General features: G+C 59.9%; 7 protein-coding genes and 1 non-coding gene across 17 annotated transcripts; 2 read left to right on the top strand and 6 right to left on the bottom strand.

The window, feature by feature from the left end:
- Positions 1–1,174: 1,174 nt before the first annotated feature.
- LOC122233163 (NOTCH regulated ankyrin repeat protein) lies at positions 1,175–1,738 on the top strand. Its single transcript, XM_042964709.1, has one exon. The coding sequence runs from the start codon at positions 1,221–1,223 to the stop codon at positions 1,563–1,565; it is 345 nt and encodes a 114-aa protein (XP_042820643.1). The 5' UTR covers positions 1,175–1,220; the 3' UTR covers positions 1,566–1,738.
- A 24,317-nt stretch (positions 1,739–26,055) lies between these two features.
- On the bottom strand, positions 26,056–29,188 carry TOR4A (torsin family 4 member A). The gene is made up of 2 exons (XM_042964049.1): positions 28,696–29,188; positions 26,056–27,961 (listed from the first exon to the last, which is right to left on the bottom strand). Exon 2 carries the CDS (start codon positions 27,922–27,924, stop codon positions 26,674–26,676), a length of 1,251 nt encoding a protein of 416 aa, XP_042819983.1. The 5' UTR covers positions 27,925–27,961; positions 28,696–29,188; the 3' UTR covers positions 26,056–26,673.
- A 1,282-nt stretch (positions 29,189–30,470) lies between these two features.
- On the bottom strand, positions 30,471–41,109 carry NELFB (negative elongation factor complex member B). Its single transcript, XM_042963614.1, has 13 exons — positions 40,804–41,109; positions 40,300–40,463; positions 39,980–40,079; positions 39,318–39,548; positions 36,766–36,951; positions 36,040–36,152; positions 35,386–35,488; positions 35,071–35,166; positions 34,704–34,846; positions 34,485–34,591; positions 31,833–31,974; positions 31,567–31,675; positions 30,471–31,434 (listed from the first exon to the last, which is right to left on the bottom strand). The coding sequence occupies exons 1-13, from the start codon at positions 40,903–40,905 to the stop codon at positions 31,288–31,290; spliced, it is 1,743 nt and encodes a 580-aa protein (XP_042819548.1). The 5' UTR covers positions 40,906–41,109; the 3' UTR covers positions 30,471–31,287.
- A 2,235-nt stretch (positions 41,110–43,344) lies between these two features.
- Positions 43,345–47,465, bottom strand: STPG3 (sperm-tail PG-rich repeat containing 3). 6 transcript variants are annotated; one of them, XM_042963621.1, is made up of 6 exons: positions 46,669–47,465; positions 46,096–46,228; positions 45,172–45,329; positions 44,920–45,054; positions 44,726–44,814; positions 43,345–44,112 (listed from the first exon to the last, which is right to left on the bottom strand). In XM_042963621.1, exons 3-6 carry the CDS (start codon positions 45,272–45,274, stop codon positions 43,561–43,563), a joined length of 879 nt encoding a protein of 292 aa, XP_042819555.1. In that variant the 5' UTR covers positions 45,275–45,329; positions 46,096–46,228; positions 46,669–47,465; the 3' UTR covers positions 43,345–43,560. The 6 variants fall into 6 exon arrangements, with proteins under 6 accessions (XP_042819555.1, XP_042819554.1, XP_042819552.1 ...); XM_042963620.1 differs by having other exon boundaries at positions 47,002–47,465; XM_042963618.1 differs by having other exon boundaries at positions 46,446–47,151.
- FAM166A (family with sequence similarity 166 member A) lies at positions 45,823–51,929 on the top strand. Of its 5 annotated transcripts, XM_042963622.1 has the most exons (9): positions 45,832–45,927; positions 46,804–46,887; positions 47,595–47,720; positions 49,688–49,902; positions 49,984–50,249; positions 50,337–50,463; positions 50,801–50,895; positions 51,257–51,374; positions 51,719–51,929. In XM_042963622.1, exons 3-9 carry the CDS (start codon positions 47,665–47,667, stop codon positions 51,805–51,807), a joined length of 966 nt encoding a protein of 321 aa, XP_042819556.1. In that variant the 5' UTR covers positions 45,832–45,927; positions 46,804–46,887; positions 47,595–47,664; the 3' UTR covers positions 51,808–51,929. The 5 variants fall into 5 exon arrangements, with proteins under 5 accessions (XP_042819557.1, XP_042819556.1, XP_007093041.2 ...); XM_042963623.1 differs by lacking the exon at positions 46,804–46,887 and having other exon boundaries at positions 45,823–45,927; XM_007092979.3 differs by lacking the exons at positions 45,832–45,927; positions 46,804–46,887 and having other exon boundaries at positions 47,480–47,720.
- Positions 48,727–48,811, bottom strand: TRNAR-UCG. Its single transcript has one exon. It is a non-coding gene; the product is annotated as a tRNA-Arg (tRNA).
- On the bottom strand, positions 51,800–54,266 carry TUBB4B (tubulin beta 4B class IVb). Its single transcript, XM_042963615.1, has 4 exons — positions 54,117–54,266; positions 53,730–53,838; positions 53,524–53,634; positions 51,800–53,014 (listed from the first exon to the last, which is right to left on the bottom strand). Exons 1-4 carry the CDS (start codon positions 54,171–54,173, stop codon positions 51,954–51,956), a joined length of 1,338 nt encoding a protein of 445 aa, XP_042819549.1. The 5' UTR covers positions 54,174–54,266; the 3' UTR covers positions 51,800–51,953.
- Positions 54,267–58,336: 4,070 nt separating this feature from the next.
- SLC34A3 (solute carrier family 34 member 3) lies at positions 58,337–63,006 on the bottom strand. The gene is made up of 12 exons (XM_042964959.1): positions 62,890–63,006; positions 62,525–62,614; positions 61,919–62,047; positions 61,685–61,828; positions 61,498–61,609; positions 61,233–61,428; positions 60,951–61,040; positions 60,767–60,854; positions 60,521–60,688; positions 60,322–60,438; positions 60,103–60,227; positions 58,337–58,864 (listed from the first exon to the last, which is right to left on the bottom strand). The coding sequence occupies exons 1-12, from the start codon at positions 62,972–62,974 to the stop codon at positions 58,400–58,402; spliced, it is 1,809 nt and encodes a 602-aa protein (XP_042820893.1). The 5' UTR covers positions 62,975–63,006; the 3' UTR covers positions 58,337–58,399.
- Between the last annotated feature and the right edge of the window lie 2,371 nt (positions 63,007–65,377).

Here is a 65,377-nt window from a genome sequence, read left to right as displayed (position 1 = left end):
TTCTTTCGGTCCTTGGTGCCCTACCTGGGGCTGCTCACCTGGCCAGGCCTTGCCTGTCCCTAGTCGTGCTGATGGAGGTGGCCCAGGAGAGGGAAGCACGCCCTGAGGTCCGGCCGACTGACCTCCCCGCCTTGGAGGGGCTTCTGAGCACCTCCAGCCCCCAGCTTCCTCCTGTAAAGACCCTGCTTCGTCAGGGCGGGACCTCAGGGTTTGGCTCCTCACGCTTGTCAGGTTGGGGGCAAACACGGGGTGACCCAGGGCGCCAGAGGAGCCGCCCTCCTTCAGGAAAGACCGCGTGGCCCAGGTCACACGCCCGAGCTGTTCGTGGACTTGTCACCCGCGTGGACTTCGTGTCCTGGGGGCCAGGCTGAGCCAGTCTTGTCGCTGCGCACCCAGCCCGCTAGGGACGCAGAGGGTCTGCGGCCCGCGCTCCGGAAGCGCGGAGTGAGACCCGGGCTCTCTACCCGGGCCTCCCGGGTCTGAAATGTCAGCGAACCCCCACCACCGGTAGGCCGCCCTTCGGTGCACCTCGGGGTTGCGCTCGGCCGGGGATCGGGCCTGGGTCTGTCCGCGGAGGGAGCTTGGAATTCCCCGAGTGGCAGAAAGGGGAGTAGGCGGGACGACCGCGGAGATGCGGAGAGCCCGGGGGTTGCGGAGAGCAAGGACCCCCCGCTACGGCCACCTGGCCCCCTGCCGGCGACCAGCGCCCCCTGCCGCGAAGCGCGCTAACCGCCCAGGCACGCCCCGCCCCCGCCCCGCCCCCACGTGGGCGCCGCCCAATCATCCGGTCGCCGGCGCGCGCGTCACGGGCGCCCTATTGTTATGCAAATATAAAGGGAGTAAAAGGCGCCCCGGCGCGGCGGGCGGGCGGGCGAGTGTAGCTGCGCGTGGGGAGGCGCGTGGGACCCGCGTGGGAGCCGCAGCGAGCAGGGACCCGGAACGCGCGGCGCCGCCGCCGGGCCCGCCGGCCCCCGCGAGCGCAGTGCCCGCCCCCGTCGCCCGCTCGCCCGGGCGCGGCTGGATGCGGCGGGGGCCCCGCGGCGGCGGCCCCCGGCCCCCAGAGCCCGGAACGCCCAGGGGCGGCGTGCGGGGCCCGGGGGCGCCGCGCCCTCCATGCGCCGAGGCGCGCCCCGAGACAGCCGGGGGCCCGCGCCGCAGCCGCCGCCGCCGCCGCCCGCGCTGAGCCCCGGCGCGGCCCGCGGCCCGCGCCCGGAGGCAGCATGAGCCAGGCCGAGCTGTCCACCTGCTCGGCGCCGCAGACGCAGCGCATCTTCCAGGAGGCCGTGCGCAAGGGCAACACGCAGGAGCTGCAGTCGCTGCTGCAGAACATGACCAACTGCGAGTTCAACGTGAACTCGTTCGGGCCTGAGGGCCAGACGGCGCTGCACCAGTCGGTCATCGACGGCAACCTGGAGCTCGTGAAGCTGCTGGTCAAGTTCGGCGCCGACATCCGCCTGGCCAACCGCGACGGCTGGAGCGCGCTGCACATCGCCGCGTTCGGCGGCCACCAGGACATCGTGCTCTATCTCATCACCAAGGCCAAGTACGCGGGCAGCGGCCGGTGATGCCCGCCCGGACCCGGACGCGGGCCTCGAGCGTGTCGTCTGCTGTACCTTCCCGCCAACTACCTCGGTGCGCACCGGGCCCCCGGGCCCCGCGGCCACAACGAGTCTGGCGCGCGCGTCCGCGCCCACGGGGGCAGCGCGGCGCCCGCTGCCAGGGGTCGACGCCCCCGCGCGGCCGCCCGGACCCGGGCCGAGGGCTTCCCACGGCCCCCGCCCTCCGCCTCGCGGTGGGGGGGGGGGGGGAGGTGGGGGCGGGGCGCGGGCTGCAGCCCCTTTGAAATTTGAGTCTCGCTACCAGCAAGTTTGGAGTCCCGAGACACCGGATCCTCCGGTCAAAATGTTTTCTCCCGAAGGTGGAAGGCGGGCGGCGGGGACGCCGGGCTCGGGGCGCTCCGCCGCCCGCAGGACCCGCGGCCGAAGCCCGCAGTCGCCCAGGGGCCACGGCGGGGCGTTTCCGGCCCGGACGCGCGACGGTGGAGACGCTCCGCTGTTCTTAGGGTTCTAAACTATTTATCATGTGTGTGTATATTTGTGGGTGAAGTTTGTGCGCCTGAATTTTTTTGTTTGGAAAATATTGTGCGTGGTCAATGTGGTTATAGGGGGGAAGATACATTTTTTTTTTTCTTAGTCTTAAAACTAAAAACTTGAGTCTGTCATTTCTTGGTTGCACTGAAAACACCGCCCAGCCTGATGGTTTTCCCGTGCAGGTCCCTCTCCCTGCTTCTCACTCTCTCCCCTCCTCCTCCCCCCCCCCCCGTACCCCCTCTCCTCCCCCTCCTGACACACAGGCACACAATTTTGGGAAGCCCCGGGGCTCCCTCTCCCCTCTCCCGTGAGAGAGGCCACCATCCCCCGAACCTGCCGGCTTTGCGAAGTTTCCTCGGGAGCACGGGTGCTCGGGTGTGGCGGTGATGGGGGCGGGAGGGGTCCTACCTTTTCTAGTGAGTTCTATTATAGTTAGTAGGTCGCACACTTTTTTAAAAAAGTAAATGGATTTGCCACATTTGAATGTCATAACATTTATGACAGAATATAAAATATTAACATATTTTAAGCCAAGTTTTAGGTGTATGTTTTGAATCTTGGTTATAAACCCAATTTTAAAGGGCGTTGTATCCAGCGTTGTGAAGGCAACAGTGTACCCATATTTATATTTTTATAAAATACCTATAAGACTGTGAATCTCTTGTGCTAATTGCTGAGTAAGTTGAAGGACTGTTTGGCCCCTTCTTCAGTCTCCCGGAGCTTCAAGGACCCGATTCGAATCCAAAAACCCTGTCATGGGGGGAGGGGCCGCGCGGGGACCTGGGCTGGAGGCGGTGCTTCCGCGTCACTTTCGGTCCCGAAAGGCGCCCTTCCTGGTCTCCGAGGTTCCTATTTTCTATGCAACCCCACACCCCTTGTTGTTTTGATCCTGGGAAATAAAAGGGAGGCTGAATTATTCAAATTTAAATGAGGCTTCCCCTGGGTAGAAGTGCCGCTGACCCTCCGTGCAGAAATGGGGAGCGCTTGAGGACACAGGTGGGTGGAGGCCCTTTGCGCGCGGCCGGTCACACTCGGGCGTCATCTGGGGCTTTTTATAAAACCTTGTGTGAGCAGAATATATTGATAATGTCAGTGAAACAAGCAGACATTGAAACTGAGGCACAGATTACTCCAAAAGGAGTTTTTCTGTATATTTTTTCTAGATGCAAATACCTTTTTAATTATGTTAATTAATGTTAAGACTTTCTAGGCTTATATGGAAGCTGTGTGTGGGTCCTGGTATGATCACTTCTAACTGGATAAAGTCTGCAGCACATTCCTGAGTGTACGATATAGACTTGTAGCCCAGCATGAAAAATTTATGAATAAATTTTTCATTGATTTTTTTTATTAAAAAAAAAGTTTGTTGGTTTTTCTTAGTCTTGGCACCCAGGAGGAGGGTCAGGCTGCAACCTGCTAGTTGTGGGTGCCATCTACACAAAGCTTGGCTTGTTTTCACCTAAACACAGCCTGGTGAACTGGTCGGCCTCAAACCGGGACTTAGGAGGTGCCAGGGGTGGACCCACTTCCGCCCCCGGGGGGGGGGGGGGGGGGGGGGGGGGGGGGAACCTAGGCCACCCTGAGTGCATCCAGAACCAGCCGTCAAACCTTCTCCTCTGCTCCCTGGCAAAGCAGCCGAGGCCTTTTGCATGGAAAGTTCTCGAAGCTCTTCCCAACCCCTAGCCAGCCCGACGTGCCACGGGTCCCGGGAAGGACCAGGCCCCACTCCTGCCCACCACCACCTTCTTTTGCTGTGGGCTCATGCTGGACCGCCTGCTGCGCAGAACGGGTATTTTTTGTAATTTGCGGGAACACCATAGTTGCTCTCTCCTGACAAGTAAAAGGCCAGTTTCTCCTCTCCGTCCCCTGGTGGCATCTGGGAGCTGAGCTGGGGAAGCCCCTGGAGCCGGCCGGTCCTCGAAGAGCACAGACCCCAAGTTGGACTTAGTGTCAGCCAGCGTCCCTGTGTGCGTGAGGAGAGCTCAGAGCAGGGTGTCTGCTGCTGGGACCCACTAGAGGAGCAGAGACTCTTGGCACATACCCGAGCTGCCCTCGGGGTCCTGGGGCCTTACGGGAAAGGAGGGGGGGGGGACACCAGAGCAAGAGGAGCCTGCCAGGAGAAGGGGGAGCCGGCAGCTCAAGACTTCCAAGGTGACAGCTTTTTCTCGGAGCTTCCGGACCCCTCTACAGCAGCCCAAGGGCTCGGGCTTCCCCGCCCCACAGACACACTGCCCTGTCCAAACTGGACGCTTTGGGGGCTGCGCCTTCCATGTTCCTACTTCGCACACCCTGCCCTGCTGGACCCTTGAGGGTTTTCCGAGCTCGTTTTTCTGTTGATTAAATCGGCCTTTACCTTCCCCTCAGCCAAGAGACCGGGGCCGGCTCTACCCTGGGACACTCGCAGAGGTGAGTGGAATACTTGTTGCCGGTGAGCTCCCAGGGGAGGCGGTGTCCACTGGGCTGGCGAGCACGCGGGGCTGCGGACGCCAGCTGAGGCTGCCAGGCCTCGAAAGGGAGAGTTGCCACAAGAGCCCGGGCTTCGGTTGGGGTGTCTGGACCGTGAAGCCAGGCCCTGGGCACTCCCTGGGTGGCATGTGGGACAGGATCTCCATGCCCCACGGCAGAGGGAGGAAGCTGGCTGAGAACTAGCAAGTGACGCTTGTTCCTGGCCTAGGCTGCTGGGGAGGGGTCTGCTTCCCAGTGAGCCGCTGTCCCTGCAGTCCCCTTAAAGCCCCACAGCGGAGAGGCCCGTCGGCCGCCGCCGGTGGAGCGTGGGCACCGGGGCACTTCCCAGGCACCCGCCGGCGGCTGTCTGCGGCTCCCTTAAGTCCTCCCTTGGAGAGACACCTTTGAGAAAGGCTTTGCGCTGCTCACAGGAATGGTCTCTCCAGCAAGGACAAAAAAGGAGGCCAGGCCCTGCTCAGCACCACAGCCGTGGGGGAGGCCTGCTGGGGTTCGGCTGCCTCTTTCCTTAGGTGCCCGCCGCCCCACTGCCTGGACCCTGGCTGTTGGCGAGGGCTCTCAAGGGCATTTCATGGCCCTTTCGCTGGGCAGAGCCCTAGGAAGCAGACCCCGAACTACAGTTCTCCTTCTGCTGTCCGCGGTCAGAGCTGTGAACAAACCAGCAAACCGAGCAGTGCCGGCTCGTTCTCCGGGACCTCCGTGCTCAGGAACTGGCGGTAACTGCTGTGGGTGGGCCGATGGTGTCACCTGGGAGTCCCCCTCCGCCCCCAATGGGCCTTCAGGGGTGGAAGCATCCTCTCAAGTGTCTTTGTGGCCAGGATGGGAAAGAAAGAGCTGACCTCTCCGCCTGGCCTCCAGGATTCTGCAGGTATGCACGTGGAGACCAAGCGAGGGGCCCAGCCAGGACCACCCAGGACACCCAAGGTGGAGGAGTCGGGGGCAGGGCCTGCCCCACTCTCCCAGCCAGGAGTGATGGCGGCTCCAGTCCAACTGTCTGTCTCCCTGACCTGCCCCCAGCCAGACACAGGAAGTGTTTACTGTTGGAATGGATGCCAGAGACAGACCAGGAAATGCAGGAAAACGGTCAGCCAGAAAGAGTGAAGTCTAAAGTCAACAGGCGTGGGAGCCAGGACAGAGCCTGCCAGAGGAGGGAGGGCAGGATCTGGAGGCCAGATCAAGGGCCAAGGGCCAGGGAGGGGGTTAGGAGAAGGAGAAGGGGCTGCCCTCGGTGTCCCCCAAACGTCTCCCAGCTCAGCAAAGGGTGGCACACGAGGGGTATGACACACGGGCCCGGCAGCTGGCTTGGCCAAGTGCCTCCCAACGCCTCACAGGAGCCCGCCTAGAAGAGGCCGGTGTCCACCTGGAAGCTGTTGGAAGAGCAGGGGTGCCAGGCACAGGGGGCAGCTGCGGAACAAAGCCTGAGGCCGGGGTGTGAGGGCGTGGAGGACAGGGGGCCCTGGGAGGTCTGGGAACCTCCCAGACAGTTCCTCCAGAGGCCTCCTCCTGGGGCTTGGGGTCTCTGGAGGCCGCCCTCCCCCACCTCCCCCTGCACGCTCCGCCTCTGGGGCCTAGGCTCCCCGCCCCCCTTCAACACTCCCTCCCCTCCGTCGGGCTCATTCTTCTGCTTGGCTGTATGTCGGGCCGTCCCTCTGCGCGTCTGTCTGTCTTTCTTCTCTTGCCCCCTCCGAAGCTGTGGCCCCCATTCATTCTCAAGGCCTCTGCCCTTTCCTCCGAGCGGGTCCCCGCTCGGCGAGCAGCTGCTATGCTAATGAGGGCGGAGGGAGGTGGGGGACCGGCGGGCAGGGGGAGGCTGGGGGGCCAGGGAGGTGGGGGGCGGGGGGGCAGCAGAAGCTCAAGAGAGAGGCGCCATTGGGGGAGTCCCGCTGGATGGCGCAGCTGGGGGGCGGGCTGGGGGGGGGCGGGCTTGGGTGGGGGAAACCAGCGTGGGGAGACTGGGGGCTCGGCAGAGAGCGGGGGAGGGAATGCGATGGACGGTGGGGGCCCTGGCTGGGGGAGGGGGTGGGCACTCACAAAGGCCGGGGTAGGGTGGGGGCACGGGGGCTGCCCCACCACCCCCAACTCAAAGCCCACCCTGGGCACCCACTCTCCAGGCGCGGGATGTACGGGGTAGAGACCAGCTGTCATCTCTTTTCTGGGGTCACGGCCTAGGACCGTTCGGAGGTCGTCTCCCCCCCCCCCACCCCCCCCACCCCGCGCCTGGCACCGCGTCCCGAAGGCACTGCTGCGCACGGGGACTGCAGTGCGCTTCCCACTGGAAGGGATCTGGCACTCACTCCCCCCCCTCCACCCCAGAAATGGATGGTTGGACACAGAGAGGGGTACGGGGTAGCCCCCCACAGGCGGTGCGTGAGGATCCCGGGTCTCGTTGAGACTGGGGAAGGGGCGGAGAGGGAGACGGGGACCCTGACCACCGTCCACCCTGAGTCCGAGAGGCTACGAGGGGTGGGAGGACCCCGCGAGCCTGGCTCTTGGCGCCCGGTGCGCCCCTGCCGGTTCTCGACCGCGTCCCCCGCCTCGGGCGAGAACCCACGAGTGGGGAGGCGGGCAGGGTCCCCGGTAACTCTCGCGTGGCGCGTCCCGCGCGGTAGCTGTCCCAGGGCGGGCTCGGCACCAGCGGGGGCGCCGGCCCAGGGCCGCGCGACGCGGGCTGTGCTGCCGCCCTGAGGCCGCGGCGGGCACTACGCCCACGAGCCTGGGGGTCCCAGCGTCCGAGGGAGACACGAAGCCCGCCGGCCTTTCGCCGCGCGCACGCACGCCTTCCCCGCCTGCTGAGAACACCCTGGAGCCCACCCCGGGCCTGAGGATGGGTCAGGTGCGTTGACCCCATAGCGGCCGCTGGCTGCTGCAGTCCCGGGAAGGAGACAGGGCCCGGGGAAGGGAGCCCGTTGCGGTCCTCATCAAGCGCTTGCCAGTGGTGTCCCGTCCTCCCACTTGGCCGAATAGGGAAGACAGGACATTCCAGGGCGCTGGGGCCACAAAGAAAGGATGGTCCACAGGACCCAGTATCTGTGGAAGCCCTGTGGCTACCACGTCACACTTCAGGACCCGCAGGCCACATCTCTCAGAACCAACAGGACCAGGCATGGAGGTGGGGTGAGGCGGGTACTAGATCACCGCACGGAGCCTGGAGCCTCAGCAGGGGGGGCTGGGAAGTGGGCAAGGCTCTGGTGGTCGGGTAGAGGCTGGCACTGGCAGTGGCAGACTCTTCCTGCTGTCTCCCCTCCCACCCCGCCCCACAGGAAGCGGTTAAGCTGAGCACGTGCAAGGAAAGAATTTCTCTGCTCAAACTCTCGCCCGCTCAGCGCTGGAGCCTGGAGACCAGGTTTACACCTGGTACGGCCCCCCCAGTGCATACAACCCACCTCTGCAGGTCTGTGGGCCTCCTCACTGGTACCCCGTGGACAAGAACCCCTAAGGGAACCAAGCCCAAAACGTCCCCATAAGCTTTCCAAGAAGATACGACAAAATTCAAAACAGCAGTGGTGTAAACAATACGATGCATTTCTCAAAGGAGAAGTCAGGGTAGGCGGTCCCCGGCTGGTCTGCGCTGTTAGAGGCCAGGCTCCCCGGATATTGTTCTGCTGTGCGGCGTATCGTTCACGTGACTCAAATGGCGGCCCAGCAAGTCTGCGTTCCAGCCGACACACTGGAAGAACTGGAATTCGGATCCTCTCTTCAGACACGCTTCCTACGAGTTGCTCCGGCCACGTCTGCTCACGTCTCATTGGCTAGAACCTAGTCACATGATCAGTCTCGCTGCAAGGGAGACTGGGAAATGTAGTTTCTATTCGGCGCTGTCGCCCAGGTTAAGATGGGGTCTTAGAGGAAGAAAGGCTGCTAATTTGGAGGAGGGGAGGGGAGGTAGCAGTCCGTGCCTGCCTTGGAGACGTCGGCACCCAAGTTGTCAGGCAGGATTGTCTGTGCTTTCTGCCCTGCCGTGTTCTAACCGTCTGCAAACACACTCAACAGTCTAGGTTTGGAAGTCTGTGCTTTCGAACCGTCCTAAGAATCAAAATACCCACCAATGGACCGAGCAGAAAGAACAGAGGGGCCCTCCTGAGCGCGGGAGAAACCAGCCTCGTGCTGCGCTGGGACTTCCGCCCCCGGGAGAAAGAGGACAGGCGCGAGGCTGGCCTCCTGCCGCAGTGTGTGCGCGGATCTGGGCCTGTTTTCCGCGGCAAGCAGCACACGCCGGAGCAGGTGGGCGATCCGAGCCGTGCAGCCATCAGGAAGTTAAACTACTTTCTGCTCTCAAGGCTCAGGAAGGGCCCCGGGAAGCCTCTGCTCCCCGCAGCCCAGCGCGACCAGAAATGTATGTAGATGTAACTTAGCCCTTTGCCCCCCCCCCCCCCCCCGCACGTCCTTCTTCCGGGTTCTCTTCGCCTCAACCCCCCTCCCCCTTATCTTGGAGGAAAGTAATAAGTAACCCAGCACTTTGAATTCTCAAGGCCATGTTGTTAATAAAATACTCCTTCTCAAGGCTTCCTCTGATGTCTTTGGGTGGTTGGCTTCTTTTCATTTTATTTGAAGCTGAAAGAAAATCGTTAGGTTTATCATTTATATTCCTAAAAATCAACTTTATTGTGGTATAATTTACACACAATAAAATACAGCCATTTACAGTGCGGTAAGTGCCGATCAACGTTCATCACCACATAACTAATGCCATAATCAAAATATACAGTATTTCCATCACCCCCAAAAAGTTTTTGCCATGCCCCCCACTCCGTGTCAATTCCTCCCCAGCTCTAGCTCCAGATTCGTGCTGACCTGATTTCTCTCACCACGGATTAGTTGTGCCCGTTCTAGAATCGTATAGAAAAGGATTCGTGCAGGATGTACTTTTTTGGTGTTGCTTCTGACATTTGGCATAATGCTTTTGAAACTCAGCATGTTTCAATAATGGGTGTCGGTCTTTTTTTTCTGTGTGTGTGTGTGTGTGTGTGTGTGTGTGTGTGTTTCCACTAGAAAACTCTGGTAACACCAAACACAGGATAGTTCTCAACGGTAATTTTTTCGTCAACAGAATGACTGTCCTCAATAAAAGGTGCTGGCATCACAAGGACACCGCAGAAAACCCTGAGGAGGGTGGGCACAGGCCCACCCCAGCACATCCCCCCCCCCCCCCCCCCCCCCCCCCCCCGCCCCGGACCCAGCATTGCCAGTGTCCGTGGCAGTTTGTCTCCTCCTCCCGGACACGGAGCCCTAAGAACTGAAAATCCAACCCCAGAGTGTCCACAGAGCCAGCCTCACCCAGGACAATGTGCGTCTCAATGCACTGAAGAGTGTGGGCTTGAGACCCAGGGCTCTTCCTTTGCCAGAGATAAGAGTAAGCTGTGTACTCACTTCACAGGGCCCGATATGTGAACTGCCAGTCATGGGGTACAGTCAGCATACAAAAATCAATTGCATTTCTGTATCCTATCCATTAATATTTAGAAAATGAAACTTTAAAAATATCGTTACCGGGTGGGGGGCACCTGGGTGGCTCAGTCGGTTGAGCGTCCTCCTTCGGCTCAGGTCATGATCTCACGGTCCGTGGGTTCGAGCCCCGCGTGGGGCTCCGTGCTGACAGCTCGGAGCCCGGAGCCTGCCTCGGATTCTGTGTCTCCCTCTCTCTGCCCCTCCCCCACTCGCACTCTGTTCTCTCTCTCTCTCTCAAACATAAATAAACATCAACAAAAATAAAAATTAAAACAAATACTATCAGGAAAATAAAAATGTAATCCACGCATTGGGAAAAAACCCTACAGTGTACACACCCAGGAAACAGCTCCCACCGGGTCGTATAAAGAACTTCTGCCGCTTACAAACCAGGCAAGCCCCCAAGGTTTAAAAGGGGCAAAGCCAGGGGCGCCTGGGTGGCTCAGTCGGTTGAGCTTCCGACTTCGGCTCAGGTCACGATCTCGCGTGATCTCGCGTGATCTCGAGTGAGTTCAAGCCCCGCGTCGGGCTCTGGGCTGATGGCTCAGAGCCTGGAGCCTGCTTCCGATCCTGTGTCTCCCTCTCTCTCTCTGCCCCTCCCCCATTCATGCTCTGTCTCTCTCTGTCTCAAAAATAAACATTTAAAAAAATTTTTTAATGGGCAAAGCCAGACCAGGGCTCCACCTTGTAGTTGGCAGGGAAACGTGAACTGAAACAGCAAAAAGCACTACGAGCAGCTGGATTGGCTGGAAGTGAAAGCCTGACAACACCCAGTGTCGGCGAGTGTCTGGGCCAACTGGCCGCCGTCTACACTGCCTGTGTAATGGTGTAAAAAAGGCACGGCCACCGTGAACACCAGCCCGGCAGTTCCTCACAGAGGTAAATACGTACCTACCCTCTGACCCAAGAGAAATAAAAACACATGTACGCAAATACCTACAAGAATATCCAAAGAAGCTGCCCTCTTCAGCCAAACACCGCAAACCATCCAAATGTCCATCACCCAGTTTTTAAACGGTAGGACACTCATGTGACGGGATGCTGCTCCACAATAAGAAAGAACAAACCACTGGTACTTGCAACAGTGTAGACGGACTCCCAAACCAGTAGCTCAGGGGCACCTGGGTGGCTCACTTGGTGCAGTGGTTACGCCTCTTGATCTCGCTCAGGTCTTGATTTCAGGGTTGTGAGTTCAAGAGCCGAGTTGGTCTCCATGCTGGGTGCGGAACTTACCTTAAAACAACAACAACAACAACAACAACAACAACAGTAGCTCAACACAGGAAGCCGGACATAAAGAGCAAACTTTATAAAATTCCATTTCCGCAAAGTTCCGTAATGGTTAATACTGACCTATGGTGGAAAGTGGCTTCTCCGGAGTGGGACAGACTCAAGGATCTTTCAGAGAATGTTCTCTATCTTGACAAGGGTGTGGGTCCCACAGACGTACAAGCCTGTCACAGCTCCTAGACCTGCAGGCGCACTGAAGACCTGACGGCTCGCTATATGCTAATTACACCTCAGTTTCAATAAAAACAACGAAGGATGTGCAGCCATATAATACAGTGCTGTTACTCCATAAGAGTCTTGAAAAAGTATTTAAACCTATGAGAAAATAACGGTCATCACGTGTTTAAGTAACAATAGCAAGTCATGATATGCATTCATGAGTATATGTCCGTTTTTACACTAGAAAATATACACCAAAAATCTTTTAACTATCATAGTATCACATCATATAAATGACTCAGAAAGAAATCTAAGAAAAATGTGTAATCTCTCGACGTGCAAAACTATAAATCATTGCTGAGAGGTATTTTAAACACTAAGCTCCTACTGAGGAAGACATATGTATTCAGCGGGATGCTAATCAAAACCTCCCCCAGTGCAGGGGCGCCTGGGGGGCTCAGTCGGCTAAGCACCCGACTCTTGATTTTGGCTCAGGTCACGATCTCCTTGTTCTCGAGTTCGAGCCCCACATCGAACTCTGCGCTGACAGCGCAGAGCCTGCTTGGGATTCTGTCTTCCTCTCTCTCTGCCCCTCCCCTGCTTGCTCTCTCTCTCTCAAAAATAAATAAATAAACATTAAAAAAAAAAAAAAAAACCTCCACAGTTTGGGGAAGGATTTGTCAGCCTGACTCTAAAGTGGTTTTGAAAATGCGAAGGGTCAGGACAACGTGGACCACGCTGTCCGGACACAAGACTCCGTGCAGAGCCTCACCAGCTCAGCCGTGCAGGCTGGCACAGAACGCACACACAGAGCAGGCAGTGGAACGGGGTCTGGGAAGAGGGTCACATACACGCGAGACCTGACTCCTAATGACAGCTGCACTGGCTCAGTACTTGAAGAAAACAGGAACATTGAAATTTGACCCCAAGTTGTGCCGTACACACAAATCAATTCCGGGGGGGTGGGGGTCGAGTAGACCTGACTGGAGGTACCGAGGGGCAAGACTCCACCAGATTAATTTGGGGGTGACATAGTTCAACCCATAACAGTACCCTAGTTGTTGTGGATTCACCTGTGCACAGAGATGTGGGAGATACGTGCAAAAATATTCAAGGCAACATTACTCACAATAGCAAAAATAGTGAAATAATAAAAACATTCAAATATCCATCAACAGAATGCGGTCGATTCCTAGAACAAAGTGTGTGCAGTAAGGACAATGGAGACTAGAGTGCAAGCTGCACCAGGGGTGGGTCTCACGAACACAATTCTGAATAAAGAAGCCAGACACAAAACAAAATGTGTGGTTCCACTTACATAAAGTTCAATCAATAGTCAAAACTAAAGAAGAAGGTGGCAACAGTTCCAGAATTGTAGACTGAGGAGCTCAAAAAATCCTGTCCCTCAAAAAGCAATAAAAACAAAAATTCTAGACTCTGGAAATTGATCAAAAACTTTGAGAAGCAGGGGTGCCCGGCTGGCTCAGTCAGTGGAGCATTGACTCTCGATCTCAGGGTTGTAGGTTCGAGCCCGACGCTGGCTGTAGAGATTACTTAAAAATAAAATCTTAAAAAAAAAATGGTATTGAGAAGCATTTCTTCAGATCTCTGAGAGGAAAGTGGGAGTCGGTGGTGTTTGGCCTGGGGTTGTCCCCAGTTTGCGTCACACAGGACTGATGCCAGAGTGGGACCAGCCAGAGGGGGACAGCCACCTTTGAAGCGACCCGGAAAAGTCCCCATCATCAACCGGCGTTGCTACAATGTATTATCAAAAATGTCCAGTTTGAAACGGAAATATTAGGAGACAGGCAAACAAACAGGAAAGTGCACTTCACACACACGGTGAACACAGTAAGAACTGTGAGGGGGTCCCGATGTTGAATTTAGCAGATAGACTTCCAAGCAGCCAGTGTAAATGTTTGGAAAATAGCTTGGCAGTTCCTTAAAATGCTAAAAACAGAGTTTCCAGGGGCACCTGGGTGGCTCCATCCTTAAGCGTCCAACTTCAGCTCAGGTCATGATCTAGTTTGTGAGTTCAAGCCCTGGAGTGATTGGGCCCTGTGCCAACAGCTCGGAGCCTGGAGCCCGTTTCAGATTCTGTGTCTCCCTCTCTCTCTGTCCCTCCCCCGTGCGTGTTCTCTCTCTCTCTCTTAAAAATAAGTAAACATTTAAAATATTTGTTAAAATAAACAAACAAACATCTAAAAAAATTAAGGGGTGCCTCGGTGGCTCAGTCAGTTATAGCATTGACTCTTGATTTCGGCTCAGGTCATGATCTCACGGTTCCTGAGTTTGAACCCTGCATCTGGCTATGTGCTGACAGTGTGGAGCCTGCTTGCACTTCTCTCTCTCTTCCTCTCTCTCTGCTCCTCACTCACTCATGTACATTGTCTCTCTCTCTCTCAAAATAAATAAATAAACATTGAAAAAATTTCTTTTAACTATGTGAGATTTTGTAAAGCAGACCGTTAACAAAAACAGAGATCTGCTAAGAAGGGGCACTTGGCACCTTGCTGCCACGGGTCTGGGATTCAGGATGTCATCTCGGTATTTTGTAGAAGGTCCAGCACGCAGTGGACACGGAGAGTATGGTGCTTCCGTGAATCTGGACATCTTGAGGAGTGAGTGATACTTGCGTCCCCGTGATGTAAACGAAACCATTTTGAGGCACTCTCGAACATCAGTCTCGTAACTTTACGACTTGGTCCCGAAACGTCTCACTCAACTCGGTCCTGGGGGGACTCTGGGTTATTTCCACCACCTGCACAACACGTCTTCACAAGATGAAGCTTCCTGCCCCTGAAGGTGTTTGAACGAACGGGCCACTGGTTCTGAAGGTCATTCTGAAAGAGAAGTGCTGGGCATTTTGCACATTCCTGGAAAAATGTCCCCACGACACTCTCTTAGGTGCATCAATTCCATCACTTTTAGAAGCAAATCCGGGGGTTCCACAGCGACCCAGCCAGCCTCACGGCGAGAGGGTGGGGCCCCAGCTCAGACACCCAGGCGGTCAGCCGATGCGGGGCACCCGGGCTTCTCTCCCGAGCATCTCAGAGCAGAAGCTGCAGAAGGTCACCGACCAGACCCAGAGCCACGCGCAGCGGGCTGCGGCTGGAGTCTCAGCGGTTCCTGTGCGGGCAAGCGGTGAGCCTCTCTCCCTGAGCGGTGCTGACCCCTTCTGGAAGGACGGCGTCTGTTCTCCCATAAAAGCCTGTGGCTGCCCCACTCACCGCTGAACGTCCCCCATCTGGAACTCGGCACAGAGACGGCGGCCCGGCCCTGCGACAGCCTGCGGCGGTCAGGCTTCGCGAGAGGTCGTCTGGGGCGAGAGATGTCGCACGCTCCGCTCCAGCGTCGCCCGTGTTGGATCTGTGACAGCTTCCAATGCAGGCCAGCTGGCTCCCAGCTGGGCGCTCCTTGCTTTGCCGGCCTAAGCCCCACAGTCTGTAGCAGAACTGACCTCCTTCGCCCGGGGTTTTGCAGACCTCCGGCCGCGAGGAACGAAGGACCAGACTTTCCCAGAAGATGCGTCTTGACCATTTCCGAAAACAGCCACCGCTGCCACCAGCAAGTCTTTTCGGAGTCGCGCCGACAAATGACTAAGTGCCGAGCACCAGCTTCTCCCGCGTGCAGCCGCCTCACCCTTGGCCACACCTTCCCGAGCTTCACCTGGACGGTTGGAGACGGTCTTTGGGCGTCAGTCTGCCATGTTCCCAGGTCGCCCGCTTCCTGAATAAAGCAACCTTCCCTTTCCCACTCGTCTCTCAAGGACTGCTTTTCAAGTGGCAAGAGGCCAGACACGAGACTGGAGTGGGTCTTCTGCCCGGTAACCGTTTGGTTGACGCTCCGATCACAAAACAAGATGCACCCGTTCTGACGGCGCAAGAGCCCATCTCGCTCTGCCGTTCCAAGGAGGACTTTGCCGTGTCTTCCTTCATCCGAGCCACTGACGTTTCCAGATGCAATCTGATCCACAAAGGAAAGGATCCCCTCCCATTTCCTCTGTGGATTCCCATCACTTTCCATTCTGTCTGCAAAACGTTTCACTTCTTCAAAAAGAGAAGATGCTTTGACTCTAAAACTTCCAAGACAGACTGAAAACAATAGTTTTTTTTGTAGTAACGAATTGGAAGACAGAGAAGAAGGAGGAGGGGGAGAAGGAGGGGGGGAGGAGGAGGGAGGGAGGGGGATGGGGTGGAGGGGGAGGGGAAGAGGAGGAGGGGGAGGGGGGGAGGAGGAGAGGAAGAGGAGAAGGAGGGGGGAGGAGGGGAGGGGGAGGAGGAAGAGAAGGAGGGGGAGGAGGGGATGGGGAGGAGGAGGAGGGAGAGGAGGGGGAGAAGGGGGGGAGGAGGAGGAGAGGGAGGGGGGATGGGGTGGAGGGGAGGGGGAAGAGGAGGAAGGGGAGAGGGGGGGGGGGAGGAGGAGAGGAAGAGGAGAAGGAGGGGGGAGGAGGGGAGGGGGAGGAGGAAGAGAAGGAGGGGGAGGAGGGGATGGGGAGGACGAGGAGGGAGAGGAGGGGGAGAAGGAGGGGGAGGAGGGGGAGAAGGAGGGGGAGGAGGGGGAGAAGGAGGGGGGGAGGAGGGGGAGAAGGAGGGGGATGGGGTGGAGGGGAAGGGGAAGAGGAGGAGGGGGAGGGGAGGAGGAGAGGAAGAGGAGAAGGAGGGGGGAGGAGGGGAGGGGGAGGAGGAAGAGAAGGAGGGGGAGGAGGGGATGGGGAGGAGGAGGAGGGAGAGGAGGGGGGAGAAGGGGGGGAGGGAGGAGGAGAGGGAGGGGGATGGGGTGGAGGGAGGGGGAAGAGGAGGAAGGGGAGAGGGGGAGGGGGGAGGAGGAGAGGAAGAGGAGAAGGAGGGGGGAGGAGGGGAGGGGGAGGAGGAAGAGAAGGAGGGGGAGGAGGGGATGGGGAGGAGGAGGAGGGAGAGGAGGGGGGAGAAGGGGGGGAGGAGGAGGAGAGGGAGGGGGATGGGGTGGAGGGGAGGGGGAAGAGGAGGAAGGGGAGAGGGGGAGGGGGGAGGAGGAGAGGAAGAGGAGAAGGAGGGGGGAGGAGGGTGAGGGGGAGGAGGAAGAGAAGGAGGGGGGGAGGAGGGGATGGGGAGGAGGAGGAGGGAGAGGAGGGGGAGAAGGGGGGGAGGAGGAGGAGAGGGAGGGGGATGGGGTGGGAGGGGAGGGGGAAGAGGAGGAAGGGGAGAGGGGGAGGGGGGAGGAGGAGAGGAAGAGGAGAAGGAGGGGGGAGGGGGGAGGGGGAGGAGGAAGAGAAGGAGGGGGAGGGAGGAGGGGATGGGGAGGAGGAGGAGGGAGAGGAGGGGGAGAAGGGGGGGAGGAGGAGGAGAGGGAGGGGGATGGGGTGGAGGGGAGGGGGAAGAGGAGGAAGGGGAGAGGGGGAGGGGGGGAGGGGGAGGAGGAGAGGAAAGAGGGAGAAGGAGGGGGGAGGGAGGGGAGGGGGAGGAGGAAGAGAAGGAGGGGGAGGAGGGGATGGGGAGGAGGAGGAGGGGAGAGGAGGGGGAGAAGGGGGGGAGGAGGAGGAGAGGGAGGGGGATGGGGTGGAGGGGAGGGGGAAGAGGAGGAAGGGGAGAGGGGGAGGGGGGAGGAGGAGAGGAAGAGGAGAAGGAGGGGGGAGGAGGGGGAGGAGGGGAGGGGGAGGAGGAAGAGAAGGAGGGGGGAGGAGGGGATGGGGAGGACGAGGAGGGAGAGGAGGGGGAGAAGGAGGGGGAGGAGGGGGAGAAGGAGGGGGAGGAGGGGAGAAGGAGGGGGGAGGAGGGGGAGAAGGAGGGGGATGGGGTGGAGGGGAAGGGGGAAGAGGAGGAGGGGGGGGAGGGGGAGGAGGAGAGGAAGAGGAGAAGGAGGGGGGAGGAGGGGAGGGGGGAGGAGGAGGAGGGGGGAGGAAGGGGAGGGGGAGGAGGGGGGGAGGAGGAGGACCAAATGGAACATCTGGAGTTGAAAAGCACAACAACTGAATGAAAAGTCCAGGAGATTCTGCTGCTGAAACAACTGGACGTCCACACGCAAAAACTTCATCCAGAAACAGACCTTATGCCCTCGTTAAAAAGAAACGAAAATGGATCACCTTAATGCAAAATGCAAAACTATTAGCCTTCTGCAAGGAGGAAATCTAGATGAGCTTGGGTTTGGCAGTGACTTTCTTTCATGTTTATTTGTTTTTGAGAGAGAGAGAGAGAGAGAGAGAGACAGAGTGCGAGCAGGGGAGGGGCAGAGAGAGAGGGAGACACAGAATCCGAATCAGGCTCCAGGCTCCGAGCTGTCAGCACAGAGCCGACACGGGGCCTGAACCCACACACCGCGAGATCGTGACCTGAGCCGAAGTCAGACGCTTAACGACTGAGGCACCAGGCGCCCCTAAGATACAAAATCAAAGGCACATTTCATGAAAGAAAGAAATGATCGGCTAGATTTCATTAACATGAACAACCTCTGTTCTTAAAAGGCAATGTCAAGGAATGAGAAGACAAGCCACAGATAGGGGGACACATTTGCAAAGACACATCTGATAAAGGCCTCTTATCTAAAACGTACAAAGAATTCTTAAAGCTTGGGGCGCCTGGGTGACTCAGTCAGTTGAGCGTCCGACTCCTGATTTCGGCTCAGGTCGTGATCCCAGGGTCGTGGGGTGGAGCCCATCAGGGTCTGTGCTGAGCACTGAGCACGGAGCCTCCTTAAGTTTCTCTCTCTCTCTCTCTCTCTCTCTCTCTGCCCCTCTCCCCCACTTGCACTCCCTTTCTCTCAAAAAAAAAAAAAATAATGTTTAAAAGGTTAAAGAAAATAATTCTTAAAGCTCAACAAGAAAACAAACAACCTGATTAAAAAATGAGCAAAAGATCTGAGCTGACACCTGCCAGAATAAAGATATACGGACGGCCGGTAAGCACAGGAGAAGGCTCCACATCACATGTCATCAGGGAAAAGCAAATGAAACAAGACACCACTACACACAATGGCAACGAGCAAAGTCCGGAACCTGACATCAAATGCTGGCGAGGGACACAGGCCAGCAGGAGCTCGCGTCGCTGGCAGGCACGCAACACGGTGCAGCCACTAAAAATGACAGCTGGGCGGGGCGCCTGGATGGGCGCAGTCGGTTAAAAGCGTCCGACTTCAGCCAGGTCACGATCTCGCGGTCCGTGAGTTCGAGCCCCGCGTCGGGCTCTGGGCTGATGGCTCGGAGCCCGGAGCCTGTTTCCGATTCTGTTGTCTCCCTCTCTCTCTGCCCCTCCCCCGTTCATGCTCTGTCTCTCCCTGTCCCAAAAATAAATTAAAAAATTTAAAAAAAAAAAATGACAGCTGGGCAGTTTCTAGCAAAACTAAACTGCTTTACCATGTGACCAGCAGCTCCTCCGTGTCTGCTCAAACTAGATGAAAACTTCTGTCCACACAAAAACCTGCACCCATACATTTATAGCAGCTGGATCCATAGTTTATTCACAATTGCCAAAACTTGAAAGCCACCAAGGTGTCCTCCAGTAGGTAAACGGATAAACCGTGGTACGTCCAAAGAATGGAATGCTATTCAGCACTAAAAGGAAATGAGCTCTTAAGCACAAATACACACGAAGGAACTTTAAATGCATGTTGGTAGGTGAAGTGAGTCAATCTGAAAAGGTGACATACTGACTGCATGCTTCCGATGATATGACATCCCAGAGAAGGCAAAACACAGGAACAACAACAAGACCAGCGGTTTCCAGAAGTTAGGAGGGAAAGAGGGATAAGTCGGTGGGGTACAGAAGATTTTAAGGACAGTGAAAACACTCTTTATGATAATGGTGGCTATGTATCATTATAAATTTGTCCAAATCCACAGAATTACAACATCAGGAGTGAACGCTAATGTAAACTAGGGAGTCTGAGTGATAATGGCTTGTCAATGTAGGTTCACCGATTGTAACAAATGCACTACTCTGGTGGGGATGTTCACAGCTGGGAGGACAGGAGTTCCACAGGAAATCTCCACATTCTTCCAATGTTGCTGTGAACCAAAAGCTGCTGTAAAAAAAAAAAAGTTTATTTATTTTTTATTTTTTTAATGTTTATTTATTTTTGAGAGAGACAGACAGAGAGTGAGCAGGGGAGGGGCAGAGAGAGAGGGAGACACAGAATCCAAGGCAGGCTCCAGGCTCTGAGCTGTCAGCACAGAGCTTGATGCGGGGCTCGAACTCACGAACCATGAGATCATGACCTGAGCTGAAATCAAGAGTTGGACACTTAACCGACTGAGCCACCCAGGTGCCCCAATAAAGTCTATTTTTAAAATATCCACTTGAGGGGATCAACAGCAGACTTGAAAAGCCAGAAGAGAGGCACCTGGGTGGCTCAGTCAGCTCAGTTCCAATTCTTGATGTCAGCTCAGGTCATGATCTCACAGTTTGTGAGATCGAGCCCCATGTTGGGCTCTAAGCTGACAGTGCAGAGCCTGCTTGGGATTCTTGCCCTCTCCTTTTCTCTCTCTTCCTCTCTCTCTCTCTCTGTCTCTCTCTCAAAATAAACATTTAAAAAAAGAAAGAAAGAAAAGCCAGAAGAAATAATCATCGAACTTGAAGACAGATCAATAGAAATTATCCACTCTGAAGAAGCTAAAAAGCAATGAAGAAAAATAAACAGAGCCTTAGAGACCTGTGAGACATTATCAGGAATATAAAAATGTATATAATGGGAGTCCCAGAAAGAGAGGTAAAAGACAAAGGAAGAAAAAATATCTGAAGAAACAACAGCCCCAAATTCCCAAACTAGATGCAAAATATTAATCTTTACATCAAAGAAGCTCAATGAGATCCACACCTAGACATACCAGACAGAAGACGTTGAAAGTCGAAAAGAAAACCTGAAGGCAACAAGAGTGGAAGGGCTTCTGTACTGGGATGTAGTGTGGTGACAGCTGACTTCTTGTCAGAAACAATGAAAACTTGTAGGCAGTGGGATGACATTTAAAAAAAAATTTTTTTTTAATGTTTATTTTTGAGAGACAGAGAGAGAGTATGAGCAAGGGAGGGGCAGAGAGAGCGGGAGACACAGAATCTGAAGCAGGTTCCAGGCTCTGAGCTGTCTGCACAGAGTCCGACGTGGGGCTCGGATCATGGACTGTGAGATCGTGATCTGAGCTGAAATCAGTCACTTAACCAACTGAGCCACCCAGGTGTCCTAGTGGGATGACATTTTTAAAGTGTCAAGAGGAAAACTGTCAACCAAGAATTCCATATCCATCAAAACCCATCGAACTTATATGCTGAAAACTACAAATGCTGCTGAAAGAAATTAAAGAAGTACTAGATAAATGGAAAGAAATCCCATGTTCATGGATTGGAAGACGCGATATTGTCAAGATGTCAATATGCTCCAAAGTAAACTACCACTTCAGTGTAGTCAAGTTATATGAATCAAACTTCCTACAGTTTTTGAAGAAACGGAAAAAGACAGAATTTGGATGTATGTCAACTTACAAAGAGTCCTAAAATAGCTCAATGACTGTGAAAGGCTAGAATCTGGGAGTACATACAGAAGTCATAAACACAAACTGAAACAATCTTTTTCACAAGGGTTATGAGGGTATGCTATAAAAACTTTATGTCAATAAAATTAGACAATTTACATGAATTGGATAAATTCCCAGAAATTCCTAGAAAAACATGAATTATGAAAACTGACTCGCAGAACTGGCATGTTTAATTACGAATACAGACCTTGAGGGGCACCTGAGTGGCTCAGTCAGTTAAGTGTCCTACTGGCTCAGGTCATGATCTTGTAGTTCATGTGTTGGAGCCCGCGTGGGCTCATTTTTGTCAGTGTGGAGCCCACTTCAGTTCCTCTGTCCCCCCTCTCTCTGACCCTCCCTGCTTCTGCTCCCTCTGTCAAAAATAATTAAAACATTTTTAAGAAATAGAAGCAAGAAGACCCAAGGAGGGCAACTTTTCCCGAAGCCTCCAGAAAGAAGTGCAGTGTTGCTGACATCTTGATTTTAGCCTACCCTGGCCCAGTTTGGATTTGTGACCTGAAGAACTCTAAGATAATACATTTGTGTTGTCTCAAGCCACTGAGTTTGTGGCAACTTGTTATGGCATTAACAGAAAACTAGCAATTATACTGATACCCAAGTCAGACAAAGACATCACAAGAAAGTAAAACTTCATACCGATATCCCTCGTAAACACAGATGCGTAAGTCCTCAACAAGATATTAGCAAACCGAATCAAGCAGCATATAAAAAGGCTTACATACCACGACCAAATGGGATTTGTCCTTGGAATTCAAGGCTGGTTTAACATCTGAAAAGAAATAAAATAAAGGACATAAACCGCATGAGCCTCTCAATAAGTGAAGTAAACATTTGACAAAATCCAACACTCACTCAAAAAAACTCTAAATGCTCAGATAGAATGAAACTGTTCCACGCCAACAAAGAGCACTACAAAAAGTTCTACAGCTAACATCCTACTTAATGGCAAAAGACTTGATGCTCTGCCCTAAGATCAGGAATGCCACTTCTGGCCAACATTGTACTAGGAAGTTCCAGCCAGTACAATCAGGCAAGAAACAGAAATAAAGGGCATAGAGATTGGAAAGGAAGAAGTAAATCTGCCTTTATTTGCAGAAACATGGTCCCATATGTTGAGCACCCCAAGGAACCCGTACCAAAAAAATCCACAAACGACACAAAAGCAAAAACAAAAACAAAATGAGGACTAATAAACAACTTCCACAGGGTCATAGGATCCAAGATCAATATACAAAATTCAATTTTATTTTGGGGGTACCTGGGGGGCTCAGCCGGTTAAGCGTCCAACTTCCGTTCAGGTCATGATCTCGCTGTTCATGGGTTCAAGCCCCACGTTGGGCTCTGTGCTGACAGCTCGGAGCCTGGAGCCTGCTTCCGATTCCGTGTCTCCCCCTCCCTCTGCCTCTCCCCCATTAGCACTCTGTCTCTCTCTCTGTCAAAAATTAATAAACATTAAAAAAAACTAAACTAAACAAAATTCAATTTTATTTTTATATGCCATCAATGAAGAGCTTGAAAAGAACAGTAACACCATTCCACTGGCAATGACACCAAAAAGAATAACGTACTCAGGAATACCCTGAAGACAGGAAGTGCAAGGCCTGCACACTGGAAACTACGTGGAAACCACGCCACGGTGCTGAGAGGACTGAAGACGGGAGCCTGAGTGGCTCCAAGACCACGGACTGGAAGCTTCAATATTATCAAGATGGCACTTCTCCCCAAACCGATCGCTAGAGTCAATGCAATTTGTATCAAAATATAGAAATTGGTTTTTGGTTTTTGTTTTGTGTTTTTTTCAGAAATTGGCAATCTGATCTTAAAATTTATCTAGAAGGGCAAAGGACGCAGCCAAAACAATATTGAAAACTAAGAACAAAGTTGAAAGACTCACACTTTCCAGTATCAAAACTAACTATAAAAGCTACAGAAATCAAAAGAATGTGATTCTGGCATAAGCACAGATACTTAGATCAACAGAAGAGAACTGAGAGTCCAGAAATAAACACTCATCTTTGTGCCCAATTAATTTTTGACAAAGGTGTTATGATGTTTTCTGTGTCAACTTGGCGAGGCTACAGTCCCCTGTTATTCAAACAAAACTTAATCTAGTTTTAAGTTAAATGTTGTTGTGAAGGCATTTTGTAGATGAGATTAAAGTCCAAAATACGGGGGCGCCTGGGTGGCTCAGTCGGTTAAGCATCCGACTTCGGCTCGGGTCATGATCTCGCGGTCTGTGAGTTTGAGCCCCGCGTCGGGCTCTGTGCCGACAGCTCAGAGCCTGGAGCCTGTTTCGGATTCTGTGTCTCCCTCTCTCTCTGACCCTCCCCCATTCATGCCCTGTCTCTCTCTGTCTTAAAAATAAAATAAACGTTAAAAAAATTTTTAAAAAAAAGTCCAAAATACGTTGACTTTATGTAAAAGAAGTGATCTTATGTGACCTGGGTGGGCCTGATTCAGTCTGTTGAAAAGACTTAGCACAGCTGAGCCTTCCGGGGAAGAACCAATTCCACCTCTGGGAAGCGGTGCCAGAGTCCTCGCCCGCCTTTGCCCTTACAGACGTGCCAAGGCAACGTACCAGGGAAAGCATGGGCTTTTCAGTAAGTGGTGCTGGGCCATCGTCATCTCACACCATACATAAAAATTTGCTCAGAATGGTTCATAGACCTAAATAAATGTAAGAGCTAAAACCTTAAAATAAAGAATTTAGAATAAATTAGAATAAAGCATAGGGAAAAATCTTTATGATCTGGGGTTAAGCAAGGAGTTCTTAGATATGACATCAAAGCTGTAATCCATGAAAAAAAAAACCCTGGTAAGTTTGACTTCATAAAAATTAAAAACTTTTACACTTCAAAAGACATCCCGGGGGCACCTGGGTGGCTCAGGTGGTTGACTGTCCAACTGCGGCTCAGGTCATGATCTCACGGTTTGTGAGTTCGAGCCCCACGTCGGGCTCTGCACTGACAGCTCGCAGCCTGGAGCCTGCTCACAGCCTTGGATTCTGTGCCTCCCTCTCTCTCTGCCCCTCCCCACTTGCGCTCTGTCTCTCTCTCTCAAAAATAAATAAGAACATTAAATTAAAAAAAAAAACAACACCAAATCAGACTGGTTAGAGTTGTAAAGTTAGGTGGTTCGAGTATGAAGAAAACAAGGCAGTAATCACGTTGAAAGGTGGGTGTTTATCGCCTGGGGTGGGGAGGAGGAGCTGGTGAGTTTCTAGGAGCCTCGCTGTGTCCTGTTTCTTGACCTGGATGGGTGCTTGGTTTGTGGTAAAACTTTGAATGCATATTTTGCTTTCTACACTTTTCCAGATGCATGTTGTATTATACAACATTAACCCCTCACAATACCGACCAAAAATGATACGGTTTTTAGAAAGAAATCTCACAAAAATGACCAAGACCTGTCCGCAGAAAGTTACAAAGCTCTACTGAAACATGTTAAGTCAGGCTTTCTACAAAGCGTGGCATTGTCATGGGATCACCATTCCCCAAGCTGATCTCTAAATCAGTGCAGTTCCGGTCAAATCCTAAAAGGTTTCCCCAAGAATCGGACAACATCAAGTTCTAAGGAAAAAAGCCCAAGAAGGAGTCAAATAACCTCAAAGAGGATGTCCCGGCAGCTGTCATGACTTCCAAAGACTAACGGGCCACCGGACAGTGAGGTGCTGACCCGCATCCTGGAAACAGTCCGGCAGGAACCCATTTATCACGGAATGGGAACTGCGGAGCATGGAGAAAAGAGGGAGCCAGTTTATAAATAAGTCAACAAAATAAATTTAAACATCAACAAAGAGTAAACATAAACATAATGTCTGGGATGGAGGGTTGAGTGAGAGGACAGGGTTTGAGCACTGGGCACGCGCCCCCTCGGGTGGAGGGGCGGGCGGTCGGCTGACCACAGCGGGCTAACTGGCCAAACGAGGCACCAGGCGGAGTGAGGTCCGGTGTAACTGCCAGCGGACGGAGGGCACAGATGGGACGGCGTGTGCTCAAATAAATATCAACGAGGTGTAAAAAGGCAGGACAACTAGAAGCCACAAAACAAAGTCGCGAGAAGTTCCAGTCTGTCACTGCGCTGTAGGCGCTGCTTCCCGCACCAAAAGCAGGAGCGGCGCCGGGGACCTCGGACCTCGGCACTGGACACAGGCTCTTGTCATATATTCGGCCTTAAAGACATGGGGCTCCTGTCCCCAGCTGCCCAGCAAGTGGGGTCTGGTAGACAGAGCTGGCCACCCCCCCCCAACCCCCTTGGGGAACAAAGCTTCCCAAACGTCGCCCTCCTCCCCCCTGCCCGCCAGTTCTCAGAGCCTCTCTGGCCGGCCTGGCCCCATTCTGCCCTTGATTCCCGGCCCGGGTCCGCAGGTCCGCGGCCAGCGCGCCCCCCCACCCCTCGGGCTGACCTTGGCCCAGGGCCGCAGACGGCCCCCAGGGCCAGAATGGATGGGCGGTGAGGGGGCTCCCGCCACGCGGGGCCCTTGGGGAGCCGGCCTGGGATGATTCTGAGGTCTGCGGGGATCAGAGGTCATGCTGAGCTCTGACGCGGGGTGGGGTGGGGTGGTGCCGCACAGCCCGGCGCCCAGTCAACTCGAGCTTCGCCTCTGCGGGGCCCTTCCCTCTGCTCCCCGGGTCCCCCTTTGGGATTCGCCGTGGCCGGGTCGCCGATGACGTGTGTGCACGTGTCCCCGGCCCTCAGGCTGTGTGTGCCCTCCTCCAGGATGAGCTGGGCCTGCTGCGGGGACCCGGGCGACAGGGAGTCGAGGGACACGCCCCCGCGACCTCCGCGGCCCGGGCGGACACGCGCGGCCACTGGGCGGCAGCACTGAGGCCATCCCAGGGCGCGGGGGACGCCCTAACCCTCCAGGAGCACACCCCCCCACCCCACGCGCGCGCAAACGACGCCCACCGCGCCCGAAAAGCGACAGGGGTCCGGAAACCTCTGCTGTCGAGTCTAAAGGATCTCTACCTACAGGCCTCCCCCAGTCAGCGACCTGAAGCCAGTTGGTGGCCAGGGCAGGGGGATCCGAGAAGTCAGCGCCCCCCACCCCCAACTTGGGCCCTGCCATCTACCGCTGGCACCCCGAGATCCCCCCACCTTCCTGAGCGTTCAGGGGATTCCAATGGATCAATTCATTGTGTGTGGACTCCCACCCCCCTTTTGCCTCCCAGGGAGCTCCTGGGCCCCAGAGTCCGGGAGAAATCCGGGGAGTCCATGCCATTCTCCTGGCTGGAGAAGCACCCAGGACTTTGGGCCCACAGGGTGGGGAGGGGGTTGTGGGCGCGGACTGAGAGAGAGAGAGAGAGAGAGAGAGAGAGAGAGAGTGTGTGTGTCTGATGGCTGCTGCAGCCATATCCAGCAGCAGGGGACCAACTAGGTGACCCTGGGAGCTACTTTCTCTGAGGCCATACAGCCTCTGTACCGATGCCTGCGATGAGGGGCACACAGCAGGTCCTTAGGAATGTGGGCTAGGGCCGGGAGGTGGCAGACTGGGGGCACTGATGGAGGAACTGTGACTCGAAGTGGGGGCTCGGAGCTGAGCCACCCCCACCAGCCTCCCAGCGTGAACCACGGGTTAGGGAGGGCGGTGGGGGCTGTAAACAGATTTATTAGGGGCCTCAGGCAAATCCACAGGGTCCCCTCCCTCCTACTACCCCCAATGACCAAGATGTCCCCAAGATGTCCCCTCGTGCCCACAAGCGTCCGCCGTGTCCAGCCGGGCCCCTGCTACAAGAGGTTCACCGTGGCCACCACCTGCTTGCAGCCAGTGACGGCGAACTCGCGGCCAGCCACGCGGTAGTACTTGAGCTGCGCGGCCAGGAGCTCGGCCCGGGCCTGCTCCGGGAAGAAGCCCTCCCCGGCCATCTCGTCCCGGAAGCAGCTGACCACGGCCCTCTTGTCCAGCAGCAGCAAGGGCACGATGGCCGCGGCCTGCCACAGCGGGTGCTCGCGGACCAGGAGCGCCCGCAGGCCGGCGCGCAGCTCCTCCTCGGCCCGCACGGCGGCCACCGCATCCCAGTCGCCGTGAGCACCGCGGGCGCCGTCGGGGCGCGGGGGCAGCGCGCGGGACGCGTTCTGCAGCACGAAGCGTGTGATTTCCGCGCCGCCCGCGCTGCTGAGGAGCACGTAGATGGCGTTGTGGAAGTGGTGGGCGCGCTGCGGCTGCAGGAAGCCGTGCAGCTCGTCCAGCAGCGCCAGGGGCAGGAGCTCCGCCTCATCCAGCACCACGAGCGGGGTCTTCTCCTCCGCTTCGGCCCGCTCCGCCACGCCGGCCACCAGCCGGGCCAGCTCCTCACGGCAGTCCTGCGCAGCGCGCGCCTTGGGGCAGTGGTGCCGCGCGTGGTACTGCAGCACGAGCGCGCCGTCCTCAAGCACCGCGCGGAAGTGGCGTGCCAGCAGGCGACCCACGTGGCTCTTGCCCACGCCGCTGGGCCCGTGCAGCGCCAGAAGCAGCGGGCGGCTGTGCACGTGCGTGGCCAGGTAGTCCCGCAGCAGCGCCACGATGCGCCCCACGGCGGCCGGCTGCCCGAACACGGCGCGCTGCAGCGCCTTCTCCAGCCCGTCGAGGTCGTAGCGCTGCGCGTTATCGTCCAGGTTCTCGATGGCGTTGAGCACCTGGAAGCCCACGATGGCCACGAGCAGCAGGAGGCAGCGCTGCGCGCGGCTGCGGCGCTCCGCGTGAGGCCGGTACTTGCGCGAGGTCTCCGGGTAGAGCACCACACGGCTGCGTCGGCGCCTCTTGCGCGGCGTCCTGGACGGCGGCTCCGGGCCGTCGAAGGTGAAGAACCGGGGCTGGTCCGGGTCAGCGTGCGGCGCCCCGGGCGCGGAAGCCGACCCCGAGCCGGGCGGCTGGGGGCGCCGCTTGCGCAGGAGGCACACGCGGCGGCGCAGACGGACCACTGCGCGCAGCGGCGCGATCACGCTCGGGCGGGGGACGCCGGGGCCCGCGGCCTCCAGACTGGGCTGGCCGCTGTCCATGGCGCAGGGGCGGCGCTCCGCATGCAGGTCGCCCTCCCTGCAACAGGAAGATGGGGAGGGTCTCCAGACTTCGGCATGGCCGACTGGGACCCTTCCCTGGAGCGACGTCCCTCCTCTGGGAGGTCCCCAGGGAGTGCGGAGCGCGGGGGAAGGGTGACTCCTGGTGCCGGCCTCTCCCCCGCTGACCAGGAAGCGGCTCCCCGCAGGGCCCCATGCAAATCTCTCGGGTACTCCCAGGAACAGCCGCGAGCCTTGAGGAAGTGGCGGCGCGGGGAGGGCGCAGCTTATCGGGCAACCACCCGGCTTCCTGGAGAAGTCGGTGCTAGCTGGCGCCAATTAGGGGTAAAGAAGGGTCAAGGCCCGGCCCCGCTGCCCATCCCTCCCTCCCTCCCTCCCTCCCGCCCCGCCCGCAGCTCGGCCTGCCAGGCGCCAGGGGCTCTCTGAATCCCAAGTGGGAACCAAGGGGAGCAGGGACCCTGGCACCGCCAGAATCCAGAGACATCCCCCGCGCACTTAAGAACACTTGGGGGGGGGGGGGGGGGGTCGATCAGGAACTTCTGCTTTTGAGAATGGGCCCAGGCCTCCCACCCCCCACACCCCCAAAACAGGGATCCTCCCTGCACCCCAGTGAACACACATGGAGTGGCAGCAGAGAGCCCCCAGACACTAGTAGGGTGGGGTGCAAAGACAAGAGCCAGAGGAGGAAAAGGGCCATTGAGGAGACAGAGCTGAAGAAAGGACTGATGCCCTGGTCTCCGACCCACCCCATACCTGCAGCTGAGTCAGGTTAAGTTCCTGCTGGCCCCCAGCCCACCAAGGGCAGCCCCCTGCAGAGGCCAGATGCTGAGGCCGCAACTCAGGACACAGAAAATACCAGCTTCCTGCCGAGGGTCCCGATGGGGTCAGGGGCCTGGCTGGCAAGCTCAGGCCTGGAGGGGTAGCAGCACCTGCAGGTCCCCGGAGCCTTAGGTCGGGAGGAAACTGTGGGGAGGTTTCCGCTTCTGTGCAAAGGAAGTGAGTCAGGGGTGTGGCAAGTGGGCGGGACTTAGGCTGGATGGAGGCGCCGACGGAGAGCCTGGCTGGCTGGCCCAGGTCCCCTGGCTGGCCATCAGGTCACCTACCCTCCTCAGCCCTGCAGCCCTCCTGGCTGTCCAGGCCCAGGTCACCTGGCAAGGCTTGGGGCATCCCCTCCCCAGAGGTCCCACAGACTCCTGCATCTCAGTCTAGCTTCCAAGGAACCCCTGCCTCCCCAGGGGCACTGGCACCTGATCCCCCACATGGAGCGGAGTAGGGCAAGAGCAGAGAGGGTGGGCCGGGCCCCTCTGCCCAGCTGGGTGCCCCCAATCCCTTCCTATTCCCCTCTCCCCCACCTCCCTCCCCTCCCTCCTGACCCCAACCTGGGGTCATTTCGTTTTCCCCTCCTCCCCTCCCAGGGACTGGGGCTCCATCCCATCTCCCTCTCCTCTTCCCCTGCAACGCCCCCTCCCGCCCCCCCCCCCCCCCCCCCCAGCCTAGAGCCCTCCCATCCCAAGGATAACACACTGGAACAGAAATTCTAGCCCTGGGGTTAGACCCCCATGTGTAGCTCAGGGTCCTGGTCAGGGAGCAAATTTACCAAGAACAACTGACCAAGAACAAAGGACTTAGGCAAAGAAGTGGCAGGTGGGGGCTTGTGTGGCCTTGCCCCCCGCCCTAGTCCCATCTCTGCACAGTCGGCCTTCCTGAATGACCTTCTGCTCTTCTCATTCTGACTGACGGAGCTGGGCCCTTCTAGGCCCAGAAGCACCTCTCCTGGGCCCAGACCCGCCTGTAGCCCTAAGACTGGGCCCATCAAGCAGTCCGGCTAGTCTGGTGCTGCCTCCCTCAGTTCCCGAGCCCTTCGGCCGTCCTGCCTGTGGTCCCTCGACCTCACCCCCTTAGCCTCCCTTTGCCCACACACTGCCTCTGTCCCCTCTCCTAACTCTTCTTCGCCTCACAGTGGCACCAGGCACGTCGTGCATCAGGGAAGTGTTGGTCACGGGCTGGAGAGTTCCCACTGTCTCCAGAATATGGGATTCCCAGGCCTCTGGTGATGCATGTTCCCGCCGGCCCTTCAGTCTGGTGCCCTCGGGCAGGGTCACTGCTTCTCTACATCCTCCCATCCAGCCCTGGGGCCTGGCTCCCAGGACCGGCTGCCCTCCTCTGTGCAGGGGCAGGTGCGTGCGGCCTTGGGCCCCCTACCCACCACGTGGCCTGGCAGTACTCTCGGCCTTCCTGGGGCCAGTGGGGGGGAGGGGGAGGACACTGTCCAGGCCCTCCCCACACCCCACGATCCCAGCATAGGGGGGTGGGGTTGGGGTCCTGCCTGAGTCTCTGCTTCCTAAGGAAAAAATGGAAAGGGACTACCCCTCAGCACGTGCACCCACAGACGTCTCCCCCCTGCTCCCAGGGGCAGGGCCAAGCATCCAGACCGTGGCCCCCAAAGCAGAAACGTCCTTAAGAAGATACCTGCCTACTTATACTACGTCCACCCCTCAGGCGTGCCCATAAACAGCGCACCCACTGGATTTACCCAAACACCTTTTATTTACATAAGTCAAAGTCTCACTGTGCAACAGTCCCTCACTTGGCCAAGTGCGGGTGCGACTAAGAGGGAGCACACCCCTCCAAGGGTAAACTGGGGCAGCCAGTCGGTGGCCTGGGCTTTCCTCAGCCACACCTGCTACATGGGCGCTGCTGGCCAGTGGGGGAGCAACTTCCTGCCTGTGGGGCTCTCGGTCAGCCAGCCGGTCCCGGGTGAAACACTCAGACGCTCCTCGGAAGCCAGGTTCGTTCTGCAGATGACCGGACTCCGCACACTGCATGATTCTGCCCGTCTGTGCCAACAAGGCTGGGCCCGCCCCTTCCCCTTGGCTCCGCATCTGTCCCCCTCCCACCCTCGCCCCACGGAAAACAGGTGGCTTTTTCCTAATTCCAACTACTGCCAACCTGCCTCCCCTCCCACAACACGAGGCGGCAACCAGCCAGAAGCTTCCACGGCCTGGAATGAGTTCAAGCGGCCAGGAGGGGCAGAGCAGACCCAGAGCCCTGCTCCACAGAACCAGACGGGGACCCACGAGGAGCGAAAACACGATCCCGTTCCCGTGGACAACACACACCTCCCAGGACCCAGTTCGTGGGGAGGCGGAGGCGCAGAAGGGGGCCCCAGGCGCAGGAGGTCCCAGGGTGGGGGGTGCTCCGCTCGGCCAGCCCCAGCCCCCCCTAGCGGCCTGCCCGCCCCCAGGAGAGACGGGGTCCCGTGCTTGCAATGGCAGGGGAGCTCCTCCTGGCCGGCCCGGCCCCACCGGGGGCCCTGCCCAGTCCCAAGCAGCCCCAGGTGAAGGCTCAGAGCCCAGCCGGAGTGGACACGGCGGGGAGGGGCAACTCCAGGGCCGGAGTCTCCGCGGCCTGGGCCGGGCTGGGCTTCCGATGCTCCAGCTGCTCTAGCCGCTCACCGAGCTGAGAGTAAAGTTCCTTCACGGCCTCTCCGCTCTGCAGGGGGGAAAGTGCGTGGTTCGGGGCAGCCCCTCCCCCCCCCTCCCCCCCCCCCCCCCCCCCCCCCCCCCCCCCCCGGGGCCGCCTGGGGGCGGGGCGGGCGGCATAGGCCGCGGGCAGGGCACCCACCTGGCCCGTGGGCTCCAGCGCCTTCCGCAGGGCGTCCAGCCTGGACGGGGCCACCCGGTGGTGCAGGTGGATGAGGAGCCGCAGCACGTGGCGCTGCACGTTCTCCTTCCTGGAAGAGGCCACAGCAGCGCGGCGGGTGGGCGGAGCCCAGAACCGACGCCTCCCCGCCCCCCCCCCGCCCCCCCCCCCCCCCCCCCCCCCCCCCCGCCCCGGAGGTGCCACAAGCGCGCCCCGAGCCCCGCAGGGTGCAGGCGGGGGGTGGGCACCTGGGCGAGGCCGTGAGGAGGAAGCCATCGAAGAGGCTCCTGCAGAAGTCCTCCAGGGCAAACTCGTCGGCCAGCAGCGCCAAGTTCCCCATGAGCAGGTGCAGGAAGATGTCCCCAAACGCCAGGTCGCCAAAGGTCTCCACTGCAAACACAGGCGTCAGCCCCCGCTCAGCCCGCCGCCCCCGCCCCTGGATGGGCGAACGGGGAGGCCGCGGAGCAGCAGCGCCCCCTGAGGACGGGGTGCCCGGTTTTCCTGCAGCCGGAACCGGGGCCTGCACGACGAGGAGGCAGGGGCGGCCAGGCGCCCCCACGGAGGCAGAGAAGCAGGGCTGTGGGGGTGAGGGTCGGGGTGGGGAGGGCACGGGAGCCTGCTGCCCGTGGTTCTGCCCCATGGCCAAGGGACTTTGGACTAAGTGGACTCGAGAAGAGGGAGAAACTGAACAGACTGGAACTAGAAAAGAAACAGGAAAGAGCCACGGCACCGGCCCCCGAGTTCTACCAGACTGCGAGCTACGTGGTTCAAGAAAGACAACAGAAGGAAAGATTTTCATTTTTTGAAGCCACAGACTCCAAAAACTAAAATAATAAAAAAAACAAAAACAGAACAACCTAAAATAATCAGCAAAGGTTAACTACCAACGTATCTCACCGATGACCAGAGGCAGAGTGCACAGCAAACAAGGCCGACGACCCAGCTGGAGGGCAGCAGGTCACGGTGGGGGGGGGAGACACACATGGGGACACAAGTGCCACAGCAGCCACTAGAGAAGTGCTGACAGGGAGCTGTGACCATGGCACTATCTGAGCCCCAGGCGCCACTGAATGCCACGGGGAGGCCCGGGCACCATCAGATGCAGCCGGGCTGTGCTCCCACCACATGTGACCAGAGCCCCCGCTGACCTCACAGCCGGGGGCACTTTACAGGACACTCAGGCAAGGGCACGGTCGCCACCCCAGGGAACACCGCCAGCAAAGTCCCTAATGGGAAACAAATGCCCTGGTTCCAACCCTTCCCACAGAACCCTCCAGACAAGGAGAAACACGAAAGGCAGCAAGGGGACACGAGGGTGGAGGGGAGACGCTAGTTGGAGCCCTGACTTGAACTAACCACCCACATCAAATGTCACGTGACAACGAGAGATCCGTGGCCACCGTCGGGCCCTGGACCCAGATGCGACCACAGCACCATTCTTTTGTAGAGACACCCGTCAAGTCCTCCGTGGGTTTACGTCCAGACCATCATCCGGGGGACGAGCGGCGCACACGGACCCCCATGCAGCAGGTGAGAGGCACTGGGCTTCACCACGCTGCGCTCTTTGCTTGTAACGTCATCAAAAAACCCCCACGATAAAAAGCTAAAAAATAAACAGAAAGGAATTTTTAAAACTGACATCTGATCTTACTAGCACCCGGCAATGACAGAAGAGGACAGCATACCCATCCTGAGCACAAGGAAAGATCTGAGGCCCAGCGCCCTGGGCAGCAGCGCGTGGCTGGGAGACACCGGCGCAGTGTGGGAGGCAGGGAGGGAGGCGCGCTCCCTCACCGGATGCTCCCGACGCAGGCAGGACACCCCGCTTCTGGCTGACACCGTTAGACACGAGAAGGAAACAAAGGCACTGAAATGAACTGGAACGATGAGACAAACCCAAACGGCACCCTTGGAAGTCTCCAGGCTCCAGCCCCTGTGGCCCTGTGACACGTCTACATGTGGACATGCTACCTCACGTGGAAAGAAGCCCTACGACAGGAGACGACACCGCGTGACCCAGGTGGGCCCGACAGCATCACAGGGAGGCGGGAGGCAGGGGGCCAGACTCAGAGGGATATGCGGGCGGGAGGAGCTGGAAGGGTGAACCGCGAGACAAAGTCAGGAGCCGGGATGCAGGCGGCTCCTAGAAGCTGGAGGAGACCAGGAGACAGATTCTCCCCAGAGCCTCCGGAAGGAGCCAGCCTCGCCCACACCTTGTCTGTAGCCCCGGGACACTCGCTTCACCCTTCCGGCCTCCAGAGCGAGAAGAAAATAAGTTCGTGCCGTTCACGTACATGGAAACTAGATACGAAGTGAGATGCACAAATAGCTTCCTTCCTAAAGAAAACACGGGAAATGTAACACGGGCACCACCCTCAGACGTGTCAGTGACCCAGAAGTGCACTTGGCCGGGAACGTGCAGGATCCTTATGAAGCAGCCTCAACACCCCAGACATGAGCCGAGCCAGCAGAGGCCCCTGGGTCTGGGCAAGCGTGGGAAGGCCAGGTGCTCCCCAACACCCTTCTCCTTGCCTCCACCTGCAGCTTACTATTGAAGGGGTCCACTCAGGCCCCACCATGAAGCAACCGGCCCCCTGGCCCCACATAGCCAGAGACCGTCGGGGGTGAGCTCTCTCAATCGTCTGAGGCCTTGAGGGGCTCCACCTCCCTCGCCAGTTAGGAGCAAATCACGGTAGCTTCTCCACCACAGCCAAAAAGATGCTTTCGCAAACGGTGACAATGGCGAAGGCTGTCCGTGAAACTCCCAAGCTGAGCTGCCCCCACCCCTGCACCAGAACCACCTGCAGAAGACAAAGACGGAGAAGCGCGCCGAGCCAGCCCCTCAGTGCTGGGACAGGGCAGGAGCCCGGGGCCCGGCACGGCCGCCTGCCCGCACTCACCCAGCCCCGGCAGCAGGCGCAGGAGCGCGTTCTTGTTCCTCTGCTTGGTGATGTGCAGCACGTAGTACAGCCCCACCTCGCAGGCCATGCGGTGCTCCTGCAGGAACCTGCGCGCCCGGCGAGGACAGGTCACCCCTGGGCGACGCCCTCCGCACAGCCTCCGTGGGGAGCTGGGGGGCGGGGGCGCGGCACGCCCACCCGTGCCCACGGGGCCCATACTTGGTGAAACTCTCCGGGAGCGTGTTCGGGTACATAACCGGGGCTTTCTCCTCAGCCGGCAGCTTCTGGTCCACGTTGAAGGTGTGGTCGTCGACCACGAAGGACATGAGCATGGGCAGGAACCTGGTGATGAGCTCCACCTCCTAGGCCAGAGAAGACCCAGGAGCGGTCGGGCACAGCCCCACCTTTGTCCTGCAGGGACCCCGCCCCTCGCCCGCCTCCCTCGCATCCACCTTTTTCTGACATCAGCCAGCCTGAGGGCCTGTCCCTCCTTCCCACCTCCCGAGACCCCGCCCTGCTGATCTCCCGAGGCCCCACAGACCCTCTCGAGGAAGCGGTGGAAACCATCCCACCCGCGTCCCGTTACCATCTTGGGCTCCTTGAAGACCTGGCTGTCAATCATGTCCCATGCCCCCTGGCCCAGCGCCAGCAGCCTGAGCAGCAGCAGAAGATCGGGACTGTCCTGGGGGAAAACGAAGGCCTCAGCACGTGCTCACCCAAGGCTCCCCTCCACTGAAATCACTCGTTGCCTGGCAGGGCCCTTGTGCCACGGCCAAACCCTTCGGCTTCCCCCATAGCCCCCACGGCACCCACCGCCCATCGGGAGTGCTGTCATTCGGCCGGCACGGGCCTGGCCACACACCCACCCAGAAGGCAGCGTGCAGCCAGCCGCCGCGCTCACCCTAGGCAGGGTCTCCTGGCCGACCAGCTCCTGCAGGTGCCTGACGGTGCTCAGCGACAGGGTGTTGATGGCAAAGGGGTCACACAGGATCATGGACAGGTCCCTGTGAGGATGAGCACACTGCGTCGACACGGCGCGGCCACGGGCGGGCTGCCCTGGCCGCTGTCCTGGGGGGAAGGGCCCTCCACACAGAGCAAGCCCACCCACCCGCCTGCCCTGTGCTTCTTCGGCCCAAAAACTTGACGTTTGCAACTTATCCTTAACTTGCTCAAAATACTGAAGGGCTTTAAAAGTTTTTTAAAAAATTAAGCCCCCGTTTTGGTTCTGAGGACCTGCCCCCGATGCCGTAAGCTCACGAGGGCCCCACAGAGATGGTCGCAGAGAGAAAGAGCTGCAAAAGAGAGCTCGACAGAGCCGGTCCCGCCAGCGCAGCGGCCCTGGGACGGCGCTGACCACCCACCCCGGACGCAGTCAGGCCCCGGCTCACCGAAACTCTGATAGCCTCGGCCCCAGCAGCAAGGTCTCAGCCGTGTGCACGAGCGCCAAGGCAGCTCTAAACCACACTGGAAGCAACTCCAGACACAGCCTGCTCATCCGGACACCTGTGGACAGGACCCTGGGGGCTGGGGGCACCGGCACAAGGCTGACCCTTACCCTAGGACTTGCTCCTGCCCCTTCTTCACGCCGTCAAGAAACCCCTGCAGCTCTCGGGCTCTCTTGCTGTCCACAAACCGCTCACGAATGCAGGCATCCAGGCACCAAGTAAACTGTGGGGAGGACGCACAGCCGGGACACGGTCAGAGACCGCGGCCTCCAGACGGCTCCCGTGGTCACCGCTCAGCTGCAGCCACCACCCCGAGCCTCACGTCGGCAACAGGACCCGCAGCCTCACGTGGTCCGGGCCCGGTACGGCGCAAAGGCACACGGGCCTGAGGTCCCACATCCCCAGCAGGTCAGGTGGTGCTCGGAACAGGCGGTATTTGTGCTCTGTTCTCAAGAGGGTCTCCCTGGCAGCCCCCACTGCGGGACCCTGATGCCGCGCAGCCCCCCCGGACCTAACGCTGTCTGGGGCTGCACAGCATCCGTGCGGGAGACAACAGCGGCGCAGAAAGCCCCATCCCTGGAGCACACAAGTGGCCCCTGAGGGCTCTGGAGCAGGGGAGGGACAGCGGCCCAGGAAAGACCAGAAAAGGCTACAGCAGGGGAATAAACAGCAGGCGAATACGGCAGACGCGGGGCCAGTGGCTCTGACTCAGGTGCCCCTAAGCCTGGGCAGCAGAGGGGGTGTGGGGGCTGGCACACGGCTCGTGGCCGGGTGGGCGGCCAGAGCCCTGAAGGGGAGGAGCCGGAGGGAAGGGGGCGGGGCGGGCGGGACGCCACCTTATGGCAGGGGTCCACGGAGCAGATGTCCCCGACGTCCAGCTCGTGCAGGGACATGAGCAGCTCGGCCCGCAGCGTGCAGTAGTGCACGTTCCGGGTCCGCAGGAAGAGGGTCCGCAGGAACTGCAGCACCATGTCGTACAGCTTCACGTTCTTCCCCACCATCTGCGTCAGCTTCTGCACCACCTGGGGGAGGAGACCCGCGCCTCGGGGTCACGACAGCCACGGGGCAGGACCGCCCCAGCCCGACTCTACTCCTTCCTGTGCGGGCGGTACCCAGAGTCTCCTCTGTCACAAGACGCCAGCTCTGTGTCAGATGGTGGCAACCCTGGATCCCACAGACCCCGAGAGGCCATCGGCCTAGGTCCCCAGCCTCCAGGGCTGCCCATCAGCTGGCACAGGAGACTGGGGCACCGGTGAGAGACGCTGGCCACTGTAGCCCCGCCAGGGCTGCCTTGCTCCCTGCGTCCTCCCATGTCGAGCACCTGTACCCCTTCCTCGGCAGGGACCACCCGTCTCTGCAGCCCACACCCCGCGTGGAAGTCTCCGGCAGCCTCCACCAGCGGGAGGGAGCACGGCTCACCGCGCGACCGTGAGCAGGAGCCAGGCCTCTTGCTCTGATGGTGGGAAGCAGACAGGACGAGCTGGGGTAAGAGACGCCACAGCGCCCCAAAAGCCACCAGGCTGTACACAGTGCGTGCAGGGGGGGGAGCAGGGACAGAAGCAGTGAGCGCCCGCCAGGCAACCTCGAGGGCCCCCAGCAAGGCCTCTTCAGCAGGCCTCAGGGACCCTGACGCACAGAGCGGACCCGGAGCACAACCCACATCTCAGCACGCGGGCAGCTCCGGTGTGGACGAGAGCGGACACGTGCCTGCCCTAACCACAGCCCAGGCCCACCTCGCCGCGAACGGGAGGCAAGGCGCAGGCCGCTGGGCACGGAGCTGTGGCCCTAGTGGCTGACCCACACCCTGAGGACCGTGGGCGCCACACACACCTGCTACAACCCCCGCCCCCGCAGTGGTGAAGGACGCACAGGTGGGAAGGACCCAGGCCGACAAGAGCAGCAAGAGACCACAGGCGGGAAGTATCGCCACAACCACCGGCCAGGTTTGGGGAGAAAGCATTAGGTCAGATCCCACTTCAACCAAACACACAACCCCAGGCGAGAAAGCTGAACAAGGAACCAGCAAGACGGCCCCGCACCACTCGACCTGGACCTGGCGGCCTCCACCGTTAAGCCATCGTGCCGGAGCACGTCAGGCAATTGCAGCGGCCCCCCAACTCACTGCGAAAAGCCAAAGTGTCCACGGTGGCCTCCGGCCCTCCCGAGCTCACCGCCCCCCGCCGCACACACACTCACCCGCTTGCTCTTGGTTCCAGCCACATCAGCCTTATCTTCCCACACGGCCAGCCTGCTCCCCTTCAGAGCCGGTGCTCACACCCCAGCCTGGCTCCTCTCCCTCACCCCCAGAGCCCAAGCTGCCCGGCTCTGCCTTGCCTTGCTCTGTGACCTCATGCCTCGACCCTCCACTCCTCTGGGTGCCCAGCATGTGACATTTACTGCGGAGCATCTGCTCCCTTACAAACTGCAAGTGCCCCCAGCAAACAGCCTGACCCCCAGAGTCACCGAAGGGTGCAGGCACTTATGGCGGGAAATCAGAACTCCAGAAACATTCGCTTGTCGGAGTGAGGAACGGATCCGACGTAGAAAGAAAAGACGGGCGCCCGGCTGGCTCAGGTGGAAGAACACGGGACTCTTGATCTTAGAGTTGTGTGTTCGAGCCCCACATTAGGTGCAGGGATAACTGAAAAATAAAATCCTTAGGGGTGCCTGGGTGGCTCAGTTGCTTAAGTGTCCAACTTTGACTCAGGTCATTATCACACGGTTTGTGGGTTCGAGTGCCGTATCCGGCTCTATGCTGACAGCTCAGAGCCTGGAACCTGCTTCGGCTTCACATTCTGTGTCTCCCTCTCTCTCCGGCCCTCCCCCACTCGTGCTCTCTCTCCCTCTCAAAAAAAAAAAATACATAAATAAATAAAAATTATTAAAAATAAAATCTTTAGGGGCGCCTGGGTGGCGCAGTCGGTTGAGCGTCCGACTTCAGCCAGGTCACGATCGTGCGGTCCGTGAGTTCGAGCCCCGCGTCGGGCTCTGGGCTGATGGCTCGGAGCCTGGAGCCTGTTTCCGATTCTGTGTCTCCCTCTCTCTCTGCCCCTCCCCCGTTCATGCTCTGTCTCTCTCTCTGTCCCAAAAAATAAATTAAAAAAAAAAAAGTTGAAAAAATAAATAAATAAATAAATAAATAAATAAATAAATAAAATCTTTAAAAAAAAAGAAGATTTCCCAGAGCCAAAGGACGACACAATGAACTTAACCAGAAAGGCCTGCCGACTCACAGAGCACCAAGGACATAAAACCAGAGAGGTCCACGTTAGGCACCACATCACAAAGACCCCCAACCACACATACAAGCCCACCCCTCCCAGGGGCACAACGACTGAAATGTGCACGGGGGTGGGAAAGAGGGTGGTCAGGGGGCCCCGTGCCCCACCTCGCCCTGGCGCCTCGTCTTTGGGGAAGGGCTGAAGAAGTTGTGCAGGACGGAGAGCTCGGTGCTGAAAAGCGCACTCTCCTTCTCTAGGATGTACTGCTTCAGCAGCGGAGAAACTTCGTCGCCAAACAGTGCCTGGTTGTCCTGCCAGATCTGCCGCTTCACCTCCACAGCACAGGCCCGGTACAGCTCCTTGTCGGCCATCACCAGCTTCAGCTTCTTCTCCGGAACCTACAGGACCGTATCGGCCACCTGTGAGCCGCACCTGTGCCCCAGGGATCTCCCTCAAGACGGGTCAGGAGGCCTCAGCTCCCCCAGCAGAAACCACCTCAACCCAGACCCACCAACAGGGATGCCTGTGACTGGACCCCAGGCCCCAGCAGATGTAAGCAGCCAAGCTGAACACAGACAGTTCTTGCCGAGTCGCCATGGGTCCCACAACCCTATTCACACACCAGGCATCAGTCTCCGTGTGGCTTGTCAGGGAAAAGCCAGCACAGAGAACATGCCCCAGGGCTGCTCGGGGTTTGGGCAGGCAGCTCAGGAGACCCCCCCCCCCCCCCCCAGAGCTAAGGTGCCAGCTTGACGAAGCACATGCGCGATGTCCCCAAGTAAGGGCTCGTGCAGAGAGCGCCCTGAGCATGTGGGCCCACGGTTTTTACCTTGGGCAAATGTTTCATGACACACATCACCACTGGCTGCAGGGACGGCATCTTCACCAGAGAAAAGCTCTTTTCTAGAAGATCTTCCAGTTTCTTATACCTGGAAAGGCTCGTGTGACTAAAGGAGCAGCACAGGACCCAGTCTGAAGCAGCTGTCTGTCCCCAGACAGATGACAGATGAGGGTATAGGTTTCCACGGGCGGGGCACTCGAGTAAAGGCCCCCTTTTCGAGCGGGGGTGTGTAGCCAAGGGGACGCTAAGTGCTGCTGAGTCCGTTCCAAGGCTGGGAAGGGGCCTGCACATGTCACCTGCCCACCTACCTTTCCTCAGCCTTCCCCTCTGAGGCAATGGCGGACACCCGCTCCAGCAGCTTGTCCCGAAGCTCGTCAAACACCGACTGGTGGAACTCCAGCCGAGGTGTCCCATGCAGGTCCAAGAAAGGCAAGGCCGACTGCAGGGAGGGCAGCAGCACGCCATTCTCTGTCTGAGGAAACAGAGGCCGGGGGGTGGGGGGGGTCGATTTTACTTATTGGGCTGGGCTCAGGGGGAGGCAACAACAGAAACTTCGGTCGCTGCTACACCTGGCCAGCACCCCGGATGCCTTGAGTACCTAAGAAGGCAAGGATGCCTCCCAGCAGCCCTGGTTGCAAACCAGGGTATATATATACATAAGGGCAAACCCCGGTACCCAACCAGATGTCCATCAGCGGGGAACCAGCTCAGGGCACCCGCTTCCTCCATCCGCGGAACGGACATCTGCCCACTTCCCCCGCGCCTCCGGCAGGACTCACGCCCAGATCGCCGGCCTCCCCACCGGGGCCCACCTGGAACTGCTCGATGGCCTTGAGCGGCTCCGTGCAGTTGGTCAGCGTCTCCTTCAGGTCTTCGCCGTTGGCCACGCCCAGGTCCTGCAGCCCCGCGAACATGGCCGAGGCCCCGGCGCCCGCCCGGCTCGGCGCCCCATCCCCGCCGCGCTCCCCTGGCGCCGGCGCGGTCGCCGCAGGTCCCCCCGAAGTCCGCTCGCTCGGGCCTCGGGGACCGCCCGAGCTCCGCTCCCCGGCGCCCTCCAGCTCGGCCAGGTCCCGCCCGCAGCGCGGCTCCGCGGGCACCGCAGCCGCCCACTTCCGCCCTGCGAGGCCGGGTCCGCCGACCGACCGGTCCCCGGGAAACACTGCGACCGCCACGCAGAGGTTCCTGGGAGCGGCGTCGCGCCCGGCTCCAAGCTCAGAGGACGTGAGCGGAAGCTGTGCTCGGGCGCGGCGCGGGCTGTCGACGGGAATCCCGCCCACCTGAGCCCCACCCCAACCCCGAGGCACCAGCCCGCCGCTCTTTTGCGGCCGGACCTCGAGGCGTGTGCTGCGTCTGACCTCGTCCTCCTCTGGGGCACAGCGGGGTGCTGCGGGGCACTTGAGGGTGGGGGAACCGGGGAAGGGGGCTGGACACCGGAGAAGGGGTGCTGCCGGCGGGGTTGGCCTGCTTTATGAATTTGAGCACTGACATTTTAACCAAGTATATTTTATGTTTATAACCATGAACAATCCTGCTGTTGACCTCACAGCAGCCTTTTGACTGTGGAAATAGTTTTGCTTCAAGGAAAGGAGCATTCGGCCCTGGAAGCTCCCTGCCCCTGGGCCTCACCAGGTGCTCGACCCTCTCTCTCCCTGGAACTTGGCTCCCTCCTTGTCAAACCCGGACAGGGATGAAGTTCACGGCACAGGGTTGTTGCAAATGCGACTCAAATCTAAGTGTGCCTCCAGAGGTGCCTAACAGAGACCTAGGAAGAGACCTGGGGGCAAAGTGGTATCATGACCAAGGATGGCTATACTCATCACCATGAGCATCTAACCCCAAGTTCACCCAAGGTGGTGGGCCCTCAGGCTGAGGTGTCCATCCTGACTGCGAATTCAAGTTTCAGCTGTCATGGTGTCCCTTGTCCCTTGCAGCACAAGAAGCTCACACGAAGTCAGTGGCCACTGCCTGGTCTGCACCCTCCCTCGGCTCCTCCTTGCTAAGTGTGCAAGCCCCTGGACCCAGCAGTCAGCCCTCTGCAGGCTCTCACCTCCCCAGTTCACCTCCGTTCATCCGAACAGCCCTGTATCCTCCCAAGCTTGGCCACGCCAAACATCACACCCTCTCCCTTTTTGTGTGCGTTGGCTTCTGAGGTTTATCCTGCTAGAAATTCCCTCACATTGCCCAGCAAACTCTTGATTTTTCTTTTTAATGTTTATTTTTGAGACAGAGCGTGAGCCGGGTAGGGGCAGAGAGAGGGAGACACAGAATCTGAAACAGGCTCCAGGCTCTGAGTTGTCAGCACAGAGCCCGATGTGGGGCTCGAACCCATGAACCTGCAGGATCATGACCTGAGATGAAGTCGGACGCCCAACCGACTGAGCCACCCAGGCGCCCCTTGATCATCTTTAAAAGTTAATTCCTCTACTGCTTCCTCCAGGAAGCCCTCCCTCCTCAGCCCAGCTACAGGGGATTGCTCCATCCTTCCTGCTAGTCCCACTTCTGACTTTGAGCACTAGGGGTTGCCAGTGGCGCAGCAGCAAGCAGAGCCCCCTGAGCCAAGTTCCCAAGACCAGGACTCTCACAGCTCTGTCTCTGTTGCCTGCTGCCTGAGCTGGTCAGCCCGGGGCCCTAGGACGGCCATCTGCAGTCCCACTGCTCCGATTCCCAGGGGTGCTGGCACTCAAGCCCTAGAAGAGGTCACAGGTGGGCTGCATTCAGACCCCCTGGGCCTTGGCCCCCCTGCAGAATGGGGCGATGTCCACACCACAGGAGCAGCTGTTGCAGTGCCTTTTTGAAGGGGTCAAGCTCTGGCCCAGGACTTGGGTGGCATAGGGGGGAATCCCTGGAGGAATTGGTGCAGTCACCACCGGCTGCAGTGAGGCCCTTGGAGGGAGGCACTCTTGGCGACAACCCCTGGGTAGAAGGGCAGGTTGCTGCCGTGGGCAAGCGCAGGGCCCTAACAAGTGAAGGCCCAGGAAGTCTGTTGGCTGTGGCGTGGCCCGCACAGCCCCAGGCGAGTTCATAGGGTCTTTGGTCAGGAGCTGAAGGATGTAGAGCCAGGCCCTGGCAAGCTGGTCCCCTGGGTCCTCCCTGGTGGCTGGGCAGGCTTTGGGTGGGCTGGCAGCTGCACCAGTCTGCCAGGTAGCACAGCTAGATGAGGGTGTCCTGTACTGCCCACAGGTCTCCCTCCCATCCCGTCCCCCACCAGGAAGTCCCAGGCTGCACCCCACCCACCCTAGAGAAGAGAGCACTGAAGGGGAAGCAAAGGGAGACCCCTGGCTGAGGAAAGCCAAACGTGGCAGGTCAGCAGCAGGCCACATCCGTGGGACAGCTCACGAAAGACACAACAGAGCTGGAAAGAACCAACAGCATCTCTGTGTGGCAAGGGGGTGGGCAGGTGAGGGCTTCCAGCTGGGCCCTCCTTGCTGTCCGCAGCTCACAGAGGGATTGGCCGGCCAGGAGGGGGCATCAGAGGTGCCCAGAGAGTCAGAAGGCCAAGCTGGGCCCCCCCCCCCCGGGGAGACCAGGGTTCCGCGGATAACCGGCCGGCCGGCTGAGCCCAGCAGGGGCTACAGCGTGCAGAAGGGTCCTGTGTCATGGCGCTTGGGTCTTCGCACGCCCTGGATGACCACCCCAGGTGCTGAGGGGAAGCGCGAGTTATAGCAATCCTCCACATGGTAGGCAGCTGGGCCGGGAGTGTGGGCTGCGGAGAGAAGGCGGGAGCCCCACCCAAGCTGCGGCGCCAGCTCCCAGCTCCCCACAGGCTGAGTCCCCCGTCCTGCTCCCAGGGCCTGGCCTCTGTCATCAGAAGCCTCCTTACAGGAGCTGATCCAGGAGGCGAACGCAGGTGAACGGCTCATGGAGAAGGCGGGCGGGCGGTGGCTCTGCAGCCGGCACCCAGGAGAGATGTCGTAGGTGTTGGGGCCTGGGCGCTTCTCGCCCCCCGGGGCCGGAGGAGGGGCCTGGAGCCGGGGCTGGGCACGGTAACCCGCACCCCCGGCCCGCAGCAGCCCCGGCCGGGAGCGGGCCTCAACTGTCTTGGAGGCGGGGCGGCGGCCCCCAAAGCTGAAGGCCGGGCAGGCAGGCCGGTTGAGTGGTTGATAGTCCGCGGGCGATGGCCACTGAGGGGAAAGAGGCGGCTGCAGGCCCCTCCCGCCCTCCCACAGGTCCCCTATCCACGCCCCCTCAGGCTTCTCCTCCAACCCTCCCCCACAGGCCTCGCCCCCTCGGGCCCCCTTCCCGCCCGCCCCACAAGCCCCGCCCCCAAAGGCCCCTCCTCCAGCCCGCCCTCCACAGGCCTCGCCCCCACCAGCCCATTCCCGCCCCGCAGGCCCCTCCTCTAACCCGCCCCCACAGCCCCCGCCCCATAGGCCCCGCCCCTCCCAGCCCCTTCCGCGCACCCCCACGGGCCCCGCCCCCGCAGGCCTCTCCTCCAACCCGCCCCCACAGGCCTCGCCCCCTCGGGCTCCCTTCCCGCCCGCCCTACAAGCCCCGCCCCCAAAGGCCCCTCCTCCAGCCCGCTCTCCACAGGCCTCGCCCCCACCAGCCAATCCCGCCCCACAGACCCCTCCTCCGGCCCGCGCCCACAGCCCCCGCCCCAGAAGCCCCGCCCCCCGCAGACCCCCCCCTTCCGCGCCCCCATAGGCTCCTCCTCCGGCACGCCCCCAGGCCCCGCCCCTCTCAGGCCCCCATCTTCCAGCCCGCCCCACAGGACCTGTCCTGCCGGCCCTCCACCTTTTGCTCTTGGTTAAAGTCGACTTTCTGTGTGAAGGGGCTTTCGCTCTGGAACCACGCTGTCTGCCACGCCCTGCGGCCACCGCCCTCTGCAGTAGCGGCAGCGTGGTTGGGAAGGGAAGGCTAGTAGCCGGCGCCCCACTCCCAGGGTAGGGGGCGAGCGGTGTGGAGGGGCGCAGGGAGGGGCCACGCACCGCGGGTGGAGTGCTTGCGGCCGATGCTGAAGTGGGGATGTGGGGAGCACTCGCGTATTGAAGCATCGGGCACCTGGTACTTGGTGGGGCCGGGGATCTGCAGGTCGGTCACGATGGGTGGGCGCCGCTCCAGTACTGGCAGGAAGCAAGCTCTGGGCCTAGAGTCTCCACAGGCGCCTCCCCCCCACCCCCACCCCCCGCCCCCCTCCCCAGACCAGAAGGAGGTAGGGGGTAGCCAGGACCCTTACTCACACAGCTCCTTCAGGTTCTGGGTGCAGATAGGGGGACGCTCCTGGGGGGGACTCATTTGCATCCCGAGGCCAGGTGGGAACTCCTGCCCTCCAGGGGTCCACATCTCCTCCCAGGCGGCCCCTGGCGGGGGGCCCAGCAACAAGACACAGGCCTTGGGCCTATAAGGGAGACAGACAAGCACCATCCAACCAGTCCAACAGCCACTGCATTTGGGCTGCCCCCCCCCACACACACACACACCCGAGCCCACCCACGGCTCCCTGGGAAGTTACTGGTATGGCACAAGTGTCTTCTGCCTCAGGGGGCCATGGGTCCAGTGTTTGCCTCCATTGATGTAAAAATTTGCCAGGAATTTCACAGCCTTCTGGTCAAAATTCATCCTCAAAGTGTCTTGCTCCCTTCCCCAGGGACACCTCAGAGCTCTGTGACCTCACTGGCCAGTCAATGGGCACCCCCGGCCTCCATTGCCAGGGACTCCCTGGAGAAGGAACACTGCCCAGCCCTGGAGGGACTGCCCCAGTGGGCCCCTCTGAGGGGCCCCTCCCCTGGCCTGCCAGCTGGGTCACCCTGGTGTCAGCCTTGGCCAGGAGGACCCCTCGTCGGCCCCAGTGACTCCTGGCTTGGCCTCATTTCCTCTCTTCTCCCTTCTTATCCCAACCCTCTCCTCTCATAGAATGGGGGGTCCCCTGGAGAGCCGGGGTCCACTTTAGCAGGGCTTCTGGGAGGACCGAGGCCTCCGCACAGGGATGAGGAGAGGTGGGTGCTATGGGATGCCCAGCTGTGCAGTGCCATCCAGAATGAGGCAGTAGGGGGGTAGGGTGGAGGGATCCAGGGAAACTCCCTGGAGGAGGAGGGGCTCCTACTGGAAACCCAGCCTCAAAAAAGAAAAGTAATGGCAGGTGGGCCTGGGTGAACCATGCTGACCGTAGAGGCTGTCTTGGGACTGGAGCTGCCTGGTGGCTACGCGGGTGCCAGGCAGTACGGAGATGTGGGGGCCCGTCTTCCGCTTAGGAGCACAGAGGCTGTCAGGTGTCACAGATGAATGGGGCTGCTCAGGCTGAAATGCAAAGGAACAGTAAGCCCAAATGAGTGCGAGCCTGCTTGGGCACCATGGCCCTTGCTGTGCCCTCGGCAACTGACCAGCCTGTCAGCCCCAGCCCTGTTCTTGACCTAATCGGTGCAGACAGGGCCCAGTGAGGAACATCTTATCCTCCAGGCCCACCCTACCTAGACCCAGTCTCTTTCTCTCCTGATCCCTTCCATCCAGCGCTGACCCTGCCTGGCCTCCAGAGGTGCTCCGGATGGAGGGACACACGGACAAACGGAGACTTGCTTGAGGAAACATGTGTTTCCTTAGGGTGAGGGGCTCACAACCCGTGCTCAGGGCCCTTCCCTTGTACAGTGTTCTCTGAGAGCATAATTGACAGTGGCTGTAGGTAGAGCTTTATTAACAAAGCGCTGAACATTTGGGTTAGTTCTGACTGCTCCCTGTAACACCTGTTACTGTGATGGGTGACACAGCACAGATGGCTTCAGCTCAGTCAGCCATTCCTTGGAGTAGATAGATTCCTACGAGTGGAAGCGCCCCGTCAAGGATCGTAGTGTCTTGTGTGGATGTGATATGTATTCCAGGTGCTGTCTGGACAGTGCCTGGGACCTTGCTGGCAATGAGCATCAAAGACCTCCAACATCAGACCTCAGCAGTGTTTATTTCAGGTTCAGTCTTCTGTGTATAGACTCTGGGGTCTCAAGATGTTCATTACATGGGCATTTTTCTATCATTGCACTAATTTTTCTTGTCTTTGTTTTATAAAGTTTCTATACTCGTACATGTCTGTCCACAACACTCGTTGCAATCTTTGTTCCCAATTCGTAGTCTGCCTTTGAGTATTTTTTTTTCAACAGGTACTAGAATCTGCTGATTTCTTCTTTGGGTGGTACCTTCCTTTGTTTTTATAGTTGGAAAGTCATTCCTATACAACAAAATAAAATCACATCAGGAATTGTTTAAAATGGAAGACAGTGCCCAGTTCCAGGGGAAAGGCTCTCCAGGACAGAGTCGCAACAGCTCTGAAGCTCAGAAACCCCCGGACGAGGCTTCCCACGATGCCCGTGAAGCTTCCAGAGCCTCTGGTCTCAGGAGTGGGCTTGGGTGGGGAAGCTACTTTTCAGCTGGCTGCTGGCCTCCTGGGGGCAGCAAGAGTCCAGGCCTCGTTCCGCCCCACACTTCCTGACAGGCCCAAGACAGCTGTCCCAATTCTGTGAGCCCAGGGAACCTCAGTGTGACACCTCCTTAGCCTGTTGCTTGTCTGGGCCTAGGCGTCCCGCCTGTAAGATGGGAGCACTCACAGGGTTAAGGAAGGGCCCGGCCCAGGTAGGGCCCAACAGTGGCAGGCCTCTTCACAATGGTTTCCGGGCAACAGGGACTCCTCTCAGGGAAGGGAGTCAGACACTGAAAGGGGCTGGAGCCATCAAAGGCGCTATTGAGGCAAGATGACAGCTACTCAGAAACACAACCTCTTCACGCCAGAACCTCACTATATCCCTGGGTAAGTGCTGGAGCCCCGGGGGAGTCTGGGGTCTGCAGAGGATGGGGGAGGGCAGCAGGGGAAGGGCTCAAGGCCACCTGTGAAGACGGCACAGAAGCTGGTCTCCAGGGAGTGGGGACGAAGCCGAGGGCCCCGGAGAGGCCTGGGGCAGGAGTGGTAGGGCGGGGCTGCCAGGGGCGCAGGCCTCCCCTCCCCTCTAGCACTGTGCTGAGAGCCCTAGCAGATGGCCAACAGGTCTGTTAAGAGCAGAAAACTGGGCACGGCCCAGCAGCTGGCAGAGGCTGGCCGAACAAACTCCGGACGCTCACTCCATAGAATGCTGCATGTTAGAAAGACATAAGCATCCGGAGTAAACTGACCGGCCAGGCTGTCAGGCTGCCTTACTCGGTACCCCCAAGGTAAAAACTAAAGTAAAAGTAAGCCCTCTCTGGAATATATGTGCACACCTACACACACGCACACACACGCACACACACACACATCCAGGGGAAAGAAAAAAGTCTGGGACACCTGGGTGGCTCAATCAGTTGAGTGAGTTCAAGCCCCACATTGGGCTCTCTGCTGTCAGCAAAAAGCCCACTTCGGATCCTCTGTCCCCCTCTCTCTGCCCCTCCCCTGCTTGTGCTGTCTCAAAAATAAACATTAAAAAGGAGAAGAGAAAGGAAAGGAAAGGAAAGGAGAGGAGAGGAGAGGAGAGAAGAGAAAAGAAAAGAAAAGAGAAAAGAATCCAGAAAGGAGTCAGACCCGACTTTCCACAATGGTTCTGGGCAAACATCAGGCCAGGTGATACAGAAGAGGGCTCTTACCCTTCTTGCCTCAGTCCTGCTTATCTCTCAAACTAGCAATTCTGCATTCACTTTGACAGTTTTTAAAAACACTTTTGAAACATTGATTTATTTTTGAGAGACAGAGCATGAGCGGGGGTGGGGGGGGTGGGGGGGTGGTAGAGAGAGTGAGGGAGATACAAAATTGGAAGCAGGCTCCAGGCGCCGAGCTGTCAGCACAGAGCCCGGTGTGGGGCTCGAACCCACAAACCGTGAGATCATGACCCGAGCCGAAGTCGGGCGCTCAACCGACTGAGCCACCCAGGCGCCCCCACACCTTTGACAATTTTTTGAAAGAAAACAATTTGCCTTCCTTGGGTGATCATACAGGCCCCACCGCTACCCCCATTCGGGGCCTGCACTGCAATGCCTGCACTACTGCTATCTCTCAAGGACACTCAGCCCAGCCGTTACCTCCTACCAGCAGCCCTCCCACCTGCTTTTCAAATCCTGGCTCCATACAGTTGGCTACTGGCCTCCCCGGGGGCCAAAGTCAGTGATGCCTTCCTGGGATACCACACTGTGTAGACTGGGCTGTGCCTCAGTCTGGTTCTGGGACCTGTCACCATCCCTGTAAATGCTTCAAAGGGGCAGAATCCCCCGTTCCTTCATCTTTTTTTTTTTTTAATGTTTATTTATTTTTGAGAGAGAGAGAGAGAGAGAGAGAGAGAGAGAGTGAGTGTGTGAGTGTGGGAAGGGCAGAGATAGAGGGAGACACAGAATCCGAAGCAGGCTCCAGACTCCGAGCTGTCAGCACAGAGCCCGATGCGAAACTCGAACTCACAAACCGTGAGATCATGACCCGAACCGAAGTCAGACGCTTAACCGACTGAGCCACCCAGGCGCCCTCCCCCCCCTTCCCATTCCCTCATCTTTAAGCTCCTTGTTCGTGGGTGGCTGGGTAGAGAGTGGATGGCAGTCTGGTGGTGATAGGACTGCGTCTCACCGGTGGGGCAGACCTATTGTCAGTGCTTGGCCTGTGCCGCCCATCCAAGCCTCAAGAGCCCCTGAAAGCAGCTGCTACTGAGACTCCCATTCTGTGAGGTCAGGTACCTTTGCCTGTGGCCGGCAGGCTCAATCCACACCCTGTCACAAGGGCCCTGCCCTTGCCCACTGGCCCTCCTCCTCCTCCTCCCTCCGCAGCTATGCCGGCTTCTATCCGCAGCTGCGCTACCAGGTGGGGAACACCTACGGGCGCACCACAGCGCAGCTGCTCACAGACCCCAGCGTGAGGAAGAGCCCCTGCTCGGTGTTGTCCCCCATATCCAAGCCCAAGTTCATCGAGGACTTCAGCAAGTCCAAGCCACCTTTGATCCCCTGCCGCGACCTGACTGAGCCCTACATCCCCCACTACACCGGTGAGCCCTCCGCCACCAGTCTTGCCTGTCCCAGGCCCACCCTCCTGGGTGCCATCACTCACACTCACCCTATCCATATAGGTCTGAAGCCCTACAAGAACTTTGAGATCCTGGGCCGGTTCCCACCCCAGGAGGTGAATGCCCAGGAGGGGCCGTCGGGGGCAGAGAATGTATCCAGGCAGGTCCTGCGGCCTGCGGGCTTCATGCCCTACCCCCCTTACCCTCCGTGCCCACCAGGCAGGAAGGGGGACTCCAGAGACTTTGGACACCCAGGCCTGCGGCTGGCATACGGTGAGGAAGGCTGGAAGAGCGCCTCCCCTGTCCACGAGGCCCCTGAGCGGGCCCAGGTAACTGGGAGATGTGCTGGGATCAAGCCTCACCCCTGCCAGACGCAGGTGGGGCTGAGGCAGTGACTTGCCCCCCGCCCATCCCAGCTATACCACTGCAGGAGGGATGAACACCCACCCCCAGCCCACCAGCAGGAGACATTGGATGTGGGCAGGTTTCACAGGCTGCCCCAGCTGGACCACCCCAACCTGATCCAACGCAAAGCCATCTCAGGTGGGTGCCCAGGGCCTGGGTGCGAGCACACTCCCGCCCCGCCCCACCCCCCAACGAGGCTCTAAGGAGCCCAGGCAGGATGAGGGGGAGCAAGTGAGGAGGGCTGCCGGTGGGTCTGCCCCCACCCATGCTCCTGCCCTGACAGCGGTTTCCTAGAGCCCAGCCTCTCCCAAGGTGGGATGCTCCAGCCCACCCACTGCCGCCCGGCCCCAACGGGAAACTGACGTTTAGGGAAGGAGCCCCAACAGACTTCCCTGACATACCTGGGGACAGGTGGGTACGCCCAGAGAAAGGTGGAGGGGACCTGGGGCAGGACCCTGATGACTCCATCCCCTAGGCTATGCTGGCTTTGTCCCTCGCTTTGCCTGGGTGATGGGGGTGAATTACTGCGATGGTGTCACACAGGCTATGGACGAGTTTGACAAGAATCAGGTACGAGGACGTCATCTCTGGGCCTGCTCCCAAATGCCCATCATGGCCCGCAAGGTGGTGTCCGCACCTCCCGGGAGGCAGGAGCATGGCCAAGGCTCAGCCGGCTTCCCCAGAGGGGGCTGTGGAGGGCAGGCTTCCTCAGAGGCCTGGGGAGGGGGGACTGCCTGCCCCAAAGAGGCTGCTCCCCCTCATGCTTCTGACCAGACCTAGGCTCACTACTCCCCAGCATTGTGGGGAGAAGGCAGGGCAGAAGAGACCTTGGGAGCATTAGCCACTTCTCAGATCACCAGCCCAGCCTCCATTACCTGTCGCACTTACTGGTTGGTGAAGGCAGCACGTCAGCACCTGCCTGTTTCCACAGTTCCTGATCAAAAATCCCATCTGTGCCCTGGGTGAAAGGCTGCCCAGAACACACTGGCCCAGCAACACCATCTATAACAGCAAGGGCCTGATACCTTTCTACATGGGGTTTATACCATGTGAGTACACAACAGACACCCCCCACCCCCACCTGCTCAACAAGGGCAGAGTGACCAGGCTGCTCCAGGAAGGAGTTGGGTGACTGGGGTCCCCTACCCACGCTGTACCACTGGCACAGAGCCAGCGGTACGATCCCAGGGTTCATATCTCCCCTGGCGTGGAAAGGGCTCAGCCCCTTACTCAAAGCCAGAGGCTGGCTGCTTCCAGACCACGCTGGTCCTCCAGAGGTTCAGTGTGGACAGGCCAAGCCCATCTTCAGGAGGCAGGTGCCCAGGGTAGCCCTTTGAATGCCCTACCTGGGTGTGGGCAAGGCTGGGGCTCAGCTGCGGTGTTCCCCTTGCAGCCATGCAAGACAACTACGCAATGACGTTTGGCAACAGCACCCGCAAAGCCTATCAGAAGGAACTGGAGAGGCGAGACCAGACACTATGAAAATGCTTTAATGGTGGCGTCTGTACAGCATGTGACGTCAAGACAAGGAAAAGAGCAAGTGCACACAGAGACATGGCTATCAGAGAACAGACCGTGAGCGAATAAAGAGTTCACACAGCTTCCGCGTGCTTTACCGGGTGTCAGCTCTAGGCCACCTCTTCCTCTGCCTCCTCCTCAAACTCGCCCTCCTCCTCGGCCGTGGCGTCCTGGTACTGCTGGTACTCGGACACCAGGTCGTTCATGTTGCTCTCGGCCTCGGTGAACTCCATCTCGTCCATGCCCTCGCCCGTGTACCAGTGCAGGAAGGCCTTGCGCCGGAACATGGCCGTGAACTGCTCCGAGATGCGCTTGAACAGCTCCTGGATGGCCGTGCTGTTGCCGATGAAGGTGGCGGACATTTTCAGCCCCCGGGGCGGGATGTCACAGACGGCGGTCTTCACGTTGTTGGGGATCCACTCGACGAAGTAGCTGCTGTTCTTGTTTTGGACGTTCAGCATCTGCTCGTCCACCTCCTTCATGGACATGCGACCCCTGAACACTGCAGCCACGGTCAGGTAGCGGCCGTGGCGGGGGTCACAGGCAGCCATCATGTTCTTCGCATCGAACATCTGCTGGGTGAGCTCGGGCACCGTCAGGGCCCGGTACTGTTGGCTGCCTCGGCTGGTCAGTGGGGCGAAGCCGGGCATGAAGAAATGCAGGCGGGGGAAGGGGACCATGTTGACAGCCAGCTTGCGCAGGTCAGCATTGAGCTGGCCGGGAAAGCGCAGGCAGGTGGTGACCCCGCTCATGGTGGCTGACACCAGGTGGTTGAGGTCCCCATAGGTAGGAGTGGTCAGTTTTAGGGTTCTGAAGCAGATGTCATAGAGGGCCTCGTTATCAATGCAATAGGTTTCGTCTGTGTTCTCTACGAGCTGATGGACCGAGAGGGTGGCGTTATAAGGCTCCACCACCGTGTCCGACACCTTGGGCGAGGGCACCACACTGAACGTGTTCATGATCCTGTCGGGGTACTCCTCCCGGATCTTGCTGATGAGGAGGGTACCCATCCCAGACCCGGTGCCCCCGCCCAGGGAGTGGGTCAGCTGGAAGCCCTGCAGGCAGTCACAGCTCTCGGCCTCCTTCCTCACGACATCCAAGACCGAGTCGACCAGCTCTGCACCTTCCGTGTAGTGCCCCTTGGCCCAGTTATTCCCGGCACCACTCTGACCTGTAAGAAGGCAGCCAGTCACTCTTTGCCGGGCATGTGGTCCCCACTGGTCACCCGTGCCAAAAAAACCCCAAATAACATGGTGTGAACTCAACCTGCAGGTAGAGGAAATGGACCCCCAAGCCAGAAGGTTAAGAGCCTGCCCGATTAAAAATTAAGTTAGGAATCAAGCCAAGATGGCTTAACAATAAGCCATCCCCTCCCACAGGCGGCCCCTGCCAATTCTCAAGGACAGATGAGCTGCAAACACAGCTTCCACTGCCTGCAATTCAACGTTTGTAGCAGAAAGATTACATCTGCTGACTCCTTCCCTGCGGGTGGACAGCTGGGCCTCCCTCCCAAAGCCGCTTTACGAGGAGATTGACTCCAGGGAGAGGAGGAAGGTGTCCACGGACGCTAGCGTCTGCTCAGGGGGCAGAGTGGATCAGGATCTCAGCTCTGCGGTACCGACGGCGGTGACCTTGGGCACCCCTTGACCTTTGAGCCGCCCAGCCCCTACCGCGGCTCACCGAAAACGAAGTTGTCTGGCCTGAAGATTTGACCGAAGGGTCCCGAGCGCACGGAATCCATGGTGCCCGGTTCCAGGTCCACGAGCACAGCTCGGGGCACATACTTGCCACCTGGGACGGGGGGGGGGGAAGGGTAAGAGAACGTCAGCGAGAGAAGGGCCGCGGGGGAGGCAGGAAGGAGTTAGGAAAGGGGCGTGGTGTCTCACCGGTGGCCTCGTTGTAGTACACGTTGATCCGCTCCAACTGCAGGTCGCTATCGCCGTGGTAAGTGCCGGTAGGATCGATGCCATGCTCGTCACTGATGACCTCCCAGAACTGCGAGAGACGCCGGCGGGCCGGGCCGAGGCTGAGTCACGCCGGCGGGGCCCGGAGTCGGCCCCGCCCCGGATGGGCGCGGCCCTCCCCTCCCCCGCCACCCCGCGGCCGCCTCCAGATCCGTCCCCGGGGGCCAGCGCCGCCGCCCCGGCCCCGACCCTGTGCCGGGCCGCAATGCAGGTCGCCGTCCGCCCACCGGCCCGCTGCCGCCATCTTTTCCGCCGCCCGCCCACCCGCCCGGGAGACCCGCGCCGGGGCCCGTGCGCCCCACTACCCACCTTAGCGCCGATCTGGTTGCCGCACTGGCCGGCCTGCAGGTGCACGATCTCCCTCATGGCGGCGGCGGCGGCGGCGGCGGCGCGGGCGGAAGGACGGACGCAAGAGCCGAAGAACGGGCGCGCAGAGTGCTACAACCGACGCTCCGCCAACGCTTATATATCCGTCGCACCCGCCTCCGCCAGCCTCGTATTGGGCCGCGAGAACGAGGCTGGCAAACATCCTGGTTTGACTGGCTGTGTTTCCCGTCAATCCAACCGCCTAACACCCACCTTCCCACCGCCGTTCGCTCTTCATTGGTCAGCCTCGGTCTCTGCTCTCCCTATCAAAAACCCCTCCCTCGCGCTGCAGTACTCTGGCCATTGGGTGTTTCAAATGATTGATTTGTCCTCTCATTGGCTGGCTCCGGAGAGCACGCCGACCTAGGGCCAGCGTCCTGGTAACCGCCGCAGTGCCGCGGGGACGCGCGCGGGCGGGGCGGGCTCCGGGGGCGGGCTGCGGGCGCGGGCTGGGACTTATCGCCCCAGGGAGGGCCAGCCGGACGGGCCGAGGGGTGGGCGCGGTCCGCGGTCCGCGCCCCGGGAAACGCAGGTGGGGCGGCGGCGTAGGGCTGTGCCCTTGCGGGCCGCGCGCGCACACGTGCAGGAGACTGCAGCCCCGGGGGGCGAGCGCGCGGGCCGGGCCAGCCGAGCGCCTTCTCCGGCCCGGCTGCCTAGGACCCCGGGGAACGAAACGAGGGGGCGGGGGCGGGGGCGGGGGCGGCGCCGGGACGAGCGTGTGGGCGAGGCCTGGCGGTCCCGGGCTGCCCTCCTCGGTCCCAACGCCCGCTCCGGTCGCGGTCAGGTGAGGGAGCACGTGGGGCCTCGGCCCCGGGGCCTGGGGAGGGGAGGGAAGGGCGGGGGCCTGCCTGGCCGCGGCGCGCACTTGTTGTGGAGACGAGTTGGCCCCGCGCCGGTCGCCTGGTGCCTCGGCCCCAGGGGCGCACAGAGCTGCGTGGAGACGAGGGCGGGCCCCCGATCTCCGGGCGCTCCGTCCCCGCTCCCCCCCCCCCCCCCCCACCATACCTGGGCTTGACAAATGCGTTTACTTTTTCTGTAGTTTGTGAAGGAAAAAAACAGTTAAATTACATATGGTCGCATTTTTAATCAGTCGTTTTAAAAACTGCATTTGCGTACGTTTTTGTAACATTTTAAAACAACTGAATCACACCCTTTGGTCAGCCTTGAACTGTCTCCCTTGCTGTGGCCACTGGAGCCTCCCTAGATTCTGGTTTTCTCAGGGAACTTCCTACTTCCTTTGTCTCCCGACCCAGAGGTGTTGGGGGGCAATACCTGGTTATGTTCTGTAAGGAGAACGCACTTTCTTTGGATAACACCGTACGGTATGCGATACCGCGTTACTATGGCATACGTGCGACCTTAACATATTATGGAATGCGACGCCCGAAACTGAACTGTGGATGAAATTGTTGAGACGAGCAGCGTGCTGGCACAGAGGTTAGCATTTTCATCCCCTGGAGAGCGGTCTGCAGCTGGGCTCCTCCGGATTGCGGTCCTGGCCTGGAGGGTGAGTCAGCAGTCAGTCCCAGCGGGGCCTGGGGAACCAGCCCCCTCCCCCACATACCTGCCCGGAAGGTGGACCTAGCTTCTGTGGCTCACGGGTCTCCCTCCCCCCCCTCCCCCCAGCAGGTGCTGTGCACAGGGTCACTGCCTGGCATCCCGGTTTCCTCACAGTGCCCTGCAAAGTAACTCAGCTGCCCAAGCAGCAGTCGGCAAGGCCCGGCTCTGTGGCAGTCATAAACCAACAAATCTCGGGTGAGAAAGAGAGAAGCTCAGATGTCTCCCCTCCCCCCCCCCCCCCCCATGAGCCAGCGGGTGGTACAAAGCCCGGGGGAGGTTGCTCTTTGAGGTGTCTGTCAAAGCCTCTTCTCTTCTCATCGCCCTCCCCCAGGGTGTATGGCCTGACATCCCCACTTTCTGGAAAAGGCCCGTGCCCACAGTTCAGTGTGGCACCTCCGCTTCATATGGGTGATGGAACAGAGGCTGTGTTTCTGCCCAGGTGTGAGCCTCCGAGCTCTGAGACACCAGCTTGTCCACCTCGCCCTTCACATTGTCCCCGTGAGATGGACACCGGGAACAAGACAGCACAAGTCTCCCTGTGGCTCTCAGGCTTGAGCCCAAGAACCAAGGTGGCTGCTGCTGCACTGGGCTGGCTGGCGGAGGCCCTGCAGATCCCCACCCTGAGCCAAAGCGGTTCCTGCCACAGTGTGCAGAGATGGGCCTTAATGGGGCAGCAGGGCCAGCCCCGGGGGCCTGGGCCCCGTGGGGGTCCGTGGCCGGGAGCCATGCAGGGCAGAGAGGGCCAGACGTGCTGGGAAGCCTGGGCAGGGGCCGTGGGAGTGCTGGGCGCCTGCCCCTCCCGCCCCAGCCTGCAGCTGTTGGAGGCATCCACAAACGAAGGCTCTGTTTACTCGTGGCCATGGTCCCAGCGGGAGGGTGCGTTACCGCCAGGCAGGGGCAGCAGGCAGACAGTCCTTCACGGCCTCAAAGGACCTGCAGTCAGCCTTTGTGGGCGGCCTCACCCGCCCCGGAAGGAGGGATGCATGGGGTACTTTCTTCCCCTCTCTCTGTGTCCCCACAGTGGGGACAGAAAGCTTCCACCACCACCACCACCACCACCACCACCACCCCCAATCTCCCCAGGGAACTAGCCAGGCCCAGCCCCACCTCTGGGAACTTTCATCAGAGGAACCTTGAGGCTGATGTCCACCACCAGGAGCGTCCTGAGGTCACTGAAATTGGAGGGAACCAAGCTGTCATGGATGAGCCTGCTGCGGGGGTCTTGATCCCATGAGCCCCAGAACAAGTAGCTACCTCCCTCAGTGGGCAGTGAACTTCAGGCTTAGGAGGCCTGGGATCTTGGGGGGGGGGGCGGACAGGGGACATGGGGAATGAGGGGACCGAGAGCTGAGAGGACATGGGGAGGGCTGGGAGTTCTGAGGGGGAGTGGAAAGGCGGGACCAAGGGCAAGAAGTGACCCGGGACTCCTCAGGCCTCCCCTTCGTGGCCATTCAGACCTCTTCCCACACTGGGTCCCGGTAGGCAGACCCAGAGGGCCCGGGAAAGAGGTGCTTCCCCCAGCGGGCAGCATTCCCTGGACAAGGAGGAGGTGATGACCACAGCAGCATACTAAGAACTGGGCAGCCCAGGCCCCTGCCCAGGGTCATCTCCACTTCTGATGGAGGTGGGCATGTGCCCCTCGACGCGTGAGTTCTGGGCGACAGATGTAATTCTACCTAAGAAGCTTTCGTTGTTTTGGGCAGGGGTGGGGAGGTGAGAGAGGTGCTGTAGGAAGTCCCGGGATGGGAGCAGGGAGGCCCTGACTCCCTGGAGTCAGCTTACTGGCTGGCAGGCAGACAAGCCTTACAGGGCAGAAGTGGGCCGCGCCCCTGCCGCAGGGAGGGGCAGGGGCAAGCCGGAGCCCGGGTGGGGGGTGCACCCTCAGGTGGGTGGACGTCGCTCAGCCTCGCCCCCTCACCTGAACTTCGCCCACCTCACAGCCGAGGGGCTTGGGGAGGCGTGGGCTCCAGGTGCAGGTGGCTCTAGGGGCAGGACCTGCTTCCTGGGAGGTGCCGAGTGCCTGCTCTGCTGGGCCCAAGACAGCCCTGTGTCTCACCCGGACACTGCCCTGCACCCCACCCATCTGAGAGAGAGGGACAGGGGCAGCCTGGGGCCTCCTGGTCCTCACACTGCCCTCCTCGCTCCCTGTGCGTCTGCGGGACCCGTGGGGCTGGCCCTCGGAGAGGTTGCCCACGCCTGGCTCCCAGGCCACGTCCTCTGCGGTCAGGGGGGAATGGGAGACGGCTGCTCCTCCCCCCTGCACCCATGGGGAAGGGCCCCGGACACGTCCAGCCTCCTCAGAGCACAGGTTCTTGCTGAGGGATGTCTCCACCTCCAGAGTGGCAGCCGCTCGGCCCTTTCTTTCCCCGGAGGCTCAGGAGAGAAATGGTTACGGCCTGGGGTTCGGGGGCCAGCTGCGTGCCCGCACCCACATGGACTCGCAGCGGGTCCCGAGTGTCGGCTGGGGGACAGCTGGCGCTTGTCCACCTCCATGTCCCCCGGGAGCCAGCTCAGGGGCCGTCCCCAGGGCGGGGAGTGAAGACCACTCACACCTGGGTCATAGCCGTGTTTATTTGGAAAGAAGCCAAGCTAGGTGGCTCGGAAGTCTCCTGCTACTAGGATCCCCCAGGGCACCCAGAAGTCCACGAAGTGGGGGTGCCCACCCTTCACAGCTGCTGGGAGGCCAGGACCTCAGGGTTCTCGTAGCAGTGGGCCTCCTTGGCGGCGGCCGGAGGGGGGCTGCAGACCCTGCAGGGGCAGCAGCGGCCCACCAGGCGGTCCCAGGGCTCCAGAGAATGGAGCCAGAGCGGCAGCCAGGCCCAGGACCGCAGACGGCGTGGCAGCCAGGCTGGCCGGTGCCGCTGCAGGACATTGACCAGGATGACGAGGAGTACCAGCCCCACCAGGGGTCCTCCGACTGCAGCCAGCACCGTGCTCCCTGCCAGGGAGAGCCCGAAGGCGGCCAGCGGCAGCAGCAGGAAGCTGAGCAGCAGATAGGCGATGGCCACCCAGCGGTATTTGGCGGTCACGTCCCCGAAGCGTTTGGCCAGCGGGATGGGCAGCCGCAGGACAGGCACCACGTACCACAGCAGGATGCCAGCCAGATTGAAAAAGAAGTGGATGAGGGCGACCTAGAGGGCCGGGGGGGTGGGGTGGCAGGCAGGGGCTGGGAGCCTGGGCCTGGCACGCAGGTCCCCCTAGGCTACCCAGGACGCCTGCTCCTCCTCCTCCCCACCCCCAACCTAAAGGGTACTAAATCCAGAGCCCGATAGAGGTCCACTTGTTGGCCCGGAAGGGCCACCCAGGGGGACAGGTTCCGGCCAGGTGTGGGTGCACTCCTCGGGTTCGCCTCCTCTCCCGCACACACACTTAGGGAGCCCAGTCCAGCATCCCAGTGTGGTGACTACGCCACCAATGACCACATGGATCTGGCCCTCCCCTGGGCTCTGGCCTGGCTCCTGTGGGGAGGAGGTGCAGGGCCACACGTGCAGGGAACACAGTCCCCTCCAGGGGCTGCTGGACTTGAGGAGTCGGTGTGAAAGGTGCAGTCTGGAGGGCTTCCTGGAGGGGGTGGACCAGGGCCCTGCACCGAGAGGATCCGAGTGGACAGAGCAGAGGTAAAAATGCAGGTGGATGGCGGGGAGGGCTGGGGCTCATCTCCTGGTGGGCAGAAGATCTATCTGGGCTTTCAGGAGCGCCTGTCTGGGCATTGGGGCAGAGCCAGTGGTGGACGGAAACTCGGGCCAGGGCAGTGGGCCAAAGAAGGGGTGACTTAGAGATGGAATCGGCAGGACTAAATGTGACTGGGTGTGGGGCACAGAGCTAGGGGACTGGGGGAGGCTTCCTGGAGGCAGAACTGCGGTCGTGTGCAACAACAACTTGAAGCACCTGGCACAGGTGAGGCGGGGTTTTGGCAGAAAGAGGGCATGTTGTCGGGTTTAGATGGTAGGGGAGGGGGGTGCATCCCGGAGGAGGTGGAATAGAGGGGCTCAAGGCCCCCCAGGACCAGGATGCCTTGAAGGAGCACAGCCAGCAGCACGGGGTTGGGAGTGGAGCACGGGGATTCCTCGAGGGAGGCTGGGCAGGGGCTGCCAGAAAGGAAGAGAAGGCGCCCAAGACCACGTGATCCTTGAAATGACGCGGGCCCGGGGGAGCAAGAGCGGGGCTGGGGCTCGGAGGGACGTCCACGGGATCCCTAGGGTTTGAGGGGGTGGGGCTGTGGGTCCGACCCAGCAGCCGGAGATGGGTCCCAGGAGAGCTTGGGCGGTGGCCAGCCTGGCCGCGGGGTTGGACAGGAGGGAGCTGAGTCCAAGGGGGAAGCCCCAGGCCTGGGTTCCGAGGGGGCCGGGGAGGGGGGCGAGGGTGGTACCTGGAGGGCGCTGAGCAGCATGTCCGCGGGACTGGCCAGGGCGGCCAGCAGGGCTGTGGTGGTCGTGCCGATGTTGGAGCCCAGGAAGAGGGGGTATGCGCGCTCCAGGCTGATCACCCCGACCCCTGGGGGAACCGGGCGGGGGGGGGGGCGAGTCACCGCCGGGCCTGAGCCCTCGCGCCTAGGGCCCAGGGCCCAGGGCCCGCCCGCTGCACTCACCCATGAGCGGCACAACGGCCGCCGTGAAGACACTGCTGCTCTGGAGCACGAAGGTCAGGCCGGCGCCCACCAGGATGGCCAGGTAGCCGCTGAGCCAGCTGAAGGGGAAGGGGAAGTCTGCAGGGTGGGGGGAACGGGGTCACCCCCCGCCCGGCCGCCGGCCCCGCCCCCACCCCCGTGCCCCCATTCCGGGCCGCACCAGCATTGATGACCTTCCTCACGGCCTGGGCGATGCGGCCGCGCAGCACAGAGTTAAGCAGTTTGACGATGAGGACGAGGCAGGTGCAGAGCAGGAGCAGGGAGGCGGCCAGCAGGATGAAGCCCACGGCCAGGTCCGTGAGCGTGGTCCCCACGAACAGGTGGTGGCCTGGGGGCAGGGCGGGGTTGGTGAACCACGGGGGGGGGGGCGGGGGCGGGGCCGGCGGGGGCGGGGGCGGGGCCTCACAGGGCAGCAGCTCCACCGCAGCCGTTCCGTTCCTCTCAGGGCAGGGGCCGGAGGCCGCCGCTCCACAGTCGCTGCTGTTCCCCGAGGTCTGGGGAGGCGAGGCAGGGCAGGCTCAGGACCGGCTCAGAGCCGGCGGGACCGAGTAATTCGGCAGGTCAGAGATCAGGGGTCAGAGGCACCTCACCATCACCTCCCTGGTGCCGCACCATTGCTTAATGAGGCTGCTGTTGGTGGCGTTGCCCGTGGCACTGCTTGCAATCGCATCAGTGTCCAGCTGGGGGAGAGAGGCGTTGTGACCGGGTACTGGACCCGCTCGCCTGGACTCACGCCCACAGCCCGGCTCGTTCCGCCCTCTGTTCCCCCCACCCAGTGCAGGGCCCAGGAGGGAGGCTGGGGCTCCCCCCCCCACCCCCACTCCCCGCATTCCGGGGCCCGAGGGGCCGCCCGAGGGCAGCACTTTCCTCACCTGCACAATGAGGTGTGTGAGAGGCTGCGTTAGCACCTTGAGGATGTCGGGCGCGTGCCCCCCAGGCTGCAGGCTGGTGGCGCCCAGAGTCAGGGCGCTGAGCCTCTCCAGCAGGGCGAGGGCACTCTCCAGTGGCAGCAAGATCAGCACCGTGAGCCAGTTGAAGATGCCGTGAACAGCTGAGCCGCCAAAGGCCCTGGGATGGTCGGTGGCCTCAGCGGTGGCCTGGCTTGCGGCCCCCGACCCTCCCGAGCTCCCAACTCACCTCCGAAACTCATCTCGGTCCCCTGACTGTGCCATTGAGACCAGGGTGCTGGTGATGGACGTGCCCACGTTGACGCCCATGATGATGGGCACACACGCCTGGACGGTCAGCACTGTGGGGGTGCTGCATCAACCTCCCGTACCCTGCCCAGCCACCACCGTCCCGGGAGGAGAGGGGGTGCACTCACATTTGGAGGCCACCATGCTGACCACAATGGAGGAAGACGTGCTGGAGCTCTGGACGAGAACTGTGACCAGCACGCCGATGACCAGTCCAGCCACAGGGTTGGACAGCACCACGTTTTCCTTAAAGATGTCTCCAGTCACCTTGCCTGTGTCCAGAGAGCGGCGTCCTGAAGCTGTGCACGACAGGCCGCCCGCACACTGCCCCCCACCCCCCACACCTCACCCCCGTCACTCACTGCTCAGCAGCTGGAAGGCGGAGCTGAGGATGTCCAGGGAGCAGATGAAGAGGTAGAGGCTGCCCAGGAGTCCACAGGCCTTGAGGAAGCCAGTGGCCACCCGGAGCACCCTGCCGGCCACGCTGAGCTCTAAGAACACAGGACAGGGCTGTCCCCGGTGCCAGCCCCTGCCCAGCCCTGCCCTGCCCATGATGCCTCCCAGGCCACTTCCTCCTGTCTCCCTCCAGAGCAGGGCCAGGGCCCGCGTTCCTTGTCTCTTCACAGGGCAGGCCTGGGTCTGCCTCCTTGTCCCCCAAGGCAGGGTCTGGGTCCCCTCTCTGTTCCTTGGCAGGATGGCCAAGCAGACTACTCCTGGGACCTCCCAGAAGCCTACTGGCCGCCAGGAGGAGGGGCAGGCTGGGTCAGGGTGGCTCTCATCTCCAGACAGGGCAGGCAGCTGATCTGAGGGACAAGGATCCCTGGGGCGGTGGTCTGCATAGTAGGTTTCTATACGGCCTGCTGAGGCAAACCTCCTCCCTGTGCTCTCTCCCTAAGGACCCTCTCCACGCTCAGACCCTGGGGGGTCAGAGCCCCATTTGGCCTGTTACCCAACACCTCAAGACCTACCTTTCCAGGACTGGCCAGTGTCCTTCAGCTGAGGGAGGGCCCAGGGGTCCATTTTCCCCTCTTCCAAGACTGGGGCAGAACCGGAGGTCCCTGCAGGAGCCAAGGTGAGGTAGGGCCAAGGACACCCCAGGTGGGGGGCCAGAGGGGGTGAAGGGGACTGTGGCATAGGGGCTTGGGGTAAGAGAGAGGAAAGGGGGCCTCCAGCTTGTCTGGCCCTGACTGGAATTGTCATGAGTCCCCATGGGCTCTCCAGGAGATAGGCAGGAGGCCCCCCCACCCCTCCACTTGCACAGAGCAATGGGTCAGGGGCTAAGTGGATAGGCAGAGAGGCAGGCTGAGGCCTGGTCCCTTGGGGCTCTTGGTACCTGCATTTCCCAGGCTCCGGTCCACCAGGCCAACTGTGTCCAGAGTAAGGGGGGGGACCTGGCCACCCGTGAGGGAATTCGGCATGGATTTCTGGCAGGGATAGACCAGGCCCAGGCCTGGATCTGCTGGGGGCGGGGAAAGCAGGTCAGATACATAGCCTCCCCCTGCCCCGCCAGGTCCTGGGGTCCTCTAACCTGAGATCTGTCTTCCCTCCCCCCCCCCCCCACCCGCCTTGCCGACTTCCTGCTTCGTCCATCTATGGGGGATGGCTATAGTGACCTCAGGCAGCTGTCAGGAGAGCCCAGTCCCGTTTCGGGGGCAGAGTCGAGGGGACCCTGGCTCCCTGGCTCCCTCGCTGGTCCTGGCTGGAAGAAGACTTGGTGGGTGGCCCAGGGCACAGGGTGCCGGGTGCCGGAAGTGGCTAGGAGCTGGGAACCCAGGGACCTCTCCTATCAGGTGTCATCAGGGACGCTGCAGATGGTCCCAGCTTAGACTTTGGCATTTGATACCAGACCGTGACGTCTCTGCTTGATAAGGGCCCCACCCCCAGTGATGGGGGCAGGGCAAGGGGCTTGGGTGCCCCCACCTCGCCTCAAGGCTCCTCTCTTCAGCCCTCTGGGTCTGGATCCCCCGTCTAGTCGTCTACCCCATCTCCCTCCCAGGCCCCAGGGTCCAGGTGCTGGGGAGCTTTCTGTCACCCTCCCTCCTGTCTCTTGTCCTCAGCTCGGGAGGCTCAGGGTGGGGCCTGAGCCCTGGGCCGGGAGGTCACCAGCCCTTGTCTCGATGTCCCTGGGCCCCCACCTGGTTCTGGAAGCTCCTACCTGTGAGGGTAGTGAGGGGGCACCTGCGGGGAGGAAACACAGGGCGGGAGCAGCTGCCGGTCAAAGATCTGCTGGGCGCACACATGACCTGCTGTGTACTGAGCCCCATTAATGTTTACCCAGGAGTTGAGGCTCCCGAGGGGTACCTGTCACAGCCCCAGGTGCCTGCCTTGTCCACGTTGCACTGCTGCCCTATGGCAGGTGCTCTGGGCCCCCAGCCCAGCCCTCTGCGAGTGGGCTTCCTCCCTGGATGGGCCCTGAGCCAGGCCAGGGGTGTTGCAGGGCTGGGCACAGGCTCTGAGTGCAGGACTGGTGTAAGTAGACCCCTGTGTGGCACGACCAGACGCTGTGTGCCGCCTGCCCTGGGTAGGGCGGGGAAGGGCAGGGCAGGGGCAGGATGCTGGCACTCTGGCTGGTTGGCCTGGAGGCCCCTTAAGAAGTCTGCCCTGAGCTCTGCAGACCTTACTATGGTGGTCCCTACCCCATCAGAAGAGCGGGAGGGAGGCGCTTGGCACCCACCGGGTGGGGAGGGCCCCAGCCCCTGAAGTCTTCCAGTTCAGACCCAAGTTCAGGGCAGGGCTGGGCCCAGCAGTGCTCCCAGCGGGCCCAGCCTCAGTGGCGGGCAGTAATGGTGGAGGGCACTGCACCTCCATCGGCAAGTTGGGGGTGGGGGCAGGGCCCGTCCCCCAGGCCGCGGTGCTGCCCAGCCCACTGCCTGCCCCGCCTGGACCGGAAGACTCAGCCCATCCTGCTCCCTCCCCCCGGAGAGTCCTGACTGGCGCCGCGGCTGGTGGGTGCCTCTCGGGGTCAGTCCCCTTCCTGCTGCCCCTGCTGGGGCATGCTCCTTCCCCTCCCCCTTGGGCCACGGTGCCCTGGTATAGTTGCTGCCCACCAATCGCTGTGTGCCCTGGGGGACTTTGCCCCAGAGAAGGAGGAGGTTTCTGAGTGTCCTCTCAGCAAATTTTCTTGTCCCTCCCTGTCCTGCACCCACTGCCTGGGGCAGGCCCAGCAGTTCCTCCCAGAGGCAGTGTGACAGTGTGACAGCTCCTTTCGGGATGGGGATGGGGATGTTGCAGCCTGACTTGAGGGAATGTCTGTGTCCACAGCCTCCAGAACCTTCTCTGGCCCCTCTGAAGGGTCTGTGTGGTGGCCATTATGAGGCAGACGGAAGCGGAAGCTGAAGGCCAGGAAAAGGCCTAGTGTGGGAGTGGTCCTACTGAGCTGTGCAATCTCGGGCAGGCCCCCAGCCTCTCTGGGCCTAAAGCCAGCCGCGCCCCGGGGCCCGCTCCTTGGACATCTGTCACAGCAGGGACTTTGTGCCTGCAGGGGACCCTGCCGGAACAGTGCCCAACACGTAGCGGGTGCTCAGTGAGCTTTGTTGAATAAATGAACTTCACAGGGATGCTTTGCAAGACAGGGCTGAAGGAGGTGGCTCTCTGCTCTGGCTCCCACCTGTGGGACTTTTTTAGCCAGAGACCCGTGGAGGCGTCCTCTGAGCTGAGTCCAGGCCTGGGTTGGGCTTGCAGGAGACTCTGAGCGCAGCAGCCCTCACCACGCACACAGTCAGGCCGGCTTGAAGCCCTGGAATCCTGGCCAAGACGGGAAAGAGGTAACCGGCTTCTCAAAGAGCCTCACGGTACCATGGGCACAGCCCCCACACTTAGGC

The sequence above is a fragment of the Panthera tigris genome, chromosome D4 (genome assembly GCF_018350195.1).
Source record: "Panthera tigris isolate Pti1 chromosome D4, P.tigris_Pti1_mat1.1, whole genome shotgun sequence".
In the NCBI taxonomy this organism is placed as follows: domain Eukaryota; kingdom Metazoa; phylum Chordata; class Mammalia; order Carnivora; family Felidae; genus Panthera; species Panthera tigris.
This window is presented reverse-complemented; position numbering and strand designations above follow the sequence as displayed.

Excerpts from the sequence above, each read along its gene's own strand:
- FAM166A (XM_042963623.1), top strand. The coding sequence starts at position 47,665 with ATGACAGCTACTCAGAAACACAACCTCTTCACGCCAGAACCTCACTAT. Across the intron at positions 50,250-50,336 it reads AGGCCCCTGAGCGGGCCCAG|CTATACCACTGCAGGAGGGA; the intron begins GTAACTGGGAGA and ends CGCCCATCCCAG. Across the intron at positions 50,464-50,800 it reads CCAACGCAAAGCCATCTCAG|GCTATGCTGGCTTTGTCCCT; the intron begins GTGGGTGCCCAG and ends TCCATCCCCTAG.
- TUBB4B (XM_042963615.1), bottom strand. The coding sequence starts at position 54,173 with ATGAGGGAGATCGTGCACCTGCAGGCCGGCCAGTGCGGCAACCAGATC. Across the intron at positions 53,839-54,116 it reads GCAACCAGATCGGCGCTAAG|TTCTGGGAGGTCATCAGTGA; the intron begins GTGGGTAGTGGG and ends CGTCTCTCGCAG. Across the intron at positions 53,015-53,523 it reads GCCAGACAACTTCGTTTTCG|GTCAGAGTGGTGCCGGGAAT; the intron begins GTGAGCCGCGGT and ends GCCTTCTTACAG.
- TOR4A (XM_042964049.1), bottom strand. The coding sequence starts at position 27,924 with ATGGACAGCGGCCAGCCCAGTCTGGAGGCCGCGGGCCCCGGCGTCCCC.
- NELFB (XM_042963614.1), bottom strand. The coding sequence starts at position 40,905 with ATGTTCGCGGGGCTGCAGGACCTGGGCGTGGCCAACGGCGAAGACCTG. Across the intron at positions 39,549-39,979 it reads TCATGAAACATTTGCCCAAG|GTTCCGGAGAAGAAGCTGAA; the intron begins GTAAAAACCGTG and ends ACGGTCCTGTAG. Across the intron at positions 31,975-34,484 it reads GCGCCTGCTGCCGGGGCTGG|TGGAGACCTTTGGCGACCTG; the intron begins GTGAGTGCGGGC and ends CTGTGTTTGCAG.
- STPG3 (XM_042963616.1), bottom strand. The coding sequence starts at position 45,550 with ATGAATTTTGACCAGAAGGCTGTGAAATTCCTGGCAAATTTTTACATC. Across the intron at positions 45,330-45,443 it reads AAGACACTTGTGCCATACCA|GCCCAAGGCCTGTGTCTTGT; the intron begins GTAACTTCCCAG and ends TCTCCCTTATAG. Across the intron at positions 44,815-44,919 it reads CCGCAAGCACTCCACCCGCG|AGGGCGGTGGCCGCAGGGCG; the intron begins GTGCGTGGCCCC and ends CCGCTACTGCAG.
- LOC122233163 (XM_042964709.1), top strand. The coding sequence starts at position 1,221 with ATGAGCCAGGCCGAGCTGTCCACCTGCTCGGCGCCGCAGACGCAGCGC.
- SLC34A3 (XM_042964959.1), bottom strand. The coding sequence starts at position 62,974 with ATGCCGAATTCCCTCACGGGTGGCCAGGTCCCCCCCCTTACTCTGGAC. Across the intron at positions 61,829-61,918 it reads CGCCTTCCAGCTGCTGAGCA|GCAAGGTGACTGGAGACATC; the intron begins GTGAGTGACGGG and ends CTCTGGACACAG. Across the intron at positions 61,429-61,497 it reads GACCGAGATGAGTTTCGGAG|GGCCTTTGGCGGCTCAGCTG; the intron begins GTGAGTTGGGAG and ends CGACCATCCCAG.